Source organism: Perognathus longimembris, chromosome 6 (assembly GCF_023159225.1).
Source record: "Perognathus longimembris pacificus isolate PPM17 chromosome 6, ASM2315922v1, whole genome shotgun sequence".
In the NCBI taxonomy this organism is placed as follows: domain Eukaryota; kingdom Metazoa; phylum Chordata; class Mammalia; order Rodentia; family Heteromyidae; genus Perognathus; species Perognathus longimembris.
Window position 1 is genome coordinate 71,368,851 of NC_063166.1, and position 70,482 is coordinate 71,439,332.

At 51.1% G+C, this 70,482-nt stretch overlaps 1 protein-coding gene and 1 long non-coding RNA gene across 3 annotated transcripts; one reads left to right on the forward strand and one right to left on the reverse strand.

Annotated features, from left to right (window-relative positions):
• The first annotated feature begins 23,583 nt into the window (after positions 1-23,583).
• Positions 23,584-40,724, forward strand: LOC125353470. Its single transcript, XR_007211333.1, has 3 exons — positions 23,584-23,667; positions 33,477-33,480; positions 40,714-40,724. It is a non-coding gene; the product is annotated as an uncharacterized LOC125353470 (long non-coding RNA).
• On the reverse strand, positions 27,440-59,125 carry Kiaa1755 (KIAA1755 ortholog). Of its 2 annotated transcripts, none has more exons than XM_048349177.1 (14): positions 58,940-59,125; positions 49,635-49,832; positions 44,960-46,274; positions 44,266-44,463; positions 42,056-42,176; positions 40,594-40,687; positions 39,152-39,235; positions 37,825-37,941; positions 36,300-36,398; positions 35,260-35,408; positions 33,608-33,746; positions 32,063-32,185; positions 31,263-31,493; positions 27,440-28,325 (listed from the first exon to the last, which is right to left on the reverse strand). In XM_048349177.1, exons 1-14 carry the CDS (start codon positions 58,940-58,942, stop codon positions 27,645-27,647), a joined length of 3,552 nt encoding a protein of 1,183 aa, XP_048205134.1. In that variant the 5' UTR covers positions 58,943-59,125; the 3' UTR covers positions 27,440-27,644. The 2 variants fall into 2 exon arrangements, with proteins under 2 accessions (XP_048205134.1, XP_048205133.1); XM_048349176.1 differs by having other exon boundaries at positions 35,260-35,411.
• Between the last annotated feature and the right edge of the window lie 11,357 nt (positions 59,126-70,482).

The following is a 70,482-nucleotide window of genomic DNA, read 5'->3' on the forward strand; positions in this document are numbered from 1 at the left end:
GGCAATCAACCAGAGAGATGCTGCCTCGATCTTCCCATCTCTGGCTCAGAGACTGATGGTTTCTGAATCCAGTCTCAGTTATTAATGATTGAGGAGCCACTTGTGAGAGACTAGATAATTCTTTGTTATTTACTCTGTTTATAATTTCCGTATTATTTTAGCATTATTATTATCTTAGCACTCTGGCACTTGAGTCATGCCCCTAGCCCTTATGTGTTTGAATCATGGCTTACTGTTTAGCCTCCAACTATGAATCCTTCCTCTTCTACCAACCAAAACAACTGGAATTATAAGTGTGCACCACCATGCCTGATGGTGAGAGACCAGATAGTTTCCAGTCCTGGCTTTCAAGCAGGGAGGGAAATCAAGACTCCAGACACCGGTCGTGGCTTTCCAACATCACCCTGCAATGAGTGTCTGGTCTGGGGCTGAGACCCTGTCTTTTCTTCTGGCACAGGTACAGTGGGCTCACCTTGGCCCTTGCCTACTCTGTGTAAATGCACATTCTCAGGTTCTCTTGGACCAGGACTAGGGCTTGAACTCAGAGCTGGGCACTGTTCCTGAGCTTTGTTTTTGCTCAAGGCTGGCCTTCTACCATTTGAGCCACACTTCTACTTCCAGCTGTTTTGCTGATTAATTGGAGGCAAGAATCTCATGGACTTTTCTGGCCCATTTGTCTTCAGACCATGATCCTCAGATCTCAGCCTCTGGAGTAGCTAGGATCCCAGACTCCCAGCTCCCAGCTCTCAGGATCTCCCACTGTAGCCCATCCCCTCAGCCACAAGCTCCCTTGCCCAACCCATTCTCTGGCCCTGGAGCAGGAGAGCCAGGCCTCTTGGGCCAGTCTCCTAGGAAGATATGTACAGGCTGAAAGTAGAGGAGGCCAAACGGGGGCCATGTGGGTGTCGGGGAGAGACACTGGCCAGGCCAGCGTTGCCCCTGTTCCTCCCATCCCCGGCTGAGGCTTGGCTGGGCCTGAGGCTGAACCCAGCCCTGTAGACCAAGGAGGGGCAGCCCCCCAGGGAAGGCCAGGCCCTGGAAAGCAGGCCTCCTCCCTCGGCCAGCTCAGCCTGCCCAGCCCTGCTAGGGACCTTGGTGACAAAGCCATATCCTCAGGGCCAAGGCTGGGAGTCAGGTTCTACCAGCCCTGCCTTGAGCTCCAACCGCCTTCTGAGAAGAGATCCGAGTGCCATCTTGGATCACAAGAATCTTGACCCTTTCCTTTCCCCAGAGGCCGAAAACAGGAGAATGAGCCCCAGAATATGCAAGACTTCTAGTTGGTCATCTATCAAGTAGGGAAATTGAGTCACTGTGGAGGGGCAATGACTCAGTAATGATGGTGAGTTGGGGCTAGAGCTCCAATCTGTCTGTCTCTCTAGCTGGGCTCTCTTCAGCCCTGCAGGGCCTCTCAGAGGGGTGCGATGTCTGGGGATCGCCAAGTAACAATGCGCTAGCAGCTCTCCCAGCCCCTGAAGGATGCACTCATGACATCAGAATCCACACTTCCCTCAGTGATGAGCAGATTAGCATGGGGCTTCTCACGACAGAAACTGTGCCCTTAGAAAAGAGAAACATGAAGTGAAATGAAGATTAAAAACAAACCCACAACAGGCAGGCAGTCCCACGCATCATGATGCTTGAACCACAAACTAAGATGGGAAAGCTGTCAGCCGTCCATCCGTCATCCATTCTTCTCTTCACCTCTCCATCCATCCACTCTTCCATCCACTTCATCCATCCATCCATCCATCAATCTTTTTATCCACCTATCCATCCATCCAACATGCATGCATGCACACATCTGATGCCATCTAGAGGTCTCAGGGTCTTTCTCTCCACCAAATAAAGAATTATGAAGCAGGAAATGTGAGACCAGATACAAAGTTTGTTTGAAAGTGGAAGTAAGGCTCCAGGGAAACTGAAGAAAATCTCTTAGTTATTGGCAGGTGAGTACAAATCCTCAACCAGAACTCCCAGCTGGGAGGGCCTCTTATGCCGTATGACATCTTGTCTACCTGCTTTCTGAGCAAGCAGGAGGACAAGGAGCAGGAGGAGGACGACAAGGATCATGAGGACGAAGAGGAAGAGAAGTAGGAAGAGGAGGAGGAGGAGGAGGAGGAGGAGGAGGAGGAGGAGGAGGAGGAGGAGGAGGAGGAGGAGGAGGAGGAGGAGGAGGAGGAAAGGAAAGGAAAAGAACAGACTTCTGTGTATAAGAGAGAGAAGTAGGGCCCAGAAATCATCCACAGCCTAATGTAGACTGTGGGGGTCTCTCTTTTTTTGCCCTTTTGGCATCTGTTGCTGTTCCGGCATCGGGTTGAGTCACTATCCCTTTCATACCAGGTGGAGGGGTCCCTGTCCCTGTGTGGATCTGCTCCAGGGTCACCCGTGGCATTGCTTTGGTCAGGGCTTATCTGGGGTTACTTGTCTTCAGGAACAGAAGGGGGAGTAGATATCTCCATGAGCTGTCTCTACTTCTTAGAGTCTTTAGGAAGAGGAAGGGGGCACGGTCTCCACCTCCCAAGCTGCTGTCTCTCCCTATCTGCCTCGTCTTTCCCTTTTTGCTTCCTTTCACATTCATCTACCCATTTGCCCATCCATCCATCCATTCATCCATCCCACCTGTGTTGGACACCCACTTATGTATTCCAAGCCCTGAATGCTAGGCCATTGGGAATCACCTGTCGACAAGCCAGTATCAATGCTCTAGGATACAGGTGAGTCAAGATGGAATCATGAACCTGTACAGATGTGCCCAGCTGTGTCCCCCTGAGGAACATGACCAACCGTGGTGAGGAAGGAAGAGGTGACACTTTTGGAGGTGATGGCACTGGCTTGACTTGAAGGCTGTTAGGAAAACAGAGGAGAAAGGAAGGAAACAGGCCTGACTGGATCTTCCGCAGGCAAGGACTGTTTATTGAGAGAGAGCAGCCAGGAGTACAGTCTTCCCGTGGGCTTAGAGACTGTACAAAGGGGTGAGGCAGGAGATTTTTGTTGTTGTTGTTTTTTAAAATGAGGTCTGAGCAAGGAGGCAGAGGTTAATGAAAAAGCCATTAGGTCTAGGGAGTGGGGGCCTTTTCAGTTAGGCCCACAATGGAATGCTCACAACAAGGCTTGGGTAGATTGCCCTGCTTGCGTCAGGCAGTGTGTACTTATCATTGGTGGTATGGAGCTGGGGAAACAGGCTGGGGTCAATCCTTCAAAGGCATTGTGGACCTTAGCCAGACAGCAAATGCAAATGGCAGGCCCAAGGCCTGGACCAGCAAGAATTCAACTTCCTTAGAGAACCGGCTGTGGTCACTCTGCAGGGGGCCCAGGGCTACAGGAAACACGGAACAAACTAACTGCATCTTCTTCTAGCTACCTAAGCCCTGAGACTTAGGTTTGTACTCTGAAGGAAGGGTCAGGAGGAGGCTGACGGGATACAGGGCCCTGGGGCCGGGAAGCGCAGTGGAATGAGGAACAGGGGGCAGGTGGTGTCTGTGAAACAGGCCTGTACCCGTTTTTGGCATGTCCATAGCTCAGAGCCCGGGGCGCTGCTTTTCTGACTTTGTGTTTCCCGCAGAGGCTCTGCGCTTTGCTGTGATCTGGGTGTCTAGAGCATGAGGATGGCGGTGCAGGCCTGGCTGGGACCAGAACGCTTGACTCCGTGTGTGTGTGTGTGTGTGTGTGTGTGTGTGTGTGTGTGTGTGTGTGTGTGTGTGTAGGCCGGGGGGGGGGGGCTTTGTCCTTTGTCATCCTGGGTCAGCGGGTGGAGTTGAGATGGGACCCAGGTGTCTGACTGGAGCGTGAGCCAGGTGTGAAAGGGGCTCTGGATGGGAGCCCGTATCTTAGGTAGGACCCGGAGCCAGCGTTGTGTAAAACGGTTTATTAGGCAATGCTCTCAGGAGACACCAGAGCCAAGAGGACTGTGGGACAGGGCAGGGCAGGAGGCCAAAGGCGGGGTCGGGGGTGAGCAGGTAAGGCCATGGGGAACTGGAAGGTCCATACACAAGTTGGGGAGGGGCCCCTGCAGATCCCCCATGCACAATCTGGGGCAATCAGACAGAGCCCCAAAGGCAGGCTGCAGGACATGAGCACTCCAGGACAGCCAGTCTACCAGGGACCAGAAGGATCCACGGGGTCCACAGATGTCCAGGGCTGTGGAGCAATTGTTGGGGTCCCAGCCAGTCTTTGTGCTTGCCTTGTTTTCCACAGAACACTTCTCACAGTCTCACTTTCACACTTCTGCTCACGCCATGTGCATTTATCCAGTCAATAGCCCCCACCCATAGTGCACCAGGCTTGGAAACGGCCCCGAAGGACAGTCCAGCTTTGTCCCTCCCACGAGGAGGGGAGTGGAGAGACTGAGTGGGAGACAAACATTGATTCATCACTGGAAAGAGATACGGGCTCTGCTAGGAAATAGCGTGGCTTTCTGAGAACATGGGAAGTTGACCAAGCACATCAAGGAGGGTTTCCAGAGGAAGTAAGTGGGAGAGGAAGTAAGTGGGAGAGGAAGAGGCTCAGCACTTCCTCTCAGTCCCTCAGCTCCACTTCAGGACTTCTGGACAATCCGATTCCCTTCCCCTGTGCCTCAGTTTCCTCATCTGTACAGGGTGCAGAGGAAGCCTAAGCTCTGACAGCCACTGCAAGTGAGACCTGTGCTGCCCTTTGCCCCTCTGACCTCTGACCCTTCCTCCCTGTGCCCTCTGTGGGCAGCCTGTGACCTCGGGGCCTTGATCAAGCCCCCGGGGCCTCACTCACAGAGCCTGGGTTACAAAACTACTACCCAGTTCCTGAAGAGGCCTCGGCTCAGGTTCCCCTTAGGCCCATTGGCAGCTCTTGTTTCGGCTATGTCAGCAATGAGGCACGGGAACCCTGGGCCAGGCCTAGAGGGGATTCCAGAAACAGCTCCATTTCTGGAGAAAGACTGGCTTCTGTGACGACAGGCTGGGTGCTGGCCTTAGGTGGCTGGCACTAGGATATCTGTCCCTGTCACCAGACACAATTTAGCCCTTTTAGAGGTCTCTAGTCTCCAGTGCTTACAAATAAACAAACATGCAACAGCACTGGGTAGCGACAGGAACATTGCAAAGGACTGAGAGGAATAGAGGCTAAAGGAGATCGGGAGGTCAAGAGGTGATGTCTGAGAGAGGTCCTAGCAGAAGTGAGAGAGGAAGCTATGGCTGTGTAGAGACAGTGTGCCAAGCAAAGGGAATGGGAATAGAAAGGTCCTAAGGCAGGGATGTGTTCCGCATGTGTGGCTGGATTCCCGCAAGGGAGATTGGACACTGGTTTTCCTACCAGAGTGCATTTTTTTTCTGTTGGTTTGTTTTTCTGAGACACAGGCTTGCTATGCAGCCTAGGCTGGCCTGGAATTCGTCAGCCTCCCGAGTGCTGGGCCACAGGAACAGGCGACACTTGGCTCCTGGAATGCTTCTTGTCACTGTTATATATGTGTAAATTATCTGAGAAGCCACATGTTGAAGGATCGAATCTTGGAGTTTTTATTAGAGGCGTTAACAGTCTGCAGGCAGCCAGTTGTTACAAAGGCCTGCAGCCCATACATACCCTTGACACTATCAGGAAACAGGCCAGAGAGGGAAGAAAGAACAAAAACCATACCAACAAACCAATCCAGCTCCAATGGAGCTTGGGATGCCATGGTGATGAGAGACTCAGGTCAGGGGTCAGGGTCACAGGAAGCTCCCAGTTCCAAGCACTTGACTGACAGGTTCAGTAACCTATAGGCCATGTGCCCACCCCTGTCTCTTGGGATTCAGGAACACCCATCACCTGGGGATGGGACTTCCCTTCCTGTAGGAATCCAGGCACCCTCATCAAGACAAGATGCCATATAGTACAACTTGCCATGTGGCCAATGATGGTGTTGGCCAGATCTGACCTCCATATTACAGTCACAGTGTGTGTGTGTGTGTGTGTGTGTGTGTGTGTGTGTGTGTGTGTGTGTTCATGCACATGGAAAAGAGACAGAGAGACCCTTCATTTCTTGTCTCCTTCCACCCCACCCCCCCCTCCTTGGCTTCATCGAGATTAAGAGGGAGAAAAACACAGATGATTAGATGATTTAAATGTGCAAGTAAAATAACACCTCAGTGAGTGCATTATGCAAATTGATTCAATTAACATCACAAATGAGGTAAAGTCACCAGGGCCAAGGAGCTAATTTCTCTGGGGGCTCCAGCTCCAGTCTTCCAACCTCCCTGAGTGCCAGAAACTTCCCTGATTGGAAGGGGGGAGGGGGAACTTGAGGTGCTGGAGTGAGGAAAGCAACATGGCAACTCCTGGCAGAAATAGGAATGGTCAGTCACTGCTTTGCTTTAGAGAGAAAGCCTGACCTGGAAGGGTGTGTGTGTGTGTGTGCGCGTGCGTGTGTGTGTGTGTGTGTGTGTGTGTGTGTGTGTGTGTGTGTATGTGTGATGGAGAACTCAGAGGTCCTCAGGACATTTTTTGCTGGAAGATTCTCCCTGTGGCCCTTGGGGAGGTTTGAACTTCTGGCCACATTTTCCTCAAGCCTGCCAGCGAGGAAGGGATGTGGTTCAATTCTTTCCATAAAAGGCCCAAACTGGTAGCTTTGTGGCCAAACTCTTCAGGGCAGATAGAGCAAGAACAGCCCCAACCAAGACATAAATGGGTGGGGATGGCTGTTTTCCAATAAAACTTTATTTACAAAAGCAAGCTGTTGGCCCAGTGAGGCCAGCCCCAGGGAGACTCAGCTACTGGGTACATTGGCAGGGCCACACCTCTTCATCAGGCATGGGGCTGGGCATCAGGAAAGCAGTGAAGGCCAGTTGTGGGGCCCACAATGTGGTCACCAAGCCAGATGGGGCCCCTCATCTCCTGCAGCGTAGACATCAGACTCTTGCTCACTCTGAAACCAGAGCAAAGGAAAGTTTATGACTGAAGAGGAGCACAGCAGGCTACCCTGTAGGCCCACTCTAGTAGAGAGGAGTATTTCATTTTATAGGGACCGTGCTTGAATATTCATGAGAGGCTTTAAATATTCATGTGTTTCCAGGAAAGGGAGACTTTTGGTACACACGCACCAGCTTGCACACAGCTCTTAAGTGTGCCTGTACAGGTGTTATTCGTCCTCTTGGGAAGACATTTTACTACTGGATGAACTGATGAGACAAGGTATAATGAGACCTAGGGTCGGTTGTCGGTTAGATCTATCACCATGTGGCTGGTGTCTGGACTTAGCAGCTCTGTCTGCAGCTTGGCTTTTCTGTTCTGGTTTCTCAACAAATGCACCTGCCATCTAGCTTTCTGCTGGTTCCCCAGCAGACTCAGTGCCCACTGGGAGCATTCAAAGGACGACTTGATGGCTGGAGCGGGACTCATCCTGAGAATGTTGTCATCTGCAGGTCTGGCCATCCCGGGTGACTGGTGCCTGCTTGCTTGGCTAGCTGTAGGCCGGGACACCTCCATGTGGCCTCCTAGCTTTGGGTGGGAACGGGCATGGCTTCCTGAGGGAGGGCAGCTGGGTTCCAGGAGAACAAAATGGAAACACATTTTTATGACCTCGGCCTGGAAGCCACGGGATGTCACTACCACCATTCTGGTCTGAGTAGGCACGAAGAGACAAGAACATGGACGCCCACTGCTCAACAGGAGAGTCGAGGTCACTAGGCAAACACCATGGGAGATAGAGATGGGGCTGCGTTTGGAAAATCCCATCTGCACATCCCCAGGGCCACCCCCTGGGTGAGGGCCTGGAGTGAGGCCTGGGCTCAGAATCTTGTTTCCCTGGCCCAAACTGGCGCTGACATCTGGGTCCTCCACTGCCCAGATTCCTCTCTGCAGATCCACGTGTGCCCAGGCTCAGCCATAGGTTCCTTGTAGAGCAGACCCCGGGGCCTTGCACAGGACCATGCTGGGACTTGGACTAAGCCTCTTCCCCCACAAACAATGAAGGGAGCAAAGGCCAAAATAGTCCCCACCTACACATCTTCATGACCCCAGCACTGAGGCAGGAGCCTGGGCCAAACACATGGGGAAATGTGGAGAAGGGACCAGCTGTGAGATGCCCTTCCGAAGCTGGATGATGAGATTGTGTGTGACAGAGCAGAGGGTGGAGCAGGAATCCTGGCCGGCTCCCACACCACAGGCAGAGCCCCTCAGAACACAGCTGGTGGAAGCAGGGTGCCAGCGGAGGTCAGGGCACAGCGGGGTCATCCAGCTGCGGACAGATGGCAGAATCCCTGCCATCGGGGTCGAGGAGCTCCTGGGAGGAAACGCCAAGCCTGGTCAGCCCCTGTGAGATTGACCGTGGTTCCCTGATGTGGTTCATTCCAGAATCACACCTCTGAGCCTCCTGATTTGAGCAGGACTTGGACTTGGAGCCCTGCCTCCTACCAGGGACTAGTCCCGCAGAGGCCTCCTGGGGCTCCAGATCCCGGGATCTAGGTGTAATGGTGAAGATTCACAACTGTATTACCTCACCCAATCCCACAAGAGTTCTCAAGAGCAAGGATGGCGGTGACTCACTGTGGCTCCTACTAGGAGAAGATTGGGGCCGGGTTCTAAGCCCCCAGGGCAGACATCACAGCAAGGGTGGCCTACCCTGCAAGTACTGGGAATGCTCGATGTCTCCAGCCCCTGTTCAGCACATGGTAACTTCCAGAAGCCCCCTCTCCCTGCCCCCACACCATCCCAGAAGTAACTACCAGGGCAGGAGTTTCTGGGATAGAGGCTGGATAATTGATTCACCTAACACACGGGCAGGCCAAGGTTCATAGAGGAACCCAGATCACTCTCTTCTGGATCTGAGGGTGGGGAAATGCCGGGACTGGGTGGGCGTTGGCTGACATCTTGCTTACCGTCCCTTCCCCGGGGTACCAGGATGCATGGGAAATGTGGAGGAGCTGAGTACAGCCAGAAGCTCCCATGACTCATTCCTTCATCCTAGGGGCTCTACGGCTGTGGGGGCCTCAGCTCCCTACCTCAGTCCCGAGCCTCAGAAGCCAGGAAGACACGGGGGTCTACTCCTCCCACCCAATGCCCAGGGCGACCTTGTTCCTGAGTGCTGACAGCAGATGGGTAGACAACCATGCCAGTTGCTGCCAAATGGCTGCACTTTGGGGAGCCATTCACAATGACATGGGGAAGTAGGCACGCTCAGGGGAATTCAAGTCTACCAGGGCAGAATAGAGGTGTCTTCTGAAAGGAGACTGCCTGGTTCTACTTCCAGAATCTTCTGGTTCTACTGCTCATGGACTGTGTGAACTCGGGCATGTTACTTAACCTCTCTGACCTTCAGGTTCTTCATCCACAACACCGCCTTGGGACTGTAGCAAAGACGGCATGACAAGCTACAGATAAATTACTTAATAATAGGATATGCTCAGTGAAGAAGAGACCATTCTGTGTGTGTGTGTGTGTGTGTGTGTGTGTGTGTGTTACCTCTCTCCAGCCCCCATGTCTGAGGTAGAGGAGGGCGCATGTGTAGAAGAGCAGGGAGATTGAATATCAAGAAATAACAGGCTTCACAGGAGCGGTAATGACATTTTAACTTGAAAATTGCAAGGAGACAGGGCTGTGGAGGCGTATGCAAATTTCATGCAGATAAGATGCAAATGAGACTGCCTGCTCTTGCTTGGCACACCTGGATGTAGCTCAGTGACAAATGCTAACAGCACTGGAAGATTGATTACCAAGGCCAGCTGCGATAGCAACTGTGCTTCTTTCCTCCGAGCTGAGGGGAAAAGGGAGACTTGCTAGGCTGAGTGCCTGCCCTCTGGCTGAGACCAAAGCATGGTCCTATCTAGGTCAAGTTAGCAAATTTGGACCACCCATGTTGTCATGTGCACCTATGACAGACATCATTAATCCATCATAGAATTCTCTTTTACTGAGCTCTAGGCAGTCTCTACTAAACGAAAGAGTTGGCATTTCATTCGTTCATTCATCCATCCATCCAGCAACTTTTGTTAAGTTTCTACACTGTACCAAGGATAATGGAACAGGCAGGTTCAGTTCCTGCTCTCGCCAAACTCAGTTCAGTAAGGAGATAGAAGCATTAATACAATTCCTGCAAATGTCCATTGATATACATGACTTATATGAAGTTGTATGTGTGTGTGTGTGTGTGTGTGTGTGTGTGTGTGTGTGTATGTGTGTGTGTGTGTTACTGGGAATTGAATCCAGGCCTTCACGTGCCATGCAAACACTCTACCACTGAGCTAAAGAGAGATTTGAGCCCTTCAGTGTGGCCAGGAAAGGCTGGCCTATGTCGTTGCTGATAATCAGAAGGACAAAAAAGTCTTAAGAGGAGAAGAGAGAACCTTCTAGATCTTGGGAAAAGAAAACTTGTGGCTTTCACTTCTTGTGACTTTCACTACTCCAACCATAGGAGTGTGGGTTATACCATGATCTGCCTTTGGCTTCTGAGTATCTGTGTCACGTGTTTTATTTATTCATTTATGGTGGGGACCTAAGGAAGGCTTACTTTTAGCTTTTCAAGGTTGACTTCCATAGTGATTGCACTAGTTGACATCTTTGGGGATGGTGAAGATCTTCCACTCTTTGGGTTGTCTTTTGGTTTGGGTTACTGTCTTGCTGCGTAGACACTTTTCATTTGATGTGGTCTCATTTGTCCATTCTTGCTCTTATTTTCTGGGCAATTGGAGTCCTACTCAGAAAAGAATTCTCTGTCCCTGTAACTGCCAGAGTTTCTCTGTGTTTTGCTGTAGTAGATGTCAAATTCTGGGTCTTATTTGAGGATTCTTTCTTTCATTCTTTCTCTGTCTCTGTCTCTCTTCTTTTGATCTACTTGCAGTAGATTTTGTGGACAAGGTGAGGTGGCAGTTATGTGTCCATTTCCTGTGAATAGATTATCACTTTTCCCAGCATTATTTGTCAAAGAGGTTGTCTTCTCTCCAGTGTATGTTTATGGATCCTTTGTTGAAAATTAAATAGCTGAAGCATGTGACTTTTATTTTTGGATGTTTTATTCTATTCCATTGTTCTTTGTGCCATTTTTGTGCTGGTATCAAGCTGTTCTGTTATTATTGCTTTGTTTGTTATTACGACGCCTCAAATGTTGCTCTTTTTACTCAGAATTGTGTTTGCTATTTGAGGCATTTTATGATTCCACAAAAAAATTTGGATTGAATTTTCTCTTTTTGTGAAGAATGGCACTAGAACTTTGGGTAGAGTATTGAATCTGTAGATTGTTTTGGTTGTATGAACATCATTATGTTAATTTAGCCAATCCACGAGTATGAAAGATTTTTCCATTTTCTAGTGTCTTCTTCGTTTTTTTAAATTTACATTTTTATAGTTTTCACTGTGGAAGCTTTTCACTTCCTTGGTTGTTCATATCTAAGTATTTTATCATTTGTGAGGCTATTGTGAAAGGCATTGTTTCCCTGATTGTTTTTTCTCAGCTAGTTCCACTGTTGGTACATAGAAATGCTACTGATTTTTGAATGTTGGCTTTATATCCTGCTGTGTTTTTGAAGATGTTTATCCAATCTAAAGGTTTTTGTGGAGTCTGTGGGTAGTATAGGATAACAACTTCAAATAAGGATAGTTTGACTTCTTCTTTCTCTATCTGAATCCCTTTTATTTCTTTCCTTATTGCTCTGGCTAGGAATTCTATTGCCATATTGAAAAAGAGTGGGGAGAGTGGACATCCTTGTCTCATACTTGACTTTAGAAGAAAAGATTTCATTTTTCCCTGTTTAATATAATGTTGGTCGTCATTTGTCATAGATAGCCTTTGTTAAGTTCAGGGACATTCCTTCTATGCTTAGTTTCTTAAAGTACTTTTGTCATAAAAGAATATTGCATTTTGCCAAAGGCTTTCTCTGTATCGATTGAGATGACCTGTGATTTTTGTTCTTGTTTATGTAATGTATTATGTGTAATGTATTTTTCATTTACATTTGTTAGACTATCTTTGCATCTCTTGGATGAAATAACTTCATCATGTACATGATCTTTCTGATGTGTTGTTGAATTTGGTTCTGCATCACTATTCATCAAAGACATTGGTCTATAATCCTCTTGTGTGTGTGTGAGTGTGAGTGTGTGTGTAGATGTGTATTTCTGGTTTTAGAATGAGTGCAATACTGCTTCTATAGCATGATTTTGGTAGCATTCCTACCTGTTCTATTTTGTGGAGAAGTTCTATTTTGAGGAGTATTGATATTACTTCTGTACAAGTCTGATAGAATTCAGCAGTGAATCCATAGGGGCCCAGGCTTTTCTTGGTTGAGAGACTTTTTGTTACTGCTTAAATCTCATTGTATGTTATAGATTTGTTTAAGTGGCTTATATCCTCTTGGTTCAATTTTGGCAGGTCAACTTTACCTAGATATTTACCCATTTTTTTCTAGATGTTCCGTTTTATTTCAGTATAGGTTTTCCAAGTATTCCCTTTTGTTACTTTAGACTTTTTTTGGTGTTTGTTGTGATAATGTATGTGTGTGTACGCGCGCGTGCACGCGAGGTCACACACATGTGCGTGCATGTGTGTGTAGAGAAGACTCGCATAGAATTTCCTGGCTGGCTTTGAGCCATGATCCTCAGAACTCAGCTTCTTGAATAGCTAGAATTATAGGCATGAGCCATCAGCATGCAACAATGATCTATTGTAGCATTGATTTTAGTAATTTGAGTCTCTTCCTGTGTTCCTTTGGTCAAATTAGTTTATCAGTCTTACTTATTTTTCCAAAGAACCAACCTTTTATTTCATTAATTTTTTTGCATAGTATTTTTAGTCTCTATTTCATTAATTTATTCTCTAATCTTTACTATTTCTTTCTGTTTGCTAATGTGGGGTTTGGCTTCTCATTTTTCTAGAGGTTTGGGGTGCATCATAAGTTTATTATTTGAGAATTCTGGTTTTTTTTTGTTGTTTTGTTTTGTTTTTTTTTGGCCAGTCCTGGGCCTTGGACTCAGGGCCTGAGCACTGTCCCTGGCTTCTTCCCGCTCAAGGCTAGCACTCTGCCACTTGAGCCACAGCGCCGCTTCTGGCCGTTTTTTTTTCTGTATATGTGGTGCTGGGGAATCGAACCTAGGGCCTCGTGTATCCGAGGCAGGCACTCTTGCCGCTAGGCTATATCCCCAGCCCGAGAATTCTGTTTTATTTTTTATGTAGGCACTTACAAACATTCCTCTTTTTACTGCCTAGGCTATACCCCCACAGTTATGATAGGTGGTTTTTTTTTTTTTGCTAGATTTAATTTTGATTTCTCTTTTTATTTCTTCAATGACCTGCTTATCACTCAACAATGTGTGGTTCAGCTTCCATGTGTTGAAGTATTTTCTGTAGTAGTACTTCTTTTTGCTGTTGAGGTCTATTTTATTTCATTATGACCTGGTAGAATACATGGAGTGGTTTCAATTGTCTTATGCTCTATTTGGAGAAAGTTCCATGGGCTTCTGAGAAGAATGTGGATGGTGCAGCTGGTGGATGAAGTACTCTGTACATGTCTGTTAAGTTTATTTGGCCACTGATGACATTTAGTTCTGGGTTTCTCTCTTGGCTTTTTGTTTGTTTGCTTGAGTGAGTGACCTACAGGTAAGAGTAGGGTATTGAAGTATCCCACTGTTTTTGTGCTGGATCTGTTATTGCTCATGAGTCCAGAAGTGTTTGTTTAATGAACAAGATTCCTCACTATTTGTTGTGTATATGTAACAACTGCTATTTCCTCTTGATAGGCCATTCCTTTTATGAATATGAAATGAACATATTTATTTATTTACATTGACAGTGGGGCTTGAACTCTGGGCCTGGGCACTGTCCCTGAGCTCTTCAGCTCAGGACTAGCGTTCTAGCACTTGAGCCACAGTGCCACTTCCGGTTTTCTGGTGGTTAATTGGAGATGAGTCTCATGGACTTTCCTGCCTGGGTTGGCATTGAATTGTGATCCTCAGATCTCACCCTCCCGAGTAGCTATGCTTATAGGTATGAGCCACTGCCGTCTGGCTCTGAACATTATTTTGTCTCTCCTGAGTGATTTTAGTTTAAAGTCTGATTTATGAGAGATAAGCATAGGCACTCATACCTCTTTAGGAGTTCTATTTTCTTTTGAAGACTTTTTTCTATTCTTTTACCCTAAAGCTATATTTGTCTTTGCCATTGAATGTGTTTCTTGTGGGAAACAAAAAGCTGGATCTATGTCTTTTGATTGGAGACTTAAAATTATTCATGTTCAGTGTTAATATTGAAAAGTAAGTTATATTTCCTGTTATTTTATTGATTTCATGATACTTGTTTCTTTCCTATTCATCCTTTGCTAATCTCCTCATCTATAGGATGTTTCGTTTCCTGTATTTTCCTGGTTTTAATTTTCTTCTTTTGTGGGTAGGATTCCTTTAAGCTGTTTTGTGTGTGTGTGTGTGTGTGTGTGTGTGTGTGTGTGTGTGTGTGTGTGTGTGTTTTGCAGCATTTGTTTAGTAGTCATTCATTTATTTTTCCTTATTTTGTGCTGGTCCTGGAGCTTGAACTCAGGGCCTGAGCTGTCCCTGAGTTTTTGTTTTTGGTTTTTTGTTTTGGCCAATCCTGGGCCTTGGACTCAGGGCCTGAGCACTGTCCTGGCTTCTTTTTGCTCAAGGATAGCACTCTGCCACTTGAGCCACAGCGCCACTTCTGGCAGTTTTCTGTATATGTGGTGCTGGGGAATTGAACCCAGGGCCTCACGTATATGAGGCAAGCACTCTTGCCACTAGGCCATATCCCCAGCCTGTCCCTGAGTTTTTGTGCTCAAGGTTAGTATTCTACCATTTGAGCCACTTCTGAATTTTTTCTAGTTAATTGGAGATAAAAGTCTTATGGACTTTCCTGCTTGGGCTGGCTTTGAATCATGGTCCTCAGATCTCAGCCTCTTGAGTAGCTAGGATTTCGGGCATGAGCCACCAGCACCCAGTATCACAAATTTCTTTGGCTTTTGTTTATCATGGAAGGTCTTTATTTCTACATCAATTGTATTCGTGGGGAATATTAATCTAGCTTGGCAGTTATTATCTCTCAGAGCTTCAGTCATGTCCTTCCATGCCATTCTTACACTTTCAGTTCATGCTAAGAAATCTGTCATTGTATTGGACTTGCCGTTGTATGTATGTTACTTGTCTCTTCTCCTTTGCTGCTTTCAATATGCTTTATTTTGTTGAAAGCCTCCTCTGCATAGATGACCCTCTTTTTTTGAGGCTGGGGTTATTTTCTGTTATTATATTGAATAGCTTCTTGATTCCTTCAGTTTGTATTTCTTCCCCTTCTTCTATTCCCATCATTTGTAGTTTTAATCTTCTGCTAGATTTGAAAGGTCTTGAAAATTGCATTCATATTCTCTTAATTGAGATTTTCATTTGGGCTAATAAGCTCTTCATTTCAAGGATTTCAATTTGATTTTTTTAAAAAAGAGATTTCTATACTTTATTAAATTCTTCTTTCATACCATGCATTATCTTCTGTACTTCATTCACTATTTGCATCCTCTAGTTGCTTATTTCCTCTTTGAATCCATTTGGTTGTTTATACATCACCTCCTTAATTTCATTGATCATTTTTGTCATTATTTTATTAATTTGTTTATTAATTTGTTGAACCTTCTTTCTCTTCACTATCACTTAAGTCCCTTATAGTGGAGCTGTAGGCTTTTGATATAGACATATTGCCTTGTTTATTCAGGGATTTAGTGGAGGTTTTTTCCCCGCCTCTGGGGCCAAGATTTCAGTCTCCTATGGTTTTGTTTGTTTGTTTGTTTGTTTGTTTTACCAGTCCTGGGGCTTGAACTCAGGGCCTGAGCACTGTCCCTGGCTTCTTTTTGCTCAAGCCTAGCACTCTACCAGTTAAGCCATAGTTCCATTTCTGGCTTTTTCTTTATATGCGATATTGAGGAATCAAACCTAGGGCTTCATGTATGCAAGGCAAGCACTCTACCACTAGGCCATATTCCCAGCCTTCCTATGTTTTTAATTTGTCAATTTCTCACGGTCTACATACAACTGAATAATGGCTAGATTGTGGCACACTTTCTTGTTTTTAAGTTGGAGAGGTTTGGCTCAGTGGTCCAGTCACCAATTCAATGCCCAGGATCCTGAGTATAGAAGTCTTTTCCACTCAGAGGGAGGAAGCTTGGCTACAGATGCTACTGCATCTGACTAATAAAACACAACTTTGTATTCGCAGAAAGCTCTAATGACAACCAGTCACCACTAGAGCTCCAAGGTCTTTAGGTGACTACAAAGCAAAGATTTTATCTTTGTGCTCTAAGAAGACACTTAGTTAACCAGAGTGGTCATAGGAAGTAGATGGTGGGGATAGCCCTAATGAATGATACTAGGTATTTGATTATATAGGGGTAGGAGAATGATAGGAGAGGTTCATGAGAATGTGGAGTGAAGTAAGTAGAAAAATATCTAGTTCAAGTTTTGTCAGAGTGCATAAGGGAAGAAGAAATGAAGATACACACACACACACACACACACACACACACACACACACACACACACACACCACAAAGAAATGAAAACCCCGAAACAAACTCAAAACAACTAACACAAAGCAAAAATCTTCTAAATGGCGTTTGGGCAATCTAGTTACCAGGTAAGAGTGTAGGTAATGAGAAAGGATTAAGTATGGGAAAACAGGGTACAAAGAAAGATAAGCAAGAGAAGAGTTGTTCTTGAATATAGAGGGAAAGCATAGATGAAGAAGGGATATAGAAAGGGGATGGAAATACGATTTAAAATTGAATCCTGAGTGGCAGGCATTGTAGTTCAGAGATAATGACTTTGGAGAGAAGGAAGGGAGAGAGAAGCAGAACTAAAAAGTAAATGAATCAGGCATTGATGGCTCACCTCAGCAATCCTAGCTACTCAGATTAAAAGTAAAACCTACAAAGTAAATGGCTTATATCAGATGTCAGAAAAAATCATATAGCTTAACAAATACAAGATAGATAAATAGGTGATGATGATGATAGATAGATAGATAGACTGATGGACAGACCTCTTTGTGGGGTATAAGGTGCTGTGGAAACCCCATGATTTAGGTCCAGGTGGGAGAGCTCTGTTTCCCTCTACACCAGCACTCAGAGTCAGGGCCCAGCCCCTGGGTAGTAAATACTGTGCAAACCTCATGTTCAAAGATTTGTGGCCACCCTGACTTTGGGTAATGGGATTCTCTCCTAGCTGAGGAGGGTGAAACCACAAACAACTGCTGTGCCCTTGCCTTCACAGCCCTAGCCTCCAATGACACCTGTGTTGTCTGACTCAAGGGTCCTAAGACCCCATCACAGCCAGGTATCTGGAGGCCCCTGCCTTGGACACCTCAGCTACAATGCTATGAGCCAGAGTCTCACTGCTCTGAGGGTGATGTAATATCCGTCACACCTCTGCTTGGGCGGTGTGAGTCAACAGGGAATCCCAAGGCTCCCACCCCCCAGCCCCCAGGCTTCCCAAGCCTCCAGCCTCTAGGCTAACAGGGTAATTTCCCCATGATTAGATGTATCTCCAGGGCCCCGTGAAACACTTTTTCCTCTCCTCAACCACCTCCACAACCGACTTGTCCTCACATTTGAGGTTGAAATATCCTGTGAGTCATTGAGCCAAGGTTGCTCCTTATCTCCAGGTCCCCCAGAATAATTCAGCCCCAACAAAAGGTATCCTCTCTAGATGGTGACTCACTGTCCCACACAGATATAAGGGGAGCCACAGAATGCCTTTCCTCACCAAGGCTGGCTGGCCTCCCACCTCAGGGCAGTGGCTGCCTCACAATTCCCTGTACTGGGGCTAAGGCGTATGGGTTGTGGGGGCTGTAGTTGGAGTTGGCAGTGCATGCTGGGACCCTCTGTTTCACCTTGTATTGGAGTTCATCTCCCCTTCCCCATCTGGGGAGCTGGGCACTGGTTCAGATCTCCCCACTGCTTCTCTTCTGCTGGGTTTGTTGCTTTGTAGTTTTCTGCCTCCTGCCACCTCCTTTGTGGTTCTGAGTTCTCTTCTTCCCTCTCTATCTTTCGAATCTTTCTGTGTTACCAGATCCTTCTCCTTACAGAGTAAAAATAGCAAGTGCTTTCATTCCCTGTTTTTGCTTAATTTGTGTGCGTGCTCTTGTGTGTGTGTGCATGCATGCATATGTGCATATTCACACGCACACATACCAGTACTGGATCTTGAACTCAAGGCTTTACATTCACACTTGGCTCTTTCATTCACAGCTGTCACTCTACCACTTGAACCACATCTCCAGTTCCTGCTTATGGCTCATTTATTGTGATGAGAGTCTTGTGGACTTTCCTATCTAGGCTGGCTTCAAACTGTGATCCTCAGATCTCAGCTGCTTAGTAGCCATGATTACAAGCATGAGCCACTAGTGCCTGGCTGCATTTAATATCTTTTCCTTGTCAAATTGCTCTGGATTGAATCCCTAGCACTGTGTTTAGTGGCAGTGGTGGGGACCCTCATTCTGTTGCTCGTGGATAATAAAGGTAAAGCTTTCAGTCTTTCAGCACTGAGTTTGATGTCAGTGGTGGGTTATTCCCCCGCCCCCACCTAATATCCTCCTCTTTATGCTGGATAAATTCCCTTCCCTTCCTACATTTCGGAATGATTTTTGTCACAAAAGGATGCTGGAATTTTGTCAGCTACTTTTTCTACATCCATTGAGGTCATCACCTGTGTGTTTGCTTCCATTTTACTCATGTGGTATGATATACTGACTGATTCTCTTACACTGAACTACTAGTGCATTTCTGGAATAATTCCACTTGCTCATGCCGTATAATCCACTTAATATCATGTTGTCCTGGGTTTGCTAGTATTATGTTGGAAATTTTGACACCTATATTTATCAGTGTGTAAATTTCTTTCCTTGTCTCTCCACCCCTTTTTATTTTAACTCAACAGTTCAGAGATAATAGAACTCTGCGATGAAGGTACCCACAGAACAGATTCCTTCCTTGAGGCTGGGGACAGAGGGCGGGGGATCTGTTCCGTGCCTGCCCCCTAGCTTCTGGTTGCTTGCTGGAAAGTTCTGGTGTTTCTTGGCTTAGAAGAAGAACCCCACCCCCTCCCTTCATCTTCAAACAGGGTTCACCCTGCCGTTGCCTGGCTCTGGACTTCTTTTTCTAGTTCTCACCTGTCCCCGGGTGATCTCATTTTAATTAGTTAAATCTTAGCAAAGAATGCACATTTTGAGGGGCTGGGAGCTAGGACTTTAATATATCTGTTTGGGTGTGGAATACAATGAAAAGGATAGTGCTTATTGATCTAGCCTCTCTCCTTACCTTTAACTTTGACTGAAATAGCATAGTGCTTTCTAGAATATTTCTTGTGCTCTGTTAAAGAGTTCTTATATAAAAGTTGTATCATGCATCTGTAGATTTTGAGACTTACACACACACACACACACACACACACACACACACACACACACACACACACCTGCTGGTCTCTTTTGCTTCTGTTTCTTATCCATGCATCCACAACTTGAGATATCTACCGGATATCTGGCTAGAGAAATTATGTTCTTTAATAACGTTGTAGCCCGAGGGTATATTTGCCCTGTGCAAGTAGGACTTTTGTGTCTCTCCTTCTCTCAGTAAACAGTGCAGACTTGACCACTTCCTTCTAATTTCCACTGCTACAGAGAAGTCTGATGTGAATCTGATTATTAGCCCCTCACACACTATTTGTTATTTTTGCCTAAAAGCTCGTCATTTTTCTCCCACATCAGAATACATATAGGTGTCTGTGTTTTGTTTTGTTGCTTGTATGATTTGGGTCTGGTGAGCCCTTTCCACCTACTGAGAACATTCTTCCGTTACTGTGTATAAATTGCTTTCCCACCTGATCTTTTTCTCTTGCTTGAGCACTACCATTCCAATAGGAGATGTCCTGTATATGTCTAATCCCCACATTCTCCTACCATGTCTCTCACAACAGTCTAACAGCATAGAAGCCATTTACTTGTGCTTTATGATACTTCTTGCATGTACTCTACAGGAAGTCTTCATGTTATAAATCTCTTTCAGTGCTCCTGATTGTTTTGTTGAGGTTTTCATCTGTGTTTTTGTTATGCCTAGATTTCCGGTCCCCAAAGACCACCAAGGAGCCAATACCGATGCAAACACACCAGAGTCTTTATTGCAAGCTCAAGCCTGGACTCCCAACCATCACCGTTGCAGCAGATCTGGATTGAGAGTCCCGACCCTCAGATAGGCAGGGTTTTTATTGTGATTACAACAGGGGCAGGGTTTTTCCAACTTGGCCGGTACTTGATTGGATGGCATTTAGCAAGCAAGTCTTTTCCTATTTCTATTGGCTATCTACCCTTTCAGTTATCTATTTTGGCTTTGATACCGGGAACTGGCCTCGATATCAGGAATTGACAACAGGTGGTCACGTAGCACTGATGCAGGGGGTTAGTGCAGGAGGTAGAGCAAGTCACAAATGGGTTAAGCAAGCCATTTATAGAAGCAGAATATGCGGTCAGGCTGACCTAGTACCAACTTTATTTTAACAATTGTGACCATGTTTTCCCATTACCACTAAGCAAGCTTGAACAGGCTAAAACAATCCAGTACTCAGTCATAAGTAAACCAACCTGACAGTTACTATGGCATTTCTACTACTATTATGGCTATTTCTATAGTCTATGACTATGATCATTTTTTTTACTGTCTGTTACTATGGTTGCTACCCAGGTACAGAGGGGAACAAGTGCTCCCTACATTTTTAAATGTCAAACTACAAGAAACTAGTGTCACGGGTGGGGGTGCAGCCCTCTATCATGGAGTCATCACCAGGGTTTAGAAGCTGTTATAGTTTTAACACTAAAACTTATATTTAGTTACTCAGGTTCTCAGGTCAGCCCTAACATTTTCTGGCTGTTTCAGTTCTCAGGTCATCTGTGATTATCTGATGAGCACCTTTTGCAGGCATCCAGCCTCTCATCTGCTAGCGGCGGGCGGAAGGGAGCGGTGGGGAATTCATGACAGGGGATACATGATAGACTCCTGGAATCAGATCCTTTCTGAGCTGCTGAGCATCTAGCATCGAACATCCTGTTGAAGCCACTGGCCAGCAGGTCAAGGCACTTCGCATCCTCAGGCAGTGTAGGAAGAACCCGCAGGGGATCCCTTGGGTTGGCCACTCTCTCTTGCACCTGGGAAAGATGCTAGGAGGCAGCCGATGGCTGTCCAGCTTCTCCAGGTGTGGTGTGCCACAGCCCAGCGGGAGAGGTGGCATGTCCTCTGTGGCTTATGCCCCCTGGCCATGTGTGGCTGGAAGAACACTTGGGGCCCTGATGTCTTTAACTGGCTTTGGTGTCAAGATGTGCTAACTTCTTGTGAGTGGATCCTTTTCACAGCTGAATATTATTCTACTCAAAGTATCCACCAGATTTTATGTATCCGTGCATTAGTTGATGGATTTGGGATTGGGTAAGAATTTAGGCACAAAGTTGTGTTTCAGTTTCTCATGGATATATATGCATATATATGTGTGTGTATGTATATGTACATATAACTCATATATATATATGTAGAATTTGATGTCTAGCCATTTGAGGATATGCCAGACTATTTTCTAAACTCGGCGCATTACTTTGCACCTTCACTGGCAGTCTACAAGAACTCCCAATTTCCGCACATCCTTTCCAATGCTTTCTTATTGGCTTTTTGGTTTTAATGGACCCTCAGCACATACATTAGCTGTACCAGGGACTTCATTGTAACATTTCTACACATGCATACACTGTATCCATCTGTAGCATCCCTAAACAATCTCAACAAGTTTTCTTGCTCTATCTTCATACATGCATATGAACCATATTCATCCTCACTCACCCTCCTCGTTAGCTCTCGCCCCTCCCACCAGCATGTTTATATGTTCCTCTTTCTTTTTTATTAAAAAAAACCTGCGTATTAATTAATTGCACCAAGAGGCTCCACTCCCAAACCCTTTTTTGAAAGTTATTTTTTTCCTGGTAGTGCCAGGGCACAATCTCAGGGTCTTAAGCTTACTAAACAGGCCCACTACCGTTTGACTCACGTGGGCTTCAGTCCTGGATGGCTGGACGGGCCATGAGGGCTCGCAGAAGGAGGCAGGATGGAGGGCAGAGCACAAGCTCCATGCACGAAGGTGGAATCCACTCCACCCTCGAAGGAAAAGCACAGCTGCTTGACATAGAACATTCCTGCATCTGAGACACACTGGGCTCTTCACACACACACACACACACACACACACACACACACACCAGCAATTTACCAGTGGGTACCACTGGTGCTCTGTGGTTCAAGACACTGTTCACCTGCTTATAACAAAGATGGAAAAGGGTACAGGTGCCAGGAGCCTGTAATCCTAGCTATTCAGGGGACTGAGACCTGAGGATCACAGTTTGAAGCCAGCCCTGGTGGGAAAGTCCATTTAGACTCTATCTCCAACTAACCAGCAAAAGCCAGATTTGGAGACAGAGATGTGGTTCTAGTGGTAGAGCACTTGCCTGGAGTGAAAAGGCCCAGGTCTTAAGTTCAAGCCACAGGACTAGTGTGTGCACGCACACACATGTTAACAGGTGAATGGCTGGATGGGAGAAACACAGAGTGCCAGGGAGATGTCGGAGCAGAGAGCTTCACCACTGTGTCTGGGGTCATCTGGGGTCACCTCCTTCTCAACCTTCCCAGTGCTCAGCTTCCTGGAGTGCTTGAGACCCAGTCCCATTTGTCTTCTCTACAATCCCCACTGGGCTGTGATGAGTGTGACTCATGAACCCTGACTTCAGCCCCTCTCCACTCCTTGGGATTGGGGACCAGCCTCATTATGGCACCGTTGAGCCTCTCAGCTCATCTCAGGCTGGTGCGTTCAGAGTTTGCGAAATCACCGTATCACACCCCCATTTTACAGATAGGGAAAGTGAGGTGTGGGACCCTGGGACCCCCCAGATGCCCACTCCAATCCCTGACTCTGCAGGGACTCGAAGGCTCTGGTCCCCAGAGCTAGTTTTCAGCTGGGGAGGGTGCGGTCTAGGCCGGACAGTCTGTCCTGGGCTGGCAGCCAGGTGGCAGCCCCTGGAGAACAGAGCCACTCTGTCCCTGGGGGCGGACTGTGTGCTCTGACCCCACAGCTGTCCCATCTGGGTCTGGAGGCCCCAGGGTGTGGGGCCGGGGTGTGGGGTACCACCTCAGAGGGGGTGACACGGTTTTGCTCAGGACTGGCTCCAGAGATGAGGTTTCTAAGTCCATTTTCTGGCTGTGTGACCTCAGGCAAGTCATCTCCCCACTCCAGCTCCCTTCTTTTCTTCTGTAAAACTCTTATCCCAGAGAATGACTCCCCCACTCCTCGGAGTTGAGGCTTACCTTAGAGGAAAAGACACATAGCAAAAAAAAAAGGGGGGGTGGAAGGGCTTGTAAACTGCAAAATGTCTAGACTTCTGTCAGAGCTCAGGCCCACCTCTACACAGGGGTCACTGCCCGCCCGGCTGACTTTCAAAGCTTTGCCTTATGTGATACACTCTACTGGCATCACAGTAATAGACACAAAAATAAAGAATAGTCTCAGCAAGGAAGAATTTACTCCTGCTAACAGGTAAAGGCCATCAGCCAAAAATCTCACAAGCAAGCACTGCAGAGTAGGCCCCGCCCCTCTGCTCTGATTGGTCATGATCAGGTTCACAGTCTGCTTGTGATTGGCTAGTCTGAATAAGGTAAAAATGTATTTCTACAAAGTGACTGAAATAGGATTGAAAGTAAAGGAACAGGGCTGGGGATATGGCCTAGTGGCAAGAGTGCTTGCCTCGTATACATGAAGCCCTGGGTTTGATTCCCCAGCACCACATATATGGGAAGTGGCACTGTGGCTCAAGTGGCAGAGTGCTAGCCTTGAGCACAGAGAGGCCAGGGACAGTGCTCAGGCCCTGAGTCCAAGCCCAGGACAGGCCAAAAAAAAAAAAAAAAAAAAAAAAAAAAGAACCAAACCACCAGGCCAAAGCAGGAACTTTTAAGCAACACACATTGGTAGACCACACAGTTTTTGTTTTGTTTTGTTTTGTTGTTCACAACTATCACAAAACCAGGCCTGACCTTGCCTAAAAGGAAAAAGTCTGTGGTGGAGCACAGAGACCCAGCAGGCCTGACCAACCAACCCATTGGACAGATGGGGAAAGTTGAGGGCTGGTGGCCCTCAAGCCTGGATGCACAGGCATCTGGCAGGGATTCTCCTGTCCTTACCCATCCAATGCCTTGGGGTGGGGCTGGGGGGGGGGAGAGGCTGAGCCCCTGAGGTCCTGACTGCAGGCTACACTTCCTCTACTGCCCTGTTTCCCAGCCTTTCTGTTGTAAAGGGTCCCCGGTCCAGTCTCAGCGGGAGACAGCTGTGTCCCCCATGACTTAGGATCCCGTGTAAGTGCGACCTCCTTCTCTCCCTGGAGTAGGCGGCCCTTGTGTGCGTAAAGCCCTTGGAGTGGCACCTCTGGGCTGAGGCTTCTCAGATTCAAAGCTGTGTGGTCGCCGCAGGGGAATGTCCCACAAGCTAGAGGCGAGGGGCCCCTGCCTAGCCCTCCCCTCCGCAGTTATGGCCGATGCCAATGCAAGAGGCCCCTTTGGCCTTGGAGAGACAATTGGGGGATTCAGAACATGAATAAGGGAATTCGCCAGCTTCAAAGAGCAAACAACTCCTTGGGAATCAGTAGGGTCTTTATTGGGAGTCTGGGATGGGGGAAGATGTCCTTCCTAGTGTTTCCACATCACAGAGGCAGGGCTGGCCAGGCTGGCACCAAAGTGCAATAGTAGCTACCACTTGGTGGACGTGGATTGTGGTCCAAGAACCTCTGTAAGAATGTTCACAAGGCCTCACTTCATTTACAGTGCAGGAAACTAAGCACAAAGAGGTGGCGGCACTTGAGCAAGGATCCACAGCTTGTAAAGACGAGAGCCTGGGTGAGCGCCGGGTCAGTCCAACTCCAGGGCCTGTGTCACTTATTTGGCCACAATCAAGCAGATATAAATGCCGCCCTGGGAACCCAGCCTGGGTCCCTGGGAACATGGCAGTGGCCATGGGTACTATAGTACAGTAAGGGGACAAAGCTTAGCTGATAATGCCCCCACAATGTCAGTATTGCCAGGCACCAGTAGCTCATGCTTGCAATCAGAAGGCTGAGATCTGAAGATCATGGTTCACAGCCAGAAAGGCTCTTATCTCCAATTAACTACCAAGAAGCTGGAAGTGGAGCTGTGGCTCAAGTGGTAGATTAGAGCACTGGCCTCGAGTGAAAAAGCTAAGACCCTGAGTTCATGCTCCAAAATTTTTCTCTCTCTCTCTCTCTCTCTCTCTCTCTCTCTCTCTCTCTCTCTCTCTCTCTCTCTCTCTCTCTCTCACACACACACACACACACACAAACCATTAGTATCATACTAAGTCCAGCTTTGTCATTCACTGGACGTTGGGCAAATGGCCCCCAAGGTATTCTGAGTCTCAGTTTCCCCTTCAATAAATTGGGGACATCAATTAGTACAGCTTCACAGGGCTGTCACAAAGCACCCAACAGCCTGGTGAAGCCTTTCTCAGGGCTCATCAACAAAATGCTTGGCATTTCTTCATTATCTTATCTATGGCTATTCATTCATATTTCACTTCTGCATCCCCCTTCCTCCAGGGACTGGCATGAGTAAAACGGGGATTTGGGGTGTAGTCCCTTTTTTATTTTTTGAGACAGAGGGGACTACAGAGTGACCTGGGGGACATTACCCACCCGTGAATCTTTGTATCACGTGCTCCTCTTTGGCCTCTTCATTCCTGACAGTAGCTGTGGTCTCTCAGAAATCAGTTTCCCTCCTTGCTCCCCAGGTCTCCCTGGCTCCCTGCCTGTGGTCCCCACTGGTGAGATGCTGTTGCTATGGTAACATCTGAAGAGCCTTTGGTCCCCCTTGGAGACGACAGGTCTGGATGGAGATGCGCTGATCAAATCTTCCTGCGTCCTTTGGCTGTGAGGAAGCCGGCGAGGGGGCGGGAAGCAGGGTGAGCGCAGCGCAGGGCCCGCCTCCAGGGCGTCCACTGGCATCCCGCTGCACTTTGTGTCTCCTGAGTTAGAGCCCTTACTCCACAAAGTGGGTGTCCGGAACTGGGGCCTTGAGGTGTGAGAGGTCCAGAAGGACTCATGTGGGAGCTACCATCCTCCATGATAAAGGATGCTTCGGCCCATTCCTCTTCCCTCATGGGAGGGACAAGTGCAGCCTGCCAATCGATGCCAACGTCCCAGCCTCCAGAGCTATAAGCCAAAGCCAACTTCTATGGCTTATAAATGAACCAGCCGGTGGCACCTGACGGAGCTGCCCGGGAGACACCGGGAAGGGCTGGTGGCTCCAAACATAGGCTCCCAGGAGGGGGCCTTGATTGTCTGGGGGTTGGGAGGGTTCCGAGGGGAAGGTGTCTTCCGATCACCCACACTGTGGCTCAGAAGCAGGCAGGTCCCTTACCACTTTTAGAGAAATCTGAAGTCTGTTAGAAGATTCCTGAAGCCACTAGAGACTCTGAGTGTGTGGGGCTGCCTGTTAAGACACCTCACTTTCCCAGGCCTACCCCAGGCTGCCTCTCTCCCATTCCATGGTCTCACGGTGTGGACTTCCTCCTCTCCCACTGGGACCAGAAAGATGCTGAACCTACTGCCAGAAGGCCGACTTGATAAGATGAGCTCACTCGTGGGTGGGAAGACTTCCATCATCGTGATGTGCAGAGGGAGCACTAGGGGGCACTGCTGTGGCCGTGTGCAAAGTATGGTGCCTTCCAGATCTCTTCTACCTGAAGTGAGACAGCTCCCTTCTTATGTCTCCCCCCTCATCCCCATCAGCCTGGAAGCCGGGGGATGTTGGGGTCCCTTGGTCGCCAGTTGGGCAGCTCTGGCTGTGGTTCTGGTGTCCTGTCTCCTCTTCAGGTCCTTGGCAGGGTACAGCTTCCATCCGCCCTCAGGAATGTGCTTGGCATCAACGCCCTTTCCTGCCTTCCCAGACTCACCCCTTTATTCTGCCTCTTCCAGAATGAGGGCTGCACTGGCTGTGGCCTCTTGGGAAGTGCACCCACTTCTCTCAACTCCAGGGGCTGTTTGGGCTGCCTAAGAGTAAGACCCTAGGCAGAGCTGGTAACCGCAGGCCTTTGCACAGTGAGACCTGGCATTAGGGGGCCAACTGATGCTTTAATGAGCCAGGATCCTGACATCCCACTCATGACTTTATGTAGACAAGAAGCAAACATCCTGGAGTTTTCTGCGGCCAGGACTGGACCTACAGAGTGTGTGTGTGTGTGTGTGTGTGTGTGTGTGTGTGTGTGTGTGTGTGTGTGTGTGTACTAGTACTGAGGCTTGAAAAGGCCTTGCATTCTAGGCTGGCTTTTTCATTCAAGGCTGACGCTCTACCATTTGAGCCTTGCCTCTACTCTGGCTTTTTGTTTGCTGATTGGAGATAAGGGTCTTTTGGGTTTATCCACCTGGGCTGTCTTCAAACTGTGGTCCTCAGATCTCAGCCTCCTGAGTAGCTGCGATGACACCAGTCACTGGCTCACTGCGTGAGCCACCAGTACCTAGCTTGGACTCACAATTGCTATCCTCCCAAGTGATGGCTAGCCAAGTCTCCATAGCAACAACCGGGCTCCCAGTGGGCTGTAGCCTGGCCTGCCACAGTTACCCTGGAACTGTGCCCCGGCTACAGGGAAGCGGGTGGACTGGTCTGGGGTGAGCTCTCCAGGGAGGTCTGTGAGTCGGTCCCCTCTGAGGAGAAGCCACCCCCAGTGGGGTGGGGGAGCTGGCTCGGCCTGGGAAATGGCTTCAAGGAGAAGGTATTAAGTATGTGTTCTGGAAAAGTCTTGCCCAGCTCATAGGGGCCTTGGCTCTCACCAGCCTCAGCCTGGCCAGCTTCCTGGCGTGGAGGGTCTGCCTGGAAATTCCGATGCTGCCCCGCTCTGGGAACCAGAGGGGGCCAGCAGGGCTTTGGCAGGTGATTCACACCCAGTGCATCCTGGAAGGGCAAGTCCCACGTCCCCCGGGAAGGGACCACCCCACTCGGACCCTGGCCCTTAGCGGCTGGCCTGCTGAACTGGGCAGTGGGAGCCGCCGGGCATGGACAGCGTGCCAGGGCCTTCTTCAGGAGGTTCTGGATCTCTTCGTGCCTGACCTGTGCCTCCTCCCACAGGGCCTGGCCCAGCCCAGCCCTGCTCAGCGAGGCCACCTGCAGCTTCATGGCCGTGAGCTTTTCGGCAGGAAACTCAGACTCCAGGCGCCACAGGTAGCGTTGAAGGCGGCGCTGGTCCCCCGGGCTGGCCCGTTGGGCCTTGCCCAGCCTGAGCTGGGCCATCAGATCCTGACAGTCCAGATGGAACCAGGTCATCTGGGGGTCAAGAGAGAGGGAAGTGGGGAGTGAGGACCGCAATGGGGTTCCATCTGTAAGAAAGGCTAGGCTGCACTAGCAGGCACCCGGTGAACATCAGGGACCCCCATCTTGGTGGGTTACAATGGCGATGACTTCTCTTCCCTACCAGGATACCACCACACGATCACACAGAAACAGCTTCTAGGTATCTTCCAATAGACCTATGGGCTGGCAGGCCTACCCATCTCTGGGGCTCAGTTTGCCTTGTTTGTAAAATGGCTGCGCACTGGACAACCATAAAAATAAACCTTCTGTCGGGTGCTGGTGACTCACACCTGTGATCCTAGTTACTCAGGAGGCTGAGATCCAGCCTGGGCAGGAAAGTCCATGAGACTCTCATCTCCAGTTAACCACCAGAAAACCGGAAGTGGAGCTGTGGCTCAAAGTGGTAGAGCGCTAGCCCTGAGCAAGAGAGCTCAAGGAAAGGAGCCCAGGCCCCGAGTTCAAGCCCCAGGACTGACCAAAAACAATGACAAAAATTGGGGAGCAGGGTGGGGGAAGCAGGACGCAGAGCAGTGACAGCGTTGGCCCAGGGTCACCACTGCCAGTTGGGGAAGAGCTAGGGTCCCAACTCAGCTCTGTCTTGCTCCCCTAAAAGTCCTGTTTCTTACCAGAAAAAGAAACTGGCTGATCAGAAACAGGACAGCGGCCAGTGAGCGCGAGGCCTTCCCTCCAGCTCAACCTATGATTCTGCCTACCCCAACTCCTCCCTTACCCCAAAATATATACAGGCTGCCAAGGCATGTGGGGTCCCCGGCAGCTCGAGAGAAGCAGAACCTCTCTCTCCATTAATTCTGGACCTGGCGGCGGCTGGGCCGCTGGGCTGCAGGCCTGCAGAAGCGCTTCCTCCAGGGACCGTCTTCCCGCGCATTATTGAGGAAACTTGTCTTTAGACAGATGGGTTCATATTCTCGGTGGCACATGCAGCCAGAGGCTGCATAAATTCCCATTAGCAGCACAGCCGTGTTATTAATGTGACTACAGAGGCCCGGCTGCCGCACAGAGTGGAGCCAAACCCAGAATGGGATCGTCCCATCTGTCCTGGGTTCTCCCTTCCTGGCGAGGCCAGACGGACATACGTGCAATCACGGTGGGCTTCAGGGAGGAGGAGGAGGAGGAGGAGGAGGAGGAGGAGGACGTGTGCTGAGAGAGGAAGAAGGAAAAGAAGCCAGCTATGCAAGTAACAGCTTCTGGGCAAAGGCCTCAGAGCTGGAGCGAGTTTTGGCTGATGTAGAAAGGCCACTGGGGCAAGAAATGAGCAGAAATCAGTGAGCCAGGGAGAGAAGTTTCCAGAAGCTCCTAAAGGAATTCCTTCTCCACCTTCTGCTACTGATAATGACAATGCAGATATTATTTATAATAATTCTGAATTGTGGCAGCCCTGCACTGAGAATGACTTCCGTTGAATCTAATTCTCTCAATGCCTGGCAAGACAGATGCTCCGACCAGAGGGTCTGGCTTCGAATCTCAGCTCTGACTCTCAGGCGGCTGAGCAGCTCTGGGTGAGCTGTCCCACCTCTCAAAAAAAAAAAATGGGTACAGTGCCAGACAGGACTGGAGTAACCACCAAACAAGACCTAAAATGACTAGAATAGGGCCAGATACGTCAGCATCAAGGTGTTTTGTTTGTTTGTTGCCAGGCCTAGGGCTTGAACTCAGGGCCTGAGCGCCATCCCTGAGCTTCTTTTGGCTCAAGGCGAGCACCCTACCACTTAAGCCACAGTGCCACGTTCGGCCTTTTCTAAGTAGCTAATTGGAGATAAAAGTCTCATGGACTTTCCTGCTAGGGCTGGCTCTGAACCGCCATCCTCAGGTCTCAGCCTCCTGAGCGGCTAGGATGACAGGCGTGAGCCTCTGGTCCGGGGCTTGTTTTTTTTTTGGTTTTGGTTTTTCCCCCGAGGCCAGAACTCAAATTCCGTATCTGATGCTTTCACTGGTTGTCTAGTGCTCTACCACGTGAGCCAGGCCTCCAGCTCCTCAGGTATTATTATTGTTGTCATCACTGTTGCCAGTTTGCTGAGGCTCAGAGAGGTAGAGTCTACTATTAAGGGTCACAAAGCTCCTATCGGCCTATGAGGCCCCGACTCTGTGGAACACAGCCTTCCTCTCCCGCCTCTCCAGCCCCTGGGGCGGCTGAGGGGACATCACCACCCCTCATCTGTGTGCCCTGCTGCTGCCCCATTAGACACAGAAAGGCCCCTGTCTTCCTGGGTCCCCAGGCCTGCGGGCCCCGATGGGGTCCTGCCCTGCGGTGTCCTGGGGCGCCCTGCGTGTTCCTCCTCTGCAGGGGGCAGCCTCAGAGCGACAGGGCGAAGGTCACGCTCTTCCCACACTCTGTCCTTTGTGGCAAATTGAGGGGGGGCACCCCAGGGCATGGGGCAGAGGCCCGGCCCACAGCCTTCTCTCTGCCGTGGATGGGTTCAGCTCTCCCAGACTGCTGCCTGGCTACCTGCAGGCCTCAGTTTCCCCTCCAGAGAAATGAGACCTTTGTCCCTTGGATTTGGGAAGGGTGTCGAGGCCCACTGTTGCTTGATGGCTGACACCTCATTTCACCCCCACCTCCCCACTCCCTGTGTATAAAATGGGAGTCTGGTTGGTGGCCCTCCTGCGTGGAATGTGCGCTGGCTCGCATGGCCTCTGCTCACGTGGCCTCTGCTCGTGGGACCCTCGCCATCCTCACCCTTACACCCCCCCTCCCTCCTTAGCCGGTGGCTACTTCCTCCTGGGTGGGGTAAAGACACAGGCCTGACACTGGACAGAGACCTGCCTGTCCACACCCCGGCTCTCTCCCTTAGCAGGGCCTGTGTGGGTCGTGCTGTGGATCCTCCCACACACCGTCCCCACAGGGGAGGGGTCTGTGCTGGTGACCCCCTTCCCCACCCCCACCCGGCTCACCTTCTTGCAGAAGCGGTGCAGATGGAGCAGCGTCTCCAGGTCTGTGCGCTGCCGCTCGGCCGCCATGTAGAAATGGGTCAGCTTGGCCTGGAAGGCCCGCTGGGTGGCGGCAAAGGCCGCAAGCTCGGGGAACCCCGGGCCGCCGCCGCTGCCGGCCTCGCCTGCCCCACCGCCCGCTGCTCCCAGCTGGGCCGCCTGCTTGGACAGCTCCAGGCCGCGGCGGTACTGGGCCTGAGCGGAGAAAGACGGTGGCGCTCGCTGCCTGCCTGCCTGGGTCTCCCCAACGCCCGCCCCGCTGAGCGGCCCTGGGCCTCCGTGTCCCCATCTGTCACGCGAGGACCTCACAGTGGCCCCTCGCAGGGCTCAGCCCACGCTCTAAGCTCTTGACAGTTTCCAGGCTGGCTTTGGCAGTTCAGATCCTTCTAGAAACTAACCAGACCTGCAAGCTGGGGGTCAGAGGCTTTTCGGTGTCCTCCCTCTCGTCGGTGTCCCCCACCCCTGTCCTCACAGGAGACTGCAACAGGCCAGAGCTCCCCAAGTCCACGTCACTCAGTGCCTCTGCCCCCTGGGGCTGACGGGTCAGGCGGGAGACACAGCCATGGAACCTGTGTTTGGCTGGAATGGCTTCTGAGCCTTCTTTGGGCTTGCTGGGTTGGGGGGGGTCGGGCTTCCTGGGGGAGGGAACCCCCTTCAGGAGTCCTCTGAAAACCCTCCTGTGCTTCCCCCACTCTGCCCCACCAGGCCAGGCCTCGGGCACCCTCTCCTGGCCCCAGCCAGCCCCTGGCCGCCCTGACACCCACCGCAGCCTGCAGGAAGAAGTCCTCGAAGGCCGCGTGCGCCTTCTCCACGCTCTCCGCGCGGTCGTCGGCGGGTTCGAGCACCCGCAGGCACTGGCTTCCCTCCCGCTCCATCCAGGCGCTGACCTGGGTAGGACAGGAGATGGGCGCCTGAGCAGCCCCTGGGGGGGTGCCCGTGGGCGACCCCCCACTTCCTCCTGGATGGCAGCCCCGCAGTACCCGGCGGTGGAGGGTTGGGAAGGGACTTGGGGCTCGTGTGCTGAACTCTCGGGCTCCTGGGAGAGGCCACCCTAGGCAGGGTTGCGGGTGGGGGATGGAGGGGGGGATCCAGCCTGGGCAGGGCCCCTGCGCACAGGCAGCCTCTGTGTGCACCGAGGTGGCCGGGAAGCCACAGGGCGACCTAGGCCTGCCATGGCCACTCCCGGCCCCCTGGACACGCAGGGGTGAGCTCAGGGGGCACCAAAGGGTAATGCCAGCCAGGAACACGCGTGTGAGCCCTGCCCGCAGCAGGCAGACTCGAAGATCCACCAAGGGACAGAGGGGACCAAGGCTCTCCGGGAGCACGAGGTCCCTTTGATGGGCTCTTGTTTGTCTGGTGGTGGTTTTTAAACAGGATCTTGCTATGTAGCCTGGACTGGCTTTGAACCCTCAGTCTTTCTGCCTCAGCCTCCCAAGTACTAGAGTTATAGGTGGGACACACCACCCCCAACTTTAGGATGTCTGTAAGAGGTGTTTGTTGGTTTTTTTTTTTGGTGGGGGTGCGGGGCTTGAACTCAGGGCCTGAGTGCTATCTTTCAGCTTTCTCATTCAAGTTTAGCACTCTACCACTGATGGTTCATTGGAGATAAGAGTCTCATGGGCTTCACTGCCTGGGCTGGCTTTGAACTGCAATTCTCAGATCTCAGCCTCTGAATAGCTAGGATTACAGGCGTGGTGAGCCACAGGCAGCCAGCTAGAATGTCTTTAATTTTTTTTAATTTTTTAAAGGTTCCATTGCCAGGTATGAATGGGGCCTCATGCCTGTAATACTAGTTACTCAGGAGGCTGAGACCTTAGGATCTCGATTCGAAGCCAGCCTGGCAAGAAAAGTCCATATGATTTTTATCTCCAATGAACCAGCAAGAAGCTGGACGTGGAGCAGTGACTCAAGTGGTAGATTACCACCTTTGAACAACAACAACAAAACAACAACCCCCAAACCTCAGGGACAGCACCCAGGCCCTAGTTGAAGCCCCAGTATCAGAAGCAAGATTTTAAGAAAGGATAAAGCTCCTATTCATTGACTTTGGCCAGGGTGCGTGGCACTGACCAACTTCTGGCAAGAATGTGGGGTCAGAGGCGTGAACAGTCCAATCCGTGGCAGGTGCCCGAGGCGGGGCGGAGCCCTGGGCCTGGGCCGGGGTCTGAGCTGGGGCAGATGCGTTGGCTCTGGGTACCGGCAGCCTGGTGGGGAGATCCTGGGATGGGGTCCCCATGAGGTGCCAAGGAGTGTCACCGGTCTGAGCCAGCCCCACTCCCCCACCCGGCCCCGGGCCGGGACCCCCTCACCTGGTGGATGGCGGCTTCCAGGCGGCCCAGGCGGATCCGGAGCTCCAGCCTCCCCAGGTGGTGGTTGGACACAGTGACCAGGACGTGAAGCTGCTCGTCCACAAGGCTGTACAGGGCGGCGGCTTCATCCAGGTGACACCTGGCGGGGAGAGGGCAGAGAGGGCCCGTGGAGGCTCCGGATGTCCTCCTCTCCCCTCTCTGCCTTCTGTGGCTGCCCAATAACAGGACCATTCCCAGTCTCTGGGCTCTGGGCTCCCCACCCCGTGGGATTTCTGGCTGCTGACTTGCTGTGTGGCCTTGGGTCGGTCTCTGGACCTCTCTGGGCCTTCCAAATGCCACCTTCCAGCGTCGGACTTGGCCTGATGCCTCTGCCTTTTGAGCTTTGCTTTCCAATTGACACATGGGAACAAAATTTCGAGGTGCTGGTGATTTAACCTCAGGGAACTTTGAGAAGCCCATGTCCAGGTTCCATGACCCGCCCCCCCTCTGCCCCCACTGTGGGTGAGGCTGGGATTCCAGAGCTTCCTAGAGCTCCTCAGGAAGTCCCCAGAGGCCTGTGGCTGTCATCAGCCTCTGCTGGACCCAGGGGAAGGGGGTTGGGGAGCCCCAGGCCCAGGGCGAGGCGGGAACCCTCAGGACACAGGGTGGGGCCTGGCCAGGGTGGCCATGCATAGAATGCTCAGGCAGGCAGCGGCTGGCGCGGGCCCACAGCGCCCCCTGGTGGACATACTGCGCGGCGCCTGGCAGGAGTTAAGGTAGACAGGAGGGAGCTGGGCCCTGCAAGCGAGGCAGATGCTCCCTGACAAAAACCTCCCGGCAAAGGGACCCCCATGTCAGGCATCAGGCCCCAGGGCCGCCAGTGCTCCCGTCTGTGGGAGCCTGGCCCTGAGTCTGGGGCTGGAGCTCCAGGGTGCAGTCAGAATTCCCCCACTTCCCCGCTGTGTAGCTCTGGGCTGGTGGCTTGATCGCTCTGAGCCTGGCCCTTCCTGTGCCGTAGTGATAATAGTGGATTGGATCGCCTCCACAGCAGAGGCGCCCGTAATTCCTCACTGCAAGGCTGTGCGCACTGGGCAGCCCTGAACACATTGCTCCTACAAGCATGTGCAAACACCGCAGCCATGCGTGCGGGTTCGCAACCATGGAAGCAGCTGTGTGGGATCAGAGAAAACATGTCCACTTGCTAGCGACGGCTTCCATTACGGGTTGAGTGTCCCTTCTCTTAGGAACTGTTTTGTGGCTGTTTGGGGTTTTTTTTTCCTTGTCTCCCCAGATTTTGGGATATTTGTCAAGCAACGATGAGCTCTATCGGGGTCTAAGCACCAAATCGGAACCTTTTACATGCAGCCTCCGGGTCACGGTACACCACGGTTTGCATCTTGTGGCCCACGGAGCCATTTCATGGTGTGGAAGAGTTTGGGGCACTTGGGATTCCTAGTTTACAGATGACGGGGTGCTGCCTGTGACACACGGACTCTCTCCATCCCCTGATGGTGCTCTGGTGTCCCCCCCCCCCGACTCTCTCCATCCTGATGGTGTCGGGTGTCCCCTCAGGGCCCATGCTACATGTGGCTCCGGCAGGCGGCACCCCTTCTCTGAGCTCCCAGGCTGAGGGACAGGGCAGGGTCTGGTGGGGAAGGCCCGAGCGTCCATACCTGATGTCGGGATTGGAGGGCAGCCTGCTGGCCTGGCCCTGCAGCCCAGCCAGGACAGCTCCTCCCTCCCGCTGGAGGCCCAGTAGCCCCGGGTCCCTCAGCACCGCCGCCATCAGCTCCTTGGACTTGCTCAGGTCCCTGGTGGCCTCCTGCTGGCACAGGGAGGCACGCTGAGGTCCCATGTCCACCTGCCCTTACCACCTCCCAGGGCTCCCAGCAGAATGCCAGGGACCCCCAGTCTCCACGGTCACCACAGCAACCCCACAGGTCCTGACATCCCCTTCCTGTGCTCCGGAGCCCTCCGAAGGGCAAATCTTACCAACCCCACCCCACTCTGCCTCCCCTCTTCCCCCCCTTGCCCCGCCCCTCCAGTCCATTCTAAGAGTAACCTGCCCCAAGGTCTTTGCACAGGCTTGGCTTCTGCCTGGAACTCAGTCCCCCTGGAAGGCAAACTCCTTAAACTGCAGGCATCCACTGAAATGCCGTTGTCATCTCTTCTGAAGCCTCTCCTCCTCGGCCGTTTTCCTCACCCTTCCTTCTCTGGCATCTGGAACCATTTTTAATGTTCCCTTTCCTTTCTGTCTTCTCCCCCCTTTCTTCTTTCTGGATAGCCCAGGTAGGCCTCTGACGCACCATGTGGCCTGGCCTGGATTGGCGCTCTCCCGCCTCTGCCTACCCAGGGCTGGTATCCCAGACCTGCGCCACCACGCTCGCTCTGCCTTTCCATTTCTTTTCAGTGCTCGGGATCAAAACCCAGGCCTTGAGTGGAGCTGGCATCCCAGGCCTGCGCCACCACGCTCGCTCTGCCTTTCCATTTCTTTTCAGTGCTCGGGATCAAAACCCAGGCCTTGAGTGGAGCCTCCCAGGAGAGCCGGTACCCCGACCCCCGGGGACAGAGGCGGCTCAGTGGGTCCCAGGCCGGGGCCCCTTGCAAGGAGCAGGTGCCCCGTGAGCGGCTGTCCTGTTCACAGAGCCCATGGGCTGTAGAATCTGGGGTGCAGCGTGGCTCCCCCACCTCCACACACATGCTCCAGGCTCACCTGGGCCCCCCCTGTGGGCTCGCCCTTTTCAAACTCCTCGATGGACGCCTGCAGCAGGGAGGAGGCGCGGCGAAGGTCAGCCAGGAACGGGTCCAGCATCTGCCGAGGCCACAGCGGCTGTCAGTGTGGGCCCGGAAGGCCGCCCCCACCCAGGAGGGCGGGGGCTGTGTGTGTGTGTGTGTGTGTGTGTGTGTGTGTGCACACACGCACACACATGTGAGCATGTATCAGTCCTGGGGCTGGAACTCAGGGCCTGGGTGCTGTCGCTGAGCTTCTTTGCTCACAGTGAGCACTCTTCCACAGCGCCTCTTCTGGCTTTTTGGTGATTAATTGGAGATGAGAATCTGATAGACTTTCCTGCCCAGGCTGGCTGTGAACCATGATCCTCAGATCTCAGCCTCCTGAGTAGCTGGGATTGCAGGTGTGAGCCACCGGTGCCTGGCTCTGAGAAGGACCAGAGGTCCTCTGGTCTGTGCGGACACCATGGTGCCCCACAGGGCCGTGTGGCCACCACACTCAGGCAGGGGAGCTGCTGGGAAGAAGAAGACAGGACAGAGCCTCTTTTAGCCTAGTGCCACCACCTGCTGGCTGTGAGACCTAGGGTAAGTTACTTGACCTCTTTGGGCCTTGGCTTCCCCCTCTGTGAAATGAAGGCCACAGTGGCTTGTGCCTGAGAGGGCAGGGTGGGATCTGATGGGTGAGTTTGTGCAGGGCCCCAGGGAACCCGGCACAGAGGCGAGGCACAACCCTCACAACAAACTGTCCATTTGATGTTCTGGGTCCAGTAGGAGCTCATAGCTGGGTGACAGTGGCTCACGCCCATCTAGCTACTCAGGAGGCCCAGACCTGAGGATTGTAGTTTGAAGCCAGCCTGGGCAGGAAAGTCTGTGAGGCTCCTATCTCCAATTAACCACCAGAAAACTAGAAGTGGAGCTGTGGCTTAAAATGGTAGAGTGCTGGCCTTTAGCAAGAAGAGCTCAAGGACAGTGCCCAGGCCCCGGGCTCAAGCCCCATGACCAATACCAAAAAGAAGGGGAAGAAGAGGAGGAAGAGGAGATAAAAGAGGAGGAGGAGAAGGAGGAGGAGGAGAGGAAGGAGGAGGAGGAGAGGAAGGAAGAGCAGGAGAGGTAGGAGGAGGAGGAGAGGTAGGAGGAGCAGGAGAGGAAGGAGGAGGAGGAGGAAAACAAGAGGAAGACAGATGAACATAAAGACAAAGAAGAATTATTCATCTCAGGAAATGAGAGAGGGAACAAAGAAAATGTAACAGAAAAGCCACTGGGTTGAGCAGCAAAGGGAAAGGGGAGCCTGGCTATGAGCGGGAAAGGGGACAACATATGTACATACAAGTATACATACATACATACTACATACATACATACATACATACATACATACATACATACATACATCTGAGCTCTCATCCCATCTAATGCCTCCATTGCCAGTGTTTGTTGAATGACTGTTTGTGAAGCTGACGGGGTTGATGGGTTAGTGGGACGGGGTAGCACAGGGTAAGGGTAGACACCTGGAAGAATTGCACCCACTCGCTGTGGCAGTAGGGGAAGGAGCCTTCCAGGGTGTCAGGCAGCTGGCTGGAGTCCACGTGGTGGCTGAGGGCCTTCAATGAAGTCAGCACTTCCACCTGCAGACAGAGCAGTGGGTCAGAGCCAGAGGCCTCCCCGTGGGGACAGGTGTCTGAGAAAGTCCTACCAAGGTCTTTGTCTTAGCACCCATCCATTTTCCACAGTGAAGGTTCAGAGGGGCCTTTGAGAAGCCCCGTCTTGTCTGGAAACTTTGAACTCTGACCAGTCAAACTCCAGAACCCAGAAACAGTGCAAACACAAGCACTGCTACCACCACTGTGCTTGCCTGTGCCCAAGGCAGACATCACTAATCGATCTCAGCACTGCTACCACCACTTTGATTACTGTGCCCAAGGCAGACATCACTAATCAATCACAGCACTGGTTCCTTCCTAGCCTGGCGATTTCTTAACACAGCTCCACTTTGAGCAACCACATGAACTGATTTGAAAGGTCACATTTCCAAAATTGTTGAACTGTTGTCTGGGGACCCAGCAGAGGTGTGCTGTCTCCTCCTGGGGGCTAATGAGAATGGTCACCAAATCCTGCCCCTAAGATGTGGAGAGGGGGCTGAGGGCAGTTTGAGTCAGGCAGGGGTAGGTGTGGAGTCCACCTATGTAGCTCATAGGTGGCAGCCCCGGTCCCTGCCAGAGCTCCTTCTGCTCAGATCCCATGGGCTGGGCAGCGCCTCCACCCCAAGGTCTCATGGCTCCAGTGCCTCCTCCTTCCGAGTACAAGAATCACAGGCATGCACCACCATGCCCAATGCTTTGAGAGATGCTCACACTGCGCCTTTTTTTTTTTTAATTTCTTGTGGGACAAGTCCTTAGTGGGAGCTGCTGGCTCTTCCCGGCCAACATTTCGTCATTAGGAAGGGAAACAGCAGGCAATGTGCATGAGGCTCTGGGCTGGGAGTCAGGAGATTACAGCTCTGCACTTGGCTTGTGAGACGGCACTGTGCCTCAGTTTCCCCAGCTGAAAAACAGTGGGGAGGTGATAGTTTGCACGGCCAGCACCACCTCTCCATCACATGGCTGTGTCTTCCAGATGTTTCCAGGGTTGCTGGAGAGAAGGAACCGGTGACTGATCTGTCGATGCCTCTCATGGAGCAGCAGCAGGAGCAGGTAGGGTGCCAGGGTGTGAATTTCTGTTCCTACACGAGGGTATCTTGAGACCAACCCCAGTGCATGAATTCTGGGGTTCCGCATCCAGTCACCCCAGCAACTCCCTTCCTCCACTGCCCACGACCCCCTGCACCACCCCTCTCACCTGGGCTGCAGGTAGGGCTTGCAGCAGTAGCGCCGCCTCCTTCTCCCCCAAGAAGAACAGCATCCCCCGTTCTGGGGCCACAGCCTGTCAACGACAGGGCTCAGGTTCAGGGCTGCTCCAGCCTCACTCCCTTCTGCCTGTCCTGATAAGAGCAAGCAAGTAGCCCAGCCTGGTGGAGGTCTCCCACCAGAGAGCAGCAGGGCCAAACGGGCCTAGAACACTACCTAGATGCCTCCACCCCAGGCCTCAGTTTCCCCACCTATAAGTTGAGGTCATGAGGCGAGCCACACCAAATCTCCTCCATCTATCTGGCTGCCCATAATGGGTGGTCAGGAATCTCCTCCATTCTCAGTTCAGGAGGCAACTTATGGAGCCAATCAGGATGTTACATTCTCCTGCCCATTTGGATTGGATGGTGGGTGGACGTGTGAGCCAATCCACACTAACTGTGGGGCGCACCGACTGGCCCCACCTGTCCACGCCCCAGAGGTGTGTGTCTGCTGTGCCTCGGGAGTGAGGACCTGAAGAGCCCTGCCTGCCTCAGTCCCTGGGGGCGTGCTTGCTTGCACCGCCTCCTGGAAGAGGGATCCCAGTTAGCCCCGCCTGCCTTCTGGGTCCGGAACTGGAAAAGCGGCTCTAGCTGGCCACGCCTCCCAGCCTTAAGACCATGTGCAGCAAGATGGCTGCCGGCAGTAACCTGGGGGTGGTCCTGCTAGTACTTAGGCTGCCCCTTAGGGAGGTCCCATGGCCTTCCGCCCTTGACTGACAGCTTGGACCGCCAATCATCGCCCCTGGCTAGGTATGTTACACCCTCCTCTTCCTGCTGCCATTGCCCATACTTAAGATCGGGTCTGCCCCACTAAAACTGAGAGCAGTCTTGAACCTCTCCTGAGTCGTCTGATTGTCCAACTGCCAGCGAAAGATCGGGTTGGGCTGGGTGCGGGCGACTCGCGGCTCATTACCTATTCTGGGTTCACCCTCGGTGGGGTGCGCTTCCTTGCCTTTCCCGCTGGTTGGGAGAGCACCCGGGGTGCAGGGACCCCTGCAACTAATGAGACTCAGGAAACTCTCCAGTGGGAATATGATCTTTCCTTCTTTCCTGCTGGATTGAAATGAGAGACTATGTGGATTTAAAGGGGCTGGGAGCCACCAAATAGGGAATAGGGCCTTCAGAGGATACTATTCCATCCCCAGGAAGACAGACCCAGAAATGGAGAAAGAGGAAGTCTACTGGCAACGTTCATGCCTTTTGATCCAGCCATACCTGAAGCTGGCTAACTCCTGAGCCAATGAACTCTTTGTCTTTAAGCCTCTCAGTGTCAGGTTTCCTTAGCAGCCACTCAGAGTAGAGACTCTGCTCCCAACAATGGACCCCTCGTACAGCACAGTCCCCTGGTGGCCACAGAGGGACTCCTGGACTCAACAGTCCCCTTCAGACTCACCTGGGTGGCCTGCAGGGCACGGACTAGGCCAGGCTGTGGTGGCTCTTTCCTGGCATCGATCACGACCGCCAGCCCCTTGGCTTTCTCTTCTGGCCTAAGGGTGAAAAACAGACTCTGCAGACTTACTGGAGCCTGCCCCCCCCACCCCCCACCGCCCAGAAGAAAGGACCTAATGGAATGTGAGGGAACATGGCCACGAGAAGCCTGGATTAATTGCTAAGTGCTTCACCCTTCAAGACCCAGTGCAACACCACCTCGGGAAGCCCTCCAGGATTCTTCTCTGGGAAGCTCATGGCCTTGTCTTTAGTGGCCCTGCGTGGACTTACACAGCCCCATATCAGGGAGTCACCAACAGTCTCCTACCCATTTGGATGGGCAGAGCCTTATTTTGTTCAAGAATCCAATTCCCTCCAAAGAACCACACCCCTTGGGGGTGGTTTCTGATTGGTGGAAGACACACTAGTGCCACTATTTCCCTGGCCAATGATTGGCTAGGTGAGAGTGTCATCTGACATAGCTCTACCCAATGAGATGAGAGGGGAGGTTCCCAAGACAGACATTGTCTCCTGTACAAAGTTCTTACAAAAGCCGCAAGGAAACGGAGAGACAAATGTTGCTAAAACATTTCCAATTTGGATTTCCGTTGTTTGCTGCCAACACACGCCTAACTGGATCTGTCCCAGCAAACCAAGCTGACAACGAGCCACTGTTCAGCGGTTATCTTAGGATTGCTGACCTGTTCTGATTCCCCACTTAGAAAATAACCCCGGCTGCCTTCAACCTTACAGTGACTGCCGCATAGACAAAGCCAGGGGGGGCCCCATGGGTGGGGAGCTCCACATCGGTCATAGTATGAATGCTAGAGTCAACCGAACAGTAAAAACCCCAGCCCAGTGGGGCTGTGACCAATGGATGAGCTCATCCATGTAAAGAGCCCGGTGAGGGTGCAGAACAAGAGATGTGCAGATGTTTGCACTTGCTACTGCCAGCCCCAGAAGGGGAAACAGAGGCACAGAGGCTGATTTGCAGACAGTGAGGGGAGTTCATATCACACACGCCCCTCACCTGCACCTCCTATGACCCTACTTAGTCCCCAGAGCCCTCTGGTCAGCTCCTGATTTCAGGTGAGCCTCAGAGAAGGGGGAGTTCCTTCCCTGGGGTTACATAGCCAGCAGTTGAACCTCTTACTGGGTTGGGGAGTGGACTAGGCATCTACAGCCGCAGCTCCCAGCAACACCACCTCTGGGGGGCCTCAGGGGACTAAAGCTCTATCTCCAGTGAGTGGTGAGTGGCAGTGGTGCAGGGAGTGTGAAGGTGGGGAGAGGAGGGGAGGGCGGAGCCTTCCCCCCCCCCCCGCCCCCGACTCTCCCCAGCCCCAGCATCTGACCCAGGACCAACTCTGTGGACACAGGATCCATGGCTCTCCACCCAGCACGGCGCCTGGGTGGCGCTGGCCCCTTACCTGGGGATACTGCAGAGGTAGGACAGCAGCTTGGTAAGCTCTGAGACCTGGCACCATGGCGCCTCCCAGTCCCCCTGTGTGGACAGCAGCAGCAGAGGACGCCCGGCCCTGTCCCGTCCACCTGCAGGAGAAGGGACACACTGGAGCAGTGGGGGCCATGGGGATGGCTGCCACAGGAGCCTCCCCTGGGGCCTCCGGGCCTCTGTCCCTCCCAGTCCCTCTGCCTGGAGTGCCCTTCCTTTCCCCTCCTACTCTTCCTTCAGAGACCCAGCTTAGAAGTTACATCCAGGGCTGGGGATATGGCCTAGTGGCAAGAGTGCCTGTTCTGTAATCGATAAACCCCGATATACCTTACCATTTCTTGCTAATGCCGTCTATACATGAGGCCCTGGGTTCGATTCCCCAGCACCACATATACAGAAAATGGCCAGAAGTGGCGCTGTGGCTCAAGTGGCAGAGTGCTAGCCTTGAGCAAAAAGAAGCCAGGGAAGGTGCTCAGGCCCTGAGTCCAAGGCCCAGGACTGGCCAAAAAAAAAAAAAAGTTACATCCAAAAAAAGGGGAGCAGGGGCTGTCCTGAATTCCCCAGCACAGAGGTAGCCCACTAGCCCTGGGCTCTGTGTGTCTAGATCACAGTGGAACACACATCAGGATCACAGATGGGTTCATATCCTGAGTCTCTCACTCTCTGTGTGTTCTCAGGTAAGTCTATGCATCTCTGAGCCTGTTGCTTGGAGTAGATGAGACAAACCACCGAAACAAGCTGGTGACTGGATTGAGACAGCTCAGAGAATAGGTATGTGTGGCAGGGGCTAAAGAACCTCACTCAACCCAGGGCCTGCTGAGCCACAAGCACAGCCCCCTGGCCTCTAGCTCCCTGGTTCCTCTTACAGACTGTCAATAGTGGGGCACAGACAGGCTGTATTCCCTTGACTGGACTAGCTCACTGACTCACCCGGGCACCCTCATCTCAAGAATCAGCCTGTAGTTAATGATTGACATGCCCAGAGTCAGTCAAGTAATACAGACCTAGTCGTATAACATAGGTAGCCCTCTATACCTTAAGATGTGATTTACACTTCAAAGTCTCTCCAAGGGACAGACCATAGCCTTGAGCATTCTCTCCCCTGCCTTGTCCTGCTTAGCTCTCTCTTCTTGTCTCAGGAGCCCTCCTCCAATAAGTCATTTCCCCAAGAATCTGTGTCTCCAGCTCTGCAGCTAGGGATCTAGATACACACTGTGGCTGAAAGGTGAATGGGTCGATGGACAGGTAGATAGATAGATGGAGGGTTATGTGGACTGATAGATGAGCAGACAGAGGAAAATATGGGTGGATGTATGGATAAGTGGACAAATGGATGGATGGATGACTAAGTGGATGGGTAGGTGGATAGATTGCAAGAGGAAATATGATGGGTAGATGGATGGATGGGAAATGGATGGATGGATTGCTGGATTATAGACAGAAGAAAGATGGGTGGATGGATGTGTAGGAGACTAGGTAGATGGGTGAGTAGGTGGATTGATGGGTGGGTAGGTAGATGGATGGATGGTTGAGTTGATAGACTACTGGACAGAGGAAAGATGGATAGATAGATAATAGAGGAAAGAGGGTAGATGGATGGGTCGGTGAGTAAATGGATGGATGGATGGATGGACGGATGGACAGACAGACGGATGGATGGATGGATGGTTAGATAGATTGATGGATTACTATACATAGGAAAGATGAGTGGATGGATGGGTAGGTGAGTGGGTAGATGGATGGGTTAGGTGGATAGATGGATGATGGGTGGGTAGGTGGATGGCTGGATAGTTAGTTGGATTGGTGGATTACTAGGCAAAGAAAAGAGGGATAAGTTGAGGGGTAAGTTGATGGTTGGATGGATAGGTTAGGTAGATGGATGGGTAGATGAGTGGATAAATGGATGGATGGATGGACTACTAGACAAAGGAAAGATGGGTAGATGGAAGGATACCTAGAAATTATTTTCATCTAATCCAAATTCTTCATTGGGAAGAAGAAACTGAGGTCAGGCAGGCTTGGCCTGGCATGAAGGCCTCCTGGGCTTTCCCTGCCCCCCTCCAGCCCCCAGCTTCTGAGGCCTGGGACATCAGCTTCCTCTCCTCCCCTCCTTTCCCTCCCTCCCTCCTCTTCTCCCTTCCCTCCTGTCTCCCCTCTCCCCTCTCGTTTCCCCTCAGACCCCGGAACCTGGCAGGCAGGCTATCCTGGAGTAGAGAAACTCCACACACAGAGCCCCAATCCTGGGCCCAGGCCCCGGGGGCTCCTCCTCTGAGCTGGTGTTTCTTTCCAGGAAGGCTAAGGAAGCTTCTGGAAAGCCAACCGGCTCTGCAGATGGGGGGCTTGATTCAGTGGCAGGGCCAGATGTGTTGGTGGGAGTTGTCCCATCTGAGGAAAAGCAATAACAGAGAAGAATGTTAGGCAAAAGATGGATTTCCTGAGGGAGGACTATGCCCCCCGACTGATCACACAGTGTGTGATCTGATCTGTTCTGGGCCTAGTGCTGTGCTAGGCTCTTTACACCCAGTATTTTCCACCCATCAAAGCAGCTCTGTGATGCGGGTAAGATTCCCCACTGCACAGGAGACCTGGGCTCAGAGCGTGAAGAACCTGGCTGAAGCCACACAGCCTGTGCGTGGTGATGCTGGCATGTTAAAAACTCCCACAGTTCCTTCTCCCAATCCCAGATCCCTGGCTGGCATTCACAGGCTCCACCAAGCAAGCAAGCACTACACACACACACACACACACACACACACACACACACACACACACACACACCAAGCCAGCCCACTGGGTCCTGGCCCCTCACCACTAGAACCACCTGTAAGCCATGTCCTTGATGCTGAGGCTCCTTGGCTGGTGGGGCACACAAGCACTTTACCTTTCTGGGGGGTCTTGGCAGAGTAGACAGGGCATGGGGTTTTCTGAGAGGCATCACGCAGGAGTGTAGACTTCTCCTCTGTCACCAGGGGTAGCTTCTGCCCTTTTGAGAAAGAGGATTTGAGCCCAGGAATAGGGGACCCAGAGGACGAAGAGGCATTCTGCACTGCTTGAGTTGATGGCCTGCGAGGACCCCCTTTTTCCCGCAGGGTCTTGTCCGTCTTTGTTTCACAGGCAGAGGAGGCTGGGGACAGGCGGGGAGAGGATGCTTGTCTTGGCCCAGGCCTGGTCATGGTCTCTGGGCTTTCTAGAAGTCCTCGTGTCTTGGAGACAGCTGGCTCTTCAGGGACATTTGTCCCAAGGCCAGAAGTGCAGCCTGGTGGCTCAAGGGCCTCAAAGAAGGGCTCTGGGGACTGTGGCTCTGAATGGTGGACAGTCACTTGGTGACTGATCTTTCTCTTGGAGCCTAAAGCACAGGGCTCCTCCTCTGAGCTTGCTGGCTTAGCACAAGCCTGGTTGTCCAAGGAAGGTCCTGCACTGGGCCCTTGGAGGGACAGTCTCCCCGGAGACATAGGAATCTCTGTCATTCTAGATAGTTCCTCTTGTGTCCTCAAAGTCCACCCGCTAGATGTTGCCACTTGCCTGCTGGGAGAATGCCCTCTACTCCCGTGGGAGAAGCTCACGAGAGCCACGTAGTCTCCCTCCAAACTCTGGCTGACCACATCGTCCATCCTGAAAGCTACTTCCCCCGGTCTGGCCTGCTCAACTTTGATGAGGCCTGGATACTTGTTTGCAGGTCTCCCATCCTTCCCTTTGCTCACACTCTGGGCCGGAGACCGCCGGCTGCCTGGGGAGTCAGCCTGGGGCAGCTCTGGGGAATTGCTCGGATGCGATGCCTCAAATTGAAGAGTGTCCTCGGCCGAGGAGGGGACTTTCACCATGTGGCATCCATATTCCACAAATATCGGGCTGGCGATCTTATTCCAAGGGACAGGGACAACTCCGTGTTCTGAAGCCACCAGGCAGTTATGCAAAGGACTCCCCTGGAAGCTGCTGTTGATGGTCTCCAGCCACTGCTGGGTGAAAAGGAGCGGGTAGGAAGACTCCGGAACGGGCTTCTTGTCCACAGTGCGGAGGTCCAAGGAGAGGCACTTCATCACCATGCGGGCCGACTGCTCCTCCCAGGACTCGACTTGGAAGTAGAAGTCACCCTGGCGTAGCAGGAGGGGGTTGAGGGGCGCGAGGTGGACCACCACCTCGTCCCGCAGGCACAGTGGCCAGCCCTCATGCAGGAAAACATGGTGGACATAGGGGTCCTGCAGACAGAAGGAGAGGGCAGTGGTCAGGCCTGGAAAGACCTCAGCAAGGTTCCTTTCCTTCTCAGGGAACCTTGAACATGCAGAGTGGAGAGGTGGGAGAGGTGCCCAGGGCGGAGCTGTGACGAGACCCTCACTCTCAGGGCCGGCTCCTCATCCCGTGCCATCTTGTCTTTGAACTTGGAAATGCCTGTTGCTCTGCTAGCCCAAGACAGGAACCTCTGAGGAGCAGGTCCTTGATCGTATGCAGCTCCCAAGGGCCTTCTTGCTTGGCTTGTGTCCTCCACCCCATTCCTATCTAACCCCAAACTTCTCCCAAGCCAGATCAAGCTTTCACCCCTACTTTTAAAGCCAGAGAGATATGAGTGCGGAAGGTCCAAATAGCTAATGGGTACAAATTACTTAAGGGCACGGAGCCTCCAGCTGCCTATCTGTAAGTCGCAAGAATAATAGATGATGGAAAGATGAAGTGAGATCATGCATGTATGAGAACACCAAATCAACACTCGCTTTCTCATAGGCTGATGCTCAGTAACGATTCATTGGCATCCCCTGGTGACACTTGCCCTTTATAAAATGGTGGGATTTTTTTTCCATTAAAAATAAAATTAGGGGCTGGGGATATAGCCTAGTGGCAAGAGTGCCTGCCTCGGATACACGAGGCCCTAGGTTCGATTCCCCAGCACCACATATACAGAAAACGGCCAGAAGCGGCGCTGTGGCTCAAGTGGCGGAGTGCTAGCCTTGAGCGGGAAGAAGCCAGGGACAGTGCTCAGGCCCTGAGTCCAAGGCCCAGGACTGGCCAAAAATAAATAAATAAATAAATAAAAAATAAAATTAGGGAGGGGGTAACAAGTACAAGTATGTAACTGTAACCCCTCTGTATATCACATTGACAGTAAAATTAAATTATAAATAAATAAATAAATAAATAAATCAGTCCTGGGCTGCTTTTATGTTAGGTGCTAGTTTTCAAGCAAAGCTGTTACTGAGCAAAGAAAAGGCAATGTTGAGAAGTCAAGAAATCTGATCCTGCTGTGAACTCACCAGATGACCTTGGAAAGACTATCCCAGCCTTTTAAATTTGGGCCCCAAGATCACTTTTGAGTTGAATGTTTATCATTTATTTGTGGGCTTAATACTTAATTTTCCATTCCTGGGTAAGAGGATGGCAGATGAGACAAACCTATTTATCTATCTCTCTATCATCTACTAGTGGCTAGCTCTATCGTGTGTGTGTGTGTGTGTGTGTGTGTGTGTGTGTGTGTGTGTGTGCGCGTGCATGCGCGCTAGAGCTTGAACTCAGAGCCTGGACACTGTCCCTGAGGTGTTTTTTTGTTTTGTTTTGTTTTGTTGTTGTTTTGCTCAAGGCTAGTACTCTACCACTTGGACCACATTTTACTTCCAGCCTTTTAGTAGTTAATTGGAGACAAAAGTCTCATAGACTTTCCTGCCCAGGATGGCTTTGAACTGCGGTCCTCAGATCCCAGCCTCCTGAGTAGCTAGTATTACAGGTGTGATACACCAGCTCCAAGCAGCTTGCTGTGTCCTTCCTTCCTTCCTTCCTTCCTCCCTCCCTCCCTCCCTCCCTCCGTCTCTCTCTTCCTTTCCTTCTTTCTTTCTCTCCTTATTTCCTTCTTCCTTTCTTTCCTTTTTAAACAGGGTGAGGGGCCAGAAAGTCTTTGAACAGCTACAGGGAATGGGTACAAGAATCCCTTTCTGTAGAGCCTCTCCACAGGGCTATGTAGAACCAGCGTTCAACAGTGACACCAAGTGGCAGTAACATAAACTGCACTCCACTGATAGAAAACAGTTCATTTCTCCACTCTTGGAAGAGGCTGGACTTGAAGTCCCAGTCTTCTGTAATTGTGTGTACGTGTGTGTGTGTGTGTGTGTGTGTGTGTGTGTGTGAAGTTGGGGGAGGGTAAATCTCCAAGGAGTGACGCCAAACTTCCTGCTAATTAAGTAGATATTTCCTGCAATTATTAATTGACACCATTGTGAACTCTGACCATATTTCCCCTATAGGGTAAAACCAGCTCCTCCCTGCTTTACAGTTTGGATGCTTTCTATCTGTCACCTTTCATGAGTCTGTTTGTGACACCACCTGTTCTCCAGCCTTCTGTGCATCACCTAACAGCCTGCTTGTCATTGCATTCTCACGAAGCAGCTCAGTCGTATTGTACAAACAGAAATCGCTGTACCAAGGCCGGCTGCATTGGTCATGTTTGGTGTTCACCATGCCTCGGTCTTACCCACCATTTCCATACTAGCTCCTAAATGACACACGCAGTCCCAGCATTATGCTTTGCCCCTCATCTGCTATGTCCCTGACAAGCAATGAACAATTCAAGAAAGGCTGGTGGGGCCTAAGAACCACTCTGAGGTTCTCAAGGCTGGGGAGGGATTGAAGTGGAGTATTATTAAATGACAGTGTTGCAGAGAATGTTGGGTAAACTTGTGAGGGGTACAGGGACCTAGTTCCTGTACTGGGCATCAGAAGGTTTGAGTTTCTCAGGACTCTCCTGCCTTTTACTTAAACCAGTCTTGTCCGCTGCGCTTATGAGAATATGCCAATCCAGCATTTATTCCACTGGGCTGTAGTGATTGGTCTAGCAATGGACATGTGACTCAAATCTGGCCAATCAGGATACATCCTTGAGATTTTGTGGTGTTTGTTTGTTTTTTCCTATCTGCAGTTGCTGAGGTAGAATTCATTTTCCTATTCAAAGCAGGGAAGAGTTCTAGAGCTTCTTTGGGCCCAGTCTTTGGGAAACCTGGCCTGGAACAATGCTGCCAGCAAACAGGGAGAGGTAGAACTCATCTTCCAGGACTCCGTCCTGGTCTAACTAGGAATTCTACTATTTACAGCCACAAGTCTTGCCTAACACATTTTGCTCTTCACTCTGCCCTAGAAGGAGAAAGTCAGGACGTCGAAGTTTGAAGGGTGACCTATGATGAGTAAGTCCCCCTCCTTCCACAGCTCCAGGAAAGCTCTGGGCTGGTCTCCGCTGTTTGCATGGACGCTGTTCTACCGTGATAGTCTGCTGATGCCCACCCATGGGGTCAGTTCTTAGGCAGCTCCTGGGGCCCTGGGAACCCCAAGGGCACCTCTCCCTGGAAGCCTTCCTTCCTGCCAGTGGAAATGCAGACACCATTGACCTCTCGGGGTCAGAGGGCCAAGGGCCAATTGACCCTCTTGTTCCATGTGGGAGGCTGACACCTCCCTTTGGGCAAACAGTGTCCCTTAGGGAATCACCCCACACCCTCATGATGCACTTAGCCCACCTCCTCTGCTGGCCTCTGGCCCCTCTCTCTTCTGAGAGCGCTTGTCCCCCACCCTGCACCCTCCCAACTTACACAGGCTGCTTCTCGAACTTGCTCACATAGGCGCTTGGCAGGGATCAGGAAATCCAGGAGGAAGCTCAGCCCGTCCCCCCGGAAGTCGGAGTCCAGGAGCCGGAACACCTGACCCAGGACCGTAGGTGCTGTGGCCTCAAAAGGGGGGTAGAGGCCCGCCAGGGCATGCTGGATGGCTGTGTCCAGGGATGGGGGTTCCTGTGGGGAAGAGAGGGAGGATACAAAGGAATAGCAATAAAAAGGAACTGGCCTACCTGCTGTGACTTTTGTTCTCTTTTTTAAAAAAAATGGAGCCAGGTGCTGGTGGCTCATGACTGTAATCCCAGCTACTCAGGAGGCTGAGATCTGAGGATCTCAGTTCAAAGTCAGCCTGAGCAGGAAAGTCCTTGGGACTCTTACCTGCAAGTAACCACCAAAAAGCTAGAAGTAGAAGTGTGGCTGAAATGGTCAAGAGCTAGCTTTGAGCAAAAAAGGTGAAGCAAGAGTGCAAGGCCCTGAGTTTTAACTCCACTGCCGGCATGCATACACACACACACACACACACACACACACACACACACACACACACACAGAGACCGAGTTAGCCCAGCAAGACCTGTGGGACTTGGGATCTGCAGAAGTGCGGGGTGATGAGGTTGTGTTGCTTTAAGCGTCTACATTGGTGGTCATCTGCCACAGCAGCAATGGAAAAGGAACAGAGCACAGCACACAGGCTCCTCTCCCGCTTGGCTTCTGCCACAGGGCCTGGCACTGCGAACAACATGTCCCTCCCTGAACTACACTTCCCCATCTGTCAGAGCGAGTCGGAGGTTTCGGGCCAGCTACACCAATAGGATCCATGGGTTATGATTTTTAACTCTTTTTGTTTGTCTTGAAGCTAGGTTTCAAGCTCCCCGGGTTCCAGGCAGGCATCACCTCCCCTGGCTTCCTTTGTAAGTGTTAGGAAGTGCAATGGGAGCCATTCTGGCTGCCCCTGGGGAGGGTAATCTTTGGACATCTGCGGCTGAGGTGCAGCACAGAGCGGGAAGGGAATGCACCATTTTACACACAGAACCTCTGAACATGGGGTAACAGAAAGGTAACTTAAAGCCAGAGTGCTCCCTTGCCTCCTGTCCCTGCCTTCCCCGGGGCTCCTGGAGGTGGCGATTGCCAGGGTTCGGTTTTGGAAGAAGAAACCAGATCAGAAAAGTGTTGTCCTGTTCTGCCACCCTGAAAAACCCCTCCGCTAGCTCAGAGGGAAATTTCTCTTCCTGAGCACCCAGCATTTCCGTGGCACTTGCCCTGGACCAGCACTGGAGCGCTGGAGCTTTCTCCCAGAATGCCCTCCGGGGGCACCCCTCCTGAGAGTGGATGCTCCTTGCTTTCTGCCTCCCTCCTCAGCCTCAGCCGGCCCCTTCCCTCCTGGAGCCTTTTGTCACATGCAAACCCGGCTGGACTCTGTTTTGTCTGTAGATTTATTTTTGTTCGGGGGAACCAGAGTTTGAACCTCAAGGCCTGGTGCTTGCTTTGTGCACTTGCGTGGCTAGTGCTCTATCTCTTGACCTGCTCCTCCAGCCTGGCGTTTCACTGGTTATTTTGGAGAGTGGAGTCTAGAACTCTTCTGCCTAGGCTGGCCTTGAGCTTGGATCCTTTAGATCTGAGCCTCCTAAGTAGCTGAAGTTACAGATGTGAGCCACCAGCGCTCTACCTTTTGTGCGGAAAGTTGATCATCCACGGTCACTTCTGTGATTTTTAGCTTTCCTTTTTGGCACCTGCACGATTCATACTCACTGTTTCTTCTCAAGTCCATTCACTTTTTTTTTTTTTAGCAATGGACATTACTTAGTTTCTACCATCTTGCTGGTGATAAGGAAGCAGCCAGTCTGCTTGGGTTCCAAGGTTGTTTATGTCAGTTACTTTTTGTTTGTCCCAGCCAATTCCTTCACTTACCGTGCCCCACGCCTCATGTGTGAAACAGACAGTAATTTGCCTGATTTAAAGAGTTCACCAAGATTGAATGGGATTATTATCTGTGTCAATTCTCTGCATAGGATTCGTGTTTAGCAGGTGCTCACTAACCAGGAGCCATCTCTGGGATTGTGGTGATGTGTTAGGGTCCTGTTACAGTCACACTGATGTCACCACTGTATGTGGAAAAATTTGTCAGCTGGTACAAATAGAACACAACTTCAAAACCACACCAATGAGGCTTTCATTGGGTGGTTTCTATATCATTTATATAGATACACTTACATGTATTGTAGAACTTACTAGTAATTACAGCTAATTATGTCAGGTGTTTATATAAATAATAATATATAAATACATAAGTGCTGGCGACAGAATCCAGAGCCTGCGTGTTTGCTTGCTTTCTCTCTTCCTTTCTTTCTTGCTGCCAGTACTAGGGCTTGAACTCAGATCCTGGGCACTGTCCCTTAGCTGGTGTTCTACCACTGGGCCACAGATTTACTTCCAGCTGTGTGTGTGTGTGCGCGCGCATGTGCTTGTGTGTAAATAAGAGTCTCACCAATTTTCCTGCCTGGGCTAGCTTCAAACCTTGATCCTCAGATCTCAACCTCCTGAATAGTGAGGATTACAAGTGTGAGATATCAGTGCCCCACTTGGCAAGCACCTATTTATTACATAAAATATATTTTACTGCCCTAATTTTATTTTTAAAAATGCTTTTTAAAGTAGCATTATACTTTACATTCGGGTGCCACGTGATCTCCTCCCAAAGGCTCAGGCAGCCCCTTCCTTTCCTCCAAAGCCAGCCTGCCATGCATCCGAGGTGCATTTCAGATCTGCTCGCCAGAGGACGGCTTCCCATCCTCTGCAGAAAACGCCAGAGCTCAAAGTGGCAGACTGCCACACCTGGTTCCGTATCACTCACTATGCCTGCCTCTAGCCACTCGTGAATCATGAACTCTGTTGCTCCGTGTGCCTCAGTTTCCTTATCTGTAAACGTTCTCATTCTGTCCTACACAATGAGGATCTTGGGGATGGAAGGGGGGGGAAGGGAGGTCTTGCTGCTGTTCTTCTCAGCAGGCAAAGCTCAGCCCTCTGGGAAGACCCCTCCCACAGTGCCTTCTGGAATCCCCTCAGCCCCTCCCCCTCCCCAGCAGTAGCAGCCTCTGTGCGGTCTGCAAGGTGCCAGCCCCACAGGATGAACCCAGGGCTAAGCAAGGGCAGGTAGAGAAACAGAGGCTGACCTTCCTCCCCAAAGTCATGGAGAAGAAGAGAAAGACGGAGCTGGAATCCATCCCAGGCTGCTTGGGTGTCACCAGCCTGGGGGAGAGGGTTGTTCTTCCTGGTCTCCAGTAGTTCCCCCAAAAACTGGCTCTGAAAGAGCAGGCCTGGTGGGCTGAGATGCCCTTGGCTGTCATAGAGGTCTCTGCTCAACACACTGTGACCATTGAACGAGCAGGACTCCCTGCTCTTGGCCGCTCTTTGCCTGCGTGGTACCTGCTACAGGTGGGGGGGGGGGCGGGGGGGAGCGGCAGGTCCTCATGGCTGTCAGGGCCCTGGCAGCTGCAAGAAAGAGCGCTGACCGCTCGCCATCCTAAATGAACCCCACAGCCGGGCCTAGGACCACCAAACTGAATGAGGCTGTGGGCCAGATGTGGGCCCCTCAAATGATTTCCGTGAAACTTGATAGACGTGTTTCCATTCCTGCACAGCAGGCTGCGCTTTCCCGGTGCCTGGGTAGGAGCCAAGGTAGGGTGTGACGCAGAAAAAGGAGACTGGGAGACAAGCCAGAGCTGTCACCACACGCTGACCCCTTCCTCGGCAACCCAGGGCCGGCGATGGAGCGCAGCACACAGACCCGGCACCAGCAGAACAGGCCCATGGCAGGCGCTGCACAGGGCTCGGCGTCTGGGGGACCCCAGACCCTTGGGTGGGGTCAAGGGACATAGAAAACCAACTCGTCCCTGCCATCGAGTCTGGGTGGGACAGGAGCGGGACAGGAGCTTCTTTGCAAGAAGCCTTGGTTAATATTAAACTGTATATATTTGTGTGTATACTTAAATATATACTAAATATATATGAATATACTAATAATGCTGATATTATATATACATATATATATAGAGAGAGAGAGAGAGAGAGGGAGAGAGAGTGTCCTGGGGCCTGAACTCAGGGCCTGGGCACTGTCCTTGAGCTTCTTTTGCTCAAGACTAGCACTCTACCACTTGGTAGTTTAGTGGCGGTAAGAGTCTCACACTTTCCTGCCTAAGCTGACGTTGGGCCATGATCCTCTGATCTCAGCCTCCTGAGTAGTTAGGATTACAGGTGTGAATCACCAGCGCCTGGCCTAAGGGTTATTCAAGCAACACTACCCCACTGAGAGGTCCCCCCTTCCAGCCTACTCCCCAGCCCCAAACTCCACTCTGACTCTGAGGTTATTTTTATTTATTTATTTATTCATTTGCCAGTCCTGGGCCTTGGACTCAGGGCCTGAGCACTGTCCCTGGCTTCTTTTTTTTTTTTTGGCCAGTCCTGGGCCTTGGACTCAGGGCCTGAGCACTGTCCCTGGCTTCTTCCCGCTCAAGGCTAGCACTCTGCCACTTGAGCCACAGCGCCGCTTCTGGCCGTTTTCTGTATATGTGGTGCTGGGGAATCGAACCTAGGGCCTCGTGTATCCGAGGCAGGCACTCTTGCCACTAGGCTATATCCCCAGCCCCCTCTGGCTTCTTTTTGCTCAAGGCTAGCACTCTACCACTGAAGCCACAGTGCCACTTCTGGCCATTTTGTATATATGTGATGCTGAGGAATCGAACCCAGGAGGCAAGCACTCTTGCCACTAGGCCATATTCCCAGCCCTCTGAGGTTATTTTTGAAGAACATTTTCCATACATTAGGATCTACAGAACGTGGGTAAGGCTCAAGTGTAAATGGGTCTTAAATAGAATGTTAACTGCCCTTGCCCTCCCCACCCCACCCCCTCAGGCTGTGCAAGCCAAGCTTCATAAGGCGGTGGTTATTTTCTTTCTAATTTGCTGGATTTTCCAAAGGCTGGGGAGCCGCTCGTTGAGCTGTTAAAACCAGGGGGAAACATAAAAGTGTGACTGTGTGTTTTTAAAGTTGGTTCCCTTTCCAAATGATCTTGCCAGATGTGGCTGGGGCTGCTGAGCTTCAGGCTGAACTTCCTTAAAGGTCTGGATCTGTCCACTGACCTTAACAGGAGAAGGTTCTGGCAAGAGAAAAGACCAAGAGGGGTTGGGAGGCGTGGCTCAGTTGGTAGAGTGTTAGCCAATCAGAGAAAGTGGCAGGTACCAAGTTTGAGTTCCCATGGGGAGAAAGAAGAGAAGGAGGGAGGGGAAGGAAGGGAAGAGAAGAGGGATGGGAAGGGAAGGGAGGAAAGAAGGAGCAAGGACCAAGAATAGCCTTGGAGCCCTGTGGCCACGGCTGGGGATGGAGCTTGGAGTGCCTCCTAGCTGTGCTAGGACCTAGGTGCCCTCCCGAGCACCATCTAGGAGAGGTGAGAGTCTGCCTCTTCCTTCCTGGGTGACCTTAGCTTGTAAAAGGGGCATCTTTGGGCCTATCAGTCTCCAGGGGCCTTTCCAACAGGGCATTGTAGAACTGCAGGTATAATCAAACTCAGGAAAGATCCCAGCTGGGATGTGGTTTCTAAATGGGGTCCTTTAATCCTCCCTGGGTAAGAAAATTTCAAAGATCTGCCTCTGTCACCTTTCCTGTCCAGGGGCTCAGAGATCTAGCAGCATGGTGACAAAGGCCTCCAGGGGCCTCCCAAATGACCCGGGAGACAGAAGTGGGCTGAGCATGAGACAGTGACTCCTCCAGCCCCGTGGCCACAGGGGAGCAACAGGAAGCCACGCCCCCCACCGCACCAACACCAGCCTAATGGGACTTTCGCCCAGATTTGCCTGTCTGCTGACTTTTTTTTTTTTTAAGTAAAATCTCCTGATACTTTGAAGGTTGGCCAAACCAAATACATCTGTGGGCCAGATGCAGCCCAGCAGGTGTCAGCTTGTGGTCTCCAGCCTCAGCTACCTGGGACCCTCCCCTTTGAACTTGTCTAGATTCTAAAGCCAGCATCCTGGCCGCCTAGACATCGCAAAGTTCTTGCTCATGTCCAACTAAAACATCTTGAGCTCTAAGTTCTTTTTATTTGCCTGTGGGTGGAGGACTAAGAATTGGCTCTTCATTAAAAAAAAAAATCTTTCAAAACGAGAAAAACAGTCCTGATGCAATGAACAGAGAACCAAGTAGGCATCAGAAAGCTCATGTTCAGGTTCAAGTCCAGCTCTGCCCTGTGTCATCTGACATCTCCAGCCACTTAGCACCTCTGCCAATGCTGCTGTCTCTCCCTCCCTCTCCCCCGTGCCTCAGGCCTGGGACTCACCCTTTCCCATCCGAGCCACATAACAGTAACAGATATAACCAGAGCAACTTCTCACTGAGCAAGTCCTCATTCTAACGATATGCCCAATTTTATAAAATGCATATTTGGGGGAGGGAAAAAAGCGGGAGAGGACAAGGGAAAGTGTGAAATTATCCAAAAAGAAACATACTCATTACCTGACCTATAACCTTTCTGTATATCACCTTTATAATAACAATTTAAAAAGAACAAAAAGAGTATTTCATTCCTGTTTTACAGGCTAAGAAGCTGAGGCCAAGGCTATCTTATTAGTCCAGCTGGGGCATGAATATGAGCAGCCATCAATCCGCTCTCAGCCTACCTCTTCTACTTCTCCTATAGAACCTTTCTGTTCTAGTTAGCCCAGGGCTTCACAATCATCTATGTGCCCTGCGCGCCAGGTTTTCTTGTAAGGGTCACGTATCCTCATTTCTTAGTTATGTGATCTTGTTTATATAATATTATGTTAAATTGTTGGTTCATCCACTTCTATTTATTTGTTTTTCTCCATCATTTGAATGAGGTTCCCAGCTTTTTGTTTTTATGTTTCTCTTTGACACTACATCACATAGCTACCTTTGCTCAGGCTAGCCTCAAACTTGTGATCCTCCTGCCTCTTCCTCCTCTGGGATTGCAGACTTGTACCACCATGCCTGACTGATCATTCTCTATCTGTCTCTCTGTGTCTGTCTGTCTGTCTGTCTGTCTCTCTCTCTCTCTCTCATTGTTACTAGAGCTTGAACTCAAGGCCTCAGGCTTGGAAACCCAGTCCCCTTGGAGAATTCTCTAACATAGATCAGCCTGCCTTAATATTTTTTTCAGGTCCTTTCTGTTTATAGCAACAGATACTGAATTTCCATAGTGATAATGTGAAACCTCCTATTGAAATATATTTTAGGTTTATAAAGTTGATTTAGGGGAAAATATTGAGCAAATAAGTAGATTTTATTCTTTGCTTGTGATATGTTATCTAGTATGTGGATATATAAAAGCTGTTCCACCAGGTGTGAGAGCTCAGCCTGTAATCCTAACTACTTGGGAGGTGGAGATCAGAGGGTCAGGGCTTGCAGCCAGCCGGGGCCAAAAGAAAAAAAAAGAAGAAAAGTTTGCAATGTCACAGGTGCCTGTCGCCTCAGCCACATGAAGAGCATAAATAGGAGGACTGCATTCCAGGCCAGGCATAAAGCAAGACCTTATCTCAATAAGCATGTGTGCACGGGTGCACGCGCGCACACACACACACACACACACACACACACACACACACAGCCAGTGGAATGGCTCAAGGGGTAGAGCACCTGCCCAACAAGTGCAAGAAAGAAAAAGTTATTCCAGGGATACTAGAATTTGGGAGACGTGGGAAGAGGCCTTATACTCTTTCACTGTAAGATGCTCTCGAACAGAAGCCGTTAATCACCCGAGCCCACAAAAATGACAGCTGTGCTGGCTGCCATGACGAGAGCTGCGTGACGTGACGTGACGTGCTAGAGTACAGCCTGGGGACGTGGTGGGAAGGCTATGGAGGAGTTACTATTGGGGTGGGAATATCCAGGATAAGCAGGAATGCCTCAGGTAAAGGGGTCACAGCCTCCCCACAGAACCAGTGTGAACAACGGTGTCTTTCTAGAAGTTCACACACACTGGGTATGGGCCGTAGCTCTGGGTGACTGATCGCTGAGGGCAGATCTCGGGTTAGAGCTGCCCTACTGTGCACTTCCTGATGGGGTGACTTTGGGCAGTGGTTTAGCCTCCCTGAGCCAGAGACACCGGCTGCTCTGCTGTTAAAGCACTCAGCACAGGGCCTGGAATATAAGCAGAGAGTGAGGAGCCATCCGCTTATGCTAGCTACCCTCAAACAACTCCGAGAACCATGTGTGTCCGTGTGTTTTGCTGGCGTGTGGACTTGGGCGCCTGGCTCTGCCCCACACCTGTCATGTCCATGTAGAACCACATTCTGACCGTGTGTGAGGGCAGGCGGGCCAGGCTGGGGTGTGTGAGAGGATGCTAGTGTTCATCCCTGTGGGCTGGTGTAGTAGTGTGAGTGTGTGTGTAAACACACCTCTGTGTATTCTGCCTGTGGATGCACACAGGAGTGAACACCCACCCAGATTCAATGTGCAATCTGGCGGACCACAGTCGAGGGGCTAAAGCCCAGGCCTGGCCTCCCCTTCTGGCTCACAAATCCCGCCAGTTTTGAGCTTGGAAAAGCTCCTGCACAGTCCTGCAAAGTCTGGGTCTGTGTGGAGCTGGGCTGGGAGTGTCTGAAAGCAACTGCTTTTCTTTTTTCTTCCCCTATTTTGGATCTGGGTACTAAACCTAGCACTGCTCTCCAAGGCAGGCCCTACCTTCCCAAGGACCAGTCCGGAAAGCCCCAGGTAGGAGGTGGGCCCCCTGCCCTCGCCCACCCCACTCCTGTGGGAGCACCGGCTGCACACTGCATGTCTGACATTCTGGCCACACAGTGAAAATACCCCAAGTTTTGGTAGGCGCCTCCTTCCTGGGTCCTGCTGCACCCTTCGCCCACCCTGCCTGGCTGTGCAGGGCTGCACTTAGGGGATCCCCGTCCCCATCGTGAGCCCCACATTGACAGGACAATGCACCCAGCTGGCCCTCAGCCCCACGTCTAAACTGCAACAACACCCCAAGCTCTCTGTCCACGACGGCAGGGTTGCATTTCCTCCAGCTCAGATCTGTGTCCTGGGCCGGGCAAGTGGAAAGTTTCCAAGCCATCCCAGCCAGGATGCACGCAGCCCCGGATGGGCTCTGCGCCCCTGCGCCCCTGCGCCCCTCCCATGCCCCGCAGGACTGGGGACAGACAGTCACGCAGACCCAGGCGGCACTGACAGACAGTCTGCTCCCTGAAAGAGTCCCCCCACCCCCCCACCCCCCGCGGTCCCTTAAAGGGGCAGAGCACGGTGGTCCAGGCCTTGGCCGGCGTTACCATGGTGATGCTGGGGCTGCTCCTCGCTATGCTATGCGGCTCCGTGCATCCGCGGGGCCTTCTGTCCTGTCCCGCGCCCAAGTGGCCCCCTGCTTAGCCCTGGAGCCGGCCCAGCGGGTGGGCCTGGGGCGCTGGGTCCGGCTTCATCTTCCAAGGCATAAAGAGCCGGGAGAGGCGGCAGAGAGACACGGGAGGACTGGACCGAGGAGGAGAGAGGGCAGAGAGGGAGAGAGGGTGGATGGACGGGAGTCCGGGCGTCCCACATACCGAAAGGGGCGGCCCGGGGGCGGGGCGGGGAGTCAGCCGGCCTCTCCCCAAGTGGGGTGGATGGGAGGGGGACAGCAGCCCCTTTGTGCAGCGCCTGCCCCTCCCTCTGTCCTCCCCCCACCCGGGGCTGTGGGTGATGAGAACCAGGCGCCCCTGCTGCCTGCTGCACTCCCAAACGGGATTCCCACCTCAGCTCCAAGCCTCCAGCTCCTGCTCCAAGTCACCAGCCCAGCTCCAAGTTCCCAGCCCCAGCCCCAGCTCCAGGTCCCCAATCCCAGCTCCAGGCCCCCAGCCCCAGCTCCAGGTCCCTAGCCCCAGCTCCAGGTCCCCACCCCCAGCTCCAGGCCCCCAGACCCAGCTCCAAGTCCCCAGCCCCAGCTCCAAGTCCCCAGCCTCAGCTCCAGGCCCCCACTCCCCAGCTCCAGGTCCCTAGCCCCAGCTCCAAGTCCCCAGGCCCAGCTTCAGGTCCCTAGCCCCAGCTCCAGGTCCCCACCCCCAGCTCCAGGCTCCCATCCCCAGCTCCAGGCCCCCATGTGCCCACAACAGCTGAGTAAGAGCAGTCTTGAAAGGTGGGCTCTCACAAGCCTCACTTTCCCCATCTTGCAGATGGGATGCGGTGGTGGAGATGAATCCAGCACCGCCCCTTAGGCTCAGTAGCTGTGACAGCATTGGTCCACACACAGGAGAAGGTGTCCCTCCACTCACCCTTCCCCTGCCAATCCTCCCTCCTCATGACCACCCAGTTAAGGGATCTGCCAGGGGGGCTGGTGTGGGGGGGCTCGGCTCTCCTCTCAGATCATGACTAGCTGCATGACCTTGGCCAAGCCGTTGTTCCCTCCTGAACCTCACTCGGGTCTGGAGAGACACTGAGAAATTACATGATGCTGTAAACCATTTGACAGGTCAACAGACCCGGGTGTAGTAAGCCCCAGGGTGGGGTGATGAAAGCAGGAAGGTAGAGCCCTCTGGAGCCTCAGAACCCGGTGCTCCTCATCAGAAGGGCATCGCATGAAATAATCCCTCAGACTGCTGCCTGCCTTCCATCCCATGAGGCCTTACCAGGAAGGACACCTCTGTGAGAGGACAGAGGACCTGTGGCAGACACCCAGCCTGCAGGGCCTTGAACTTGCTCTTCCCAGGCTCAAGCATCTAGGACTCACCTGACCTCGGGTGCTATCACAGCAGCCCCAGGACTAAGACGGTGCTGAAGTTATTGCTAGTTAGGTGGCCCTAGTTAGGGATTTGTCCATCTGCTTACCTAACACTCACCTGAGTGCTGAGCCAGAATAGGACACAGCACCCCTGAGCTCGGTTAATGTGGATCCCAGTGAGACTACAGACAAAGCAAAAACAAGAGAGTGAGACACTGTGAAGGCTTTGAGGGTGGCAGAGGAAAGCTGCTCCAAGCAATGGAAACCACACGTGCAAAGGCACTGAGGTAGCATTAAGCATAAAGAAATAAGAGCTGAAAAAGCTAAGGTTTATTTTCAAAGCCCTTTACACACACACACACACACACACACACACACACACACACAGGTTAATCTGTCTATAGTAGAGGGAATTGAGCTGGGGAACATCTCAACTTGCTGTGTTCCCCAGCGGTATGGAGTCCCATTTGTTTATCACTAATTTGGGGCAAATTATCTCCCTGGTAGTTTCACTATCTACAGCACCCCAGTACCTCCTTGGCGGTGTTCATGAGACAATGAATAAACACTTCCCAGCCTGCAAAGAGATAGCCTGTGTGGTTTGGAGAGCCCCTGGCACATTCTATAGGAGAGAACTGACTTGGGGTCTGGTGCAGAATTCTGCGAGGAGGTACGAGGCCCGAGTCCCACGTTGAAATACGACAGAGTGCGCATGACAGCCAGTCCTTCTGGGGTCTCCAGCAACAGAAACATGTTCAGAATGAGTTAAGCAGAGAACAGATGGATTGAAACGTGTATCAAGGGCTCTAGGGTCTGTGTGAGGTTTGGAAGCCCATCTTCGGGGAAACCTAGGAGTAAGTAAAAAGGCCGGGAGTGGACAGGAATGAATTGGAAACTCTCCAAGATGGAATTACATGAAGACAAACCCTTCGGAGCTCCCTATGTGGTGGGTACTTTTCTAGGTAAGTTACAAGGTAGGTTCAGTTACAGTCTACAGGTGACCGATGAATAAGCAAAGGCTTGGAGAGGTTGTGGCACTTTCCCAGGGCTAGATAGCTGGTAAAACTAGACTCCACGATTGGACAAGGACAAGTTGTTAGTAACTTCCTCACTGTGCTGCTAGAACCAATCCTATGGTTTGTCCTGCCTGTATTATCTCTCTTGAGACCCAACGCCTCAGTGAATCTAATAGGGCCGCATGACCAGGCCCCCAGGAATCATGCACAGATCAGAAAAGTCCAGGGAACAACGAGGGCTGTTGCTGTTCACCCCTCAGGCTTCCGGGCCTCCTTCACACCCTGAAGCCTCTGCATGTTCTTCCAAAAATGCGCTGCTCTGATGTGGTAACAATTCCACGAGCAATCAACAAGGCATGTGCATATGCACACCTACCTGTATGGTGTGCAACCATGCTGTGTGGCCTCCAGCGGGCTTCCCTGCCTAAGCCTCAGGCGCATGGGTGGAATCACACTTGCTCCTGTGGCCAGGCCAGGGGGGCCCAGGGACCTCACACTTCCTAGCATGCAGTGGAATTAGTGTGCAAGATGGACAATGCTATCAAGACCAACACCAGCACATAAAGACGACAGAGACACACTGAGAAATCACAGAATCCGTCCTGATCTGCTATTTGGAGGAGGGAATGATGGACAACTGGATTGGGCTGCTCATTTTTCTGGGTATCTGGGGCAGATCTCACCCCCTCCTGAGCCACCATTTCCTCCGTCAATAAACACGGGAGCCTGCAATCCCTCCTTGTGAGGGGATCAGAGAATCCGGTGAAATCATGCACCCAAAGGGCCTAAGGCAGTGCCCAGCCTATTCCAGATTCTGCCTTGCAATGGCAGAGCAAATGTAAGCTCTACATGAGATTTTTGAGATTCCTCCAACCTGGTACCAGGATGCCACATCAAAGGACAAGCTCACTGGGGAGAAGGGAGTGGCCTAATTTAAGCAGAATGTTATAGGATCCAGAATTCATTCCATATTATTTGTCTCTACTATGAGAAGGCCATGTACTTGGCACACTCTTATGTATACATCCCTCCGCTACCCATGACAGACATCACAAATCAATCATGGAACTCCCTGTGGAGCCGAGAAACAACCTCAGAATCCTCCTCAACACACAGAGTGCCGCCACCAGTCAGTGTGAGTTGTCATGGAGACAATGTTTATTTGCTGTCTGTGGCCTGAAATGTATAAGGCCAGCTGGCATTGAAGTAGACACAGACTTCTGAGGCAGAAGGCTCTGGTCTGAATCTTGCCTTAAAACCCCCTATGGAAGCTTCTGGTAATGAGCTGGTACTGAGACTGTATGTCAGCCATGGAGAACCTCTTAAGAGGTAGCCAGTGAGCTATGGATACCTTCCGCTTCTGCTTCAGTGTTTGAGATGGCAGCCTCCAGCAAGCATACTTGTGAACAAGTTGTCTTTGTCCAATTTATGTCGAAATAACAGAACACCTGAGGCTGAACAGCTCATAAAGAAAGAGATTGATTCCACTGGAGGTCCTCCAGGCTGGCAAGTCCAAGGTCAGGCGGCAGCATCTGGTGAGGCCTCCAGGTGTGTTTTAGTAGGGATGACCCACGAGCAGACCACAGCTCAAGGGCTCAGAGGTTCTGTCTAACACAGAAGAATCTGCATGGCTAAGCTCACCTCGGGGCTGCCCATGGTCTTCTGAGAGCTGCATCAATAGCCTGAGCATCTTCCACCCCATGCTGGAGGCCGTCCCCTGCTCTTCTTGTCCCCTCTCTCCCTTTCCTCTTCTCTGTAGGGAGGAGAGGGTGGCACAGAGATGTCCATGAGTTCGGGGCACCAAGGGTCAGGCCAGAGGGCATGAGAGCCCCCCACCCCAGGAAAATTAACAGTCTCCACTAAGGACCCTCTGATCACAAGTCACACACTCAGTCTTGCTTCAGTAAAAAGGGACTGACTATAAGGGTCTTGTAAGTGAGAAGTGACAGGTCCCTGTTGTTATTCTTCCAATGGCTTCTTCCCTCTGATAGGAGGATGGTTGGCCTCTGTGGTCTCAGCTGGGCAGTCGTTGTAGGAAGACATCTTTTTCTGATGCCAGAATTCTAGGGAAGACTTCAATTGGTCTTGCTTGGGTCACATGTCTATTCCTGAGCCAATCACATTAGCCAGAGTAAGGAGGATATTCTGGTTGGCTGGAGTAGTTTCTATTTTTTGTTGTTGTTGGTGGTGGTGGTCATGGGGCTTGAATTCAGGGCCTAGAGCATGAAGGCACATCTTTGCATCTGTATTCATATAAAGATCTTGGATCCATAGAGGTGACTGGTCTTTTTAGAGACTGCCAAAAGCACACGTTGTGATTTTTTATCAACTACAGCAGCGTGTGTGTGTGTGTGCCAATTCTGGGGCTTGAACTCAAGGCCTGGATGCTGTTCATGAGCTTTTGTGCTCTAGGCTAACACTCTACCACTTGAGCCACAGCTCTACTTCTAGCTATTTTTTGGTAGTTAATTGGAGATAACAGTCTCATGGACTTCCCTGCCTAGGCTGGTTTGAATCACAATCCTTAGACCTCAGCCTCCTGAGTAGTTAGGATGACAGGTGTGAATCACTGGCACCTGGCAACTGCCATAGCTTTTTTTTTTTACTGAAGAGACTATTTATTGTTACTAATGTTAGTAGTACATTAGTTGTGACATTTACACACATGCAAACAATGTATCCTGAACAACATCTTCCTCTCTTATTCTCCCTGCTCTCTCAAAGCCATTTCAATGAGTACATTGTATTTTCATATGTGCAAGCAAACTTTATGAACAATATTCTTTGTTAGCTTTCTCTACTCTGGTTGCTGCTCACCACACATCTGAGTCTGTTTTAAGAGTTCTTTTTTGTTTTGGCCAGTCCTGGGGCTTGGACTCAGGGCCTGAGCACTGTCCCTGGCTTCTTTTTTTGCTCAAGGCTAGCACTCTGCCACTTGAGCCACAGTGCCACTTCTGGCCATTTTCTGTATATGTGGTGCTGAGGAATCGAACCCAGGGCCTCATGTATACGAGACAAGCACTCTTGCCACTAGGCCATATTCCCAGCCCCTTAAGAGTTCTTTTTAACAAATGGATTTACATTCATAAGGATTTTATCCTGTTTGGGTTCTCCAATGCAAACTGAGTTTTCTTCCAGGTAAAAGATATTCCACATCTATTAAATTCCTAACGTTTCTCACATGTGTGAATTCTCTTAGGCCTGCTAAAGTGTGAATTCTGGTTGAAAGACTTTCTGTTTACAAGGTTTCTCACCTGTGTGAATTCTATTATCCATGCCAAAGTCTGTCCACATTTGTTGTATTCATAAGGTTTCTCTCCTGTGTGTTCTCTGATGAACATGAAGGTCTGTCCAACTTCTGGGTGAAAGAATTTCCTCATTTGTTACATTTGAACTTGCCGCTCTTTGCGGCAGCGTGGAAAATCTGAACTGCCTGGTCCATCGTTCCTCCTCCAGACTGGGAATCAGCTGAAATGATCCCAGAGTATTGCAGACACCGGAAATCTAGGCCATACTGGTAATGATAATATTCTCCCATGAGCTCCGCGTGCACCTTGGACACCCCATAGATGGTCCTGGGTCTCTGAATACAGAGGTCTGGGGTTAGCTTCCGGGGAGACCTCTTCAGATGACCAGTTGGGCTCCTCAGATGACCTGCGGGCGTAGCTGCCCAGGATGCACGGAGCCAGGACGTGGGAGCCAGGGCACGGGAGGCGGGACACGGAGCCAGGCCATGAGGTTTGTTTTCATTAGTTCCAGTCATAGGTATGAACTTGAGGTGTTTTTCTAATGGCTACAGCTCTATTACTTTCAGCTTACTGGTGGTTAATTAGAGATAAGAGTCTCATGGACTTTCCTGCCCAGGCTGGTTTGCACCAGGATCCTCAGATTTCAAGGCTTTGTGTAATACTCTCGGTTTCCCATGGGACACTTATCTCCTGGATTGAGTAGATAGGCCATTACAAGGCAGAGGATTTGAACTGGAAAAAAGAAAGAGAGAGAGAGAGGAGGAGAGGAGAGACGAGGCGAGGAGAGGAGAGGAGAGGAGAGGAGAAGAGAAGAGAAGAGAGGAGAAGAGAGGAGAGAGGAGAGCCTGCCATAGCTTTTGCAGCCAAGCTTCCTCACCCTAAGTAGAGATACGTTTTGTACCCAGTGTCCTGAGGACTGAACTTGATTGGTTGACAAACTTAGTTGTGCTCCTCCAATCCAGTAGCAGGAAAATACACCACAACTCAGACATGACCCCGTTTTATCCCTGTGAGATCCCCAACAGAAAGGAAAAGAGATTGAAACATCCACTAAAATCTTAGCCCCAGATGGATACATACCAGTGGAAATTCGCTAAGTTCATGAATGAACAAGGTGATATGTCACCTTCAAAAGCCAACAACTTCACAATAAAGAAATTACGTCTGAGTTGGAGGCATGGCTCAGTTGGTAGATGACTAGCCAATGAGTGAAAATGGCAGGTACCCAAGGAAAAAAAGAAAAGACTTAAGAGTGAAGAGGAAGGAATTCCAACTGACAAATTAAAAAACAACAACCAACAATGGTCAAAGAAATCAAAAGGATGCTATATAAATAGTGGAACCAATTCAGAGAGGATACAAATAACTAGAAGAGATCAAAGAAAATCCACACCAATGGCAAAATGAAATGCAGGCAATGCAGGATATGAAAGAGGAATTTAATAAAGATAAAGAGATCTTTTTAAAAAAATCAAATTAAAATCTTGGACATGAAGAGCTCTATAGACTAAATAAAAAGCCTAGACCAAATTGAACAGCCTAGCTCATAAACAGAATAAATTGAAACTAGGGTATCAGAGATTGAAGATAAAGCAGAGGAATAAGATCAATCAGTCAAAGGCATTGAAAAAAAAACACTAAGAAAGGGCTGGAAATATGGCCTAGTGGCAAGAGTGCTTGCCTTGTGTATATGAAGCCCTGGGTTCGATTCCCCAGCACCACATATATAGAAAAATCCAGAAGTGGCGCTGTGGCTCAAGTTGGCAGAGTGCTAGCCTTGAGCAAAAAGAAGCCAGGGACAGTGCTCAGGCCCTGAGTCCAAGCCCCAGGACTGGCCAGGAAAAAAAACAACACTAAGAAAATATGTATAGAACCAGGCCCTGGTGGCTCAATGCCTGTAGTCCTAGCTACTCAGGAGGCTGAGATTTGAGGATCATGGTTCAAAGTCAGCCTGGGCAAGGAAAGTCCATGAAACTCATCTCCAATTAACCACCAGGAAACCGGAAGTGGTGCTGTGGCTTGAACTGGTAGTGTGCAATTTACCTTGTTAGCTGTCCTGATTCGTAGCACAGCTCCCAGGGAGGAGACACACAGCATCCGCCTGCCCTGGAGCCCAGGATAAAGCCACAGACCCCTGCCTGCTGGCCAACTCCAGAGAAACCTTGAGGGGTATGCTTAAATTCTCTGGATACTGAAATGCTTTCCTTTCATTTATTCTTTGAGATCAGGTGTCTCTACATAGCTCAGGCCGACCTCAAACTCGCGATCCTCCCGCCTCAGCCTCCCATGTGCTGGGATTACAAGAGTTCACCATTACTCCCTGCATGAGAGAGATTGCAGAGTGCCCACTTCGCCGGGCACAGTGTCCCAGGGGGACATTTCAGGCTCGGAGGGAATTGGATCTTAATAATGAAGGCCCCGTACAAAGGATGGTAACATCTTAAAGCGGGGAGAGAAGCACAATGAGGTACCCGGGAAGTCTTAAGCTGGGGTTCAGAGAGAGCAGAAGCATTGACTAGTGACCAGCACCAGGAAAAAGCATGACTGTCTTCAGGAACAGCACACACAAAAAGTCTATAGCCACAGAAAGAGAGGGGTGGGGGAAGTCAGAGACCAGTACACCAGGGGACAGGGGATGAGCCAGCAAGGCTCTGTGAAGGTAGAATCTGAATTTCCCAGTGAGGCCAGGGGGGAGGGAATGAGGGAGGGGGAGGGGGTAACATGATCAGGTTAGACTTCTCCTCTGTGTGCTGGCTGGAGTGGGAGGCGCTGCAGGGAACTCAACCAGCCAGGAGCAGCTGCTGTGGGGGTGTGGGGGTGGGGTGGGGAGGAAGTGGTGGACGCCTCGGGGTGTGGGCACCCTGTGGGCACTCGGTGGCCCCCAGCCCGTTCTCTGCCTCCACGCTGTGGGTCCAGGGTCCCTGTGCCCTTGGACTTTCCCTGTTCCTCCCAGCCCAGCTCTGTCTTGTTATTCTAGGCCAGGCTCCACCATGATTCATCAGGACTCAGCTTTCTTATTCCTGGGTCCCCTCCCCAGCTGGCCTGGGGCTCCTGGGGCCTGCAGGCCCCACCCCTCATCATCTGTGGAGGCAGTCACCAAGCCTGCCAGCTGGGGGTAGTCTGCAGAGGAGGAGCTGCCAGTGCAGACGCCACCCACACCATCCGGCCCCTGGGGTTCCTCACCCTCCCTCCCACCACCATTTTGCACATCCTGTCCATTCCTTCTGGAAAGTCCTGTCCAGTGGCCTGAGGTAGTCTTCCTCTCTCTGCTCCTGTCTTTGCATCCACCCTTCAGGGTCTCACTTTCTGGGGAGGGGAAATGGCGGTGCACGGATGGAACTGTGGACACAAATACCATGGTAGACTAGAGCACAAAACCAAGAGCACTCCTAGAGGTCAAGCCAGAGCTTTCCAAGAGAGAAAGGGACATTTGTGTTAGGGTTTTAAAGGGGGAATAGGAGTTTGCTATAGGGTGAAGGATAAAAAAAGACATCCCAAAGCCGGGCACCCATGGCTCATGCCTGTAATCCAAGCTACTCGGGAGGCTGAGATCTGAGGATAGCAGTTCAAAGACAGCCCAGGCAGGAAAGTCTGTGAAATTCTTATCTCCAATTAACCAAGAGAAGCCTCTCTACATTTAAAAGTTGGAGGCTGGCCCTAAGTTGCTGGAGCTGGGCAGTAACTTTGCCTTCATTCAGGCCCTGCTCCCCACCCCCAGATTCCCAGAGCCCACCTGGTCCAGCCACTCATCCACAGGGCTTCCCAGACCCTAAGAACTTCCGAGTTGGTGCACCGCCCTCCATTCCCACCAGGCACACAGGAGGTGCTCGATAGATAGGCGTCCTCTAGGTGGATGGATAGGGGAGGGATTTTGAAATGGGTCCACGCATTTCTGAATACTTCTCTCTTCCAGAGACTGAGCCCTGGCCTTGGAGACCCCTTGTAGAGAATCCCGCATGGAGGAAGTGCTGGGGATGATGTCTGAGAAGAGGTCAGAAAAGACACCATGGCTGTCTTGCTGTTTCGTGGATGGCTTGCCTGGAGGAAGGTAGTAGCCCTGCTTGGAGGATGTTCAAGTGGTCTGTGGAAAGCCCGAGGTGCAGAGGACTGGGTTCCTGCCCTCAGCCAGTGCCCAAGCCAGTAATGAGTCACGTGAAGGCTGACCAGGACACACATACTCAGCCCAGCCAAGCCTTCCTGGGGCAGCGGACCTAGCTGACACCCTGACCCAGATCCACTCAGCAGTAAATGCTAGCTGTTGTCTCGGGCTCTGACTTATAAGATAACTTGTTCTGCATCAACAGATAAGCAGTACAGATGGACATATTGGAGGATAAATGGACGGATGATGGATGATGGATAGATGAGGTGTGAAGAGTTGATGGTTAACGCTGTATGGATGAATAGTAGGTGGAAGGAAGGATGGATGGATGGGTGGGTGGACGGATAGATGGTGGATATCAGGTGCATTAGGCAGGACTGGAAATTCCACAGGGAAAGTAAGGGGTATCGAGTGGCCTTACTTCCCTGAAGAGCTGCAAGAAGTTTGTAACTGGGAGTGCCAAGGTTAACTCTGAGTTTGGGGCACGTCACTCAGGCAGCTAGGCATGGAGGATATAGCAAATGAGAGTTCATCGAGGGGCTACACCAGCCATCCTGGGAGACAGAGGACTCCCCTGTGTCCCAGCTCGGCTCCCTCTGAGGTCCCCACTCTGCCACCCTCGGCCTGCTGGCCCTCTGTATCAGGCAGGAGGTCAAGAGCAGCATTTCTCAGGGGCCGAGTCATCGTCTCACTCAGAGCCTTCTTTGTGTGGGGGAAGAAGTTCCTCCCACAGATCTCAAAACAGGGCCAGAGGCTTTAGGGACCAGACAAGGAGAGTGAGGAATTGTAATCAGCCTTCAGCAAGACTTCACTAGCCCCATAGGTATGACAGTCCCCTAGATGGACACAGCTCTAGTATCTAAACCCCACTCTCGGATAAAAGAAAACAAAGTTGGGAATATGGCTTAGCGGTAGAGTGCTTGCCTTGCTTGCATGAAGCCCTGAGTTCGATTCCTCAGCACCACATACACAGAAAAAGCCAGAAGCAGCACTGTGGCTCAAGTGGTAGAGTGGCTAGCCTTGAGCAAAAAGAAGCCAGGGACAGTGCTCTGGCCCTGAGTCCAAACCCTAGGACTGGCAAAAGAGAAAGAGAGAGACAAAAAACAAAAAAACGAAAAAAACAAAAACAAGGCTGTTTAGAGCTCAGCTGAGTCTCCCTCAGGGGTAGAAAATGTACCAGCTTGGAACAATGTAGAGTCAGTGCTAAAACTACAAACAAATCTTACCATGACAGAGGCTGATAAAAGGACTCAGAATAACAACGGACGCATTCCTGATGACCCATGCTGGAACAATTCAAGCCAGAGCATAAAGCATTATCCTGAAACAAATTTTAAAACGTGAATGAATACATAAACACATGGGAGAGCATAGACAAATGTCCTCTGCAGAAGAATCCTAAATAACCTAAAAGGCTATGTTCCTCTCTAAAAGATAAACACAACACCCAGCTCCTGAAGTGTGAAAGGAATTTATAGACTTCTTTACCAAAGACTGTAGTGTGAAAGGGGGACAAGTAGAAATGACTGATGCATCCTGGCTCTGTAGGAGGTCAAAGGTCAAGGTCATGATCAGCGATGCTGACAGAATGGACTAAGATCAGGTACTGGAGTTATAGGCTGCCTTAGAGGCCCTCCGTGCTGGCCCCTTCTTTCTTACAAAGATGTTTGGGGGTCTTGGTGCTTTCTGAGGAGGAGGAAAGGCATCATGAAGCTACTGGTAGGAGCCAGGTCTACTCCTTAGAGGCTGAGATCTGAGG

Excerpts from the sequence above, each read along its gene's own strand:
- Kiaa1755 (XM_048349176.1), bottom strand. Across the intron at positions 40,688-42,055 it reads TACCTCTGCAGTATCCCCAG|GCCAGAAGAGAAAGCCAAGG; the intron begins GTAAGGGGCCAG and ends TTTCACCCTTAG. Across the intron at positions 39,236-40,593 it reads GTGCCCTGCAGGCCACCCAG|GCTGTGGCCCCAGAACGGGG; the intron begins GTGAGTCTGAAG and ends TGTCGTTGACAG.